Genomic DNA, 60,948 nt, shown 5'->3' with positions numbered 1-60,948 from the left:
ATACTGGAATTGCTGGGGATGGAAACAACGAAAGGAGAGTTTATCCCACCATTTTCTGCTATCCGAAGATTCAAAACAAACAAACAAACAAACAGAAACAAAACCCCCACAAACTATTTACCCACATGCGTGGAAACAGGTGCACCCTGAGTCCTGGTACGGCGTTCGCAAACATGGGGGGCTGGCCGAAAGGCTGACTGAGGTGCAGTGGCGTCTGCCTGACTTCGTGACTGAAAAAGGCTCCCGCAGTCAAAGAAACAGCACGCACAGCATTAAACCAACTTTGTGATTTTTATTGATGGGCGACAACTTTATACTCCTAGGTATCACTAAACTGTGTACAATTAGAGACGCAGCATTAGAGAAGAGCAGGCAGCAGAATTAAACAGAGCAGACTTAAGGAAAGATCAATCTTCATTATTTTGCCCATTTTTTATTATGTGTACACAGAAGCATGAACGCAATTTGAAATCTTTTAATGGCAATAAAGTTACAATCACCCATCTATGTGACTAACGTCTTAACTCCAGACATTTGATCTGTAATGTGTATGTAAGCAGTTTCTCATCGCACAATTATTAAAATGTATATTTCCTGTTAGGAACCAGCAACTTATTTTTTGTTTTTCTTTTGAAGAACTATTTCTTCTCTGATAACTGGCTCGTTTTTATCATTTATCAAAAACTAAAGGGTGGGGGGGAGGAGAGTGTGATGGATTAAAAAATTCATTTTTTAAGGAAAGATAAAATTCATTTTCACAAATTTACAAGTGTTGCTGGTGCAGGATTTATTCTACTAAGCAATTAGAATGGGAATCAAACGCAAGTTTCCCCTTCTTACTCAGGAATCAGCATTATTTCAGAATTATGGGTTTTTGCGTATTTTCTTAAATCAAGCGACAGTCTATTTCCACCAAATGATTTTGATTTGGAAGTTAGAAGTCAACATAAACTATGTTGTGCACAAACCCCAAGGCGTCTCCTTTTCATTTGAGCCCATGTTTGCAAAAGGGAGAAAGAGTTTCTCTCTAACAGCCACTAACGAGAGGAAGGAAGTCGGTGAGAGGTGGTGTTCTACAAGCGGGTGTCGAGCACACACAGCGGGCGCACGGCGGTTACAGCAGGTCCACTCGGCGGTAATACAGGAGGTAGGCTGTGCGGTCAGCAGTGGGCTTCACCACCTGGTACTGGTTAATCACCTTGACCATCTGGTCGTCGATGCGCAACCAGCCGTTCAGACCGATCTGGAAGACGTCTGTGGTGTAATGGCCCCCCGTCGCGCTGCTGCCGTGATGGTAGACCACTGGAAGAGAGCGCCCGGGAGGAGGCCTGGTGAGTGGAGCACTGCGCGCCGACAGCTTAAAGCCACCCACCCACCCGGCTACCTGCAAAAATCTGTCTGTCTGGTGCAACACCTAACCAAAGTAGGCGGGACGGGGAAACGTAATTACATGAAGCAATGTTATTTAAACACAAAAACCTTAAACAATTAATAATAAAAACTTATATACATCTCAATGACATATTTAAAATGTTCAATACCCTTCAAACAATAAAAGAAAAAAAATGCCTGTTAAATAGGGTCGTCCTACTGGTCAGCCCTTTTGGCAAGGGTTAGCAACCACTTTAATATTTAATACTTGAGAGAATGCTGGCGAGTACGTGAAAGACACACTCCTATGAGCCGACGGCAGGACAGACAAACTGGCCTCTGGAAATGCACACCCAGAGCCCTACAAACGTTCATGCCCTTGATCTACACAAGTCCATTCTAGACTGTTCTAAGCGAATATCTGAATCTTAGACTCAGATTTTATAACAGTGAAAAAAATAGAAAAACCTAAATACCCACTAGAAGGAATGATTAGTGAACTGTATATACAAAAAATAATTTTTTCCCTATAGGATTGTTTGTGATGTAGCCATAAGCTTATATTACACACACACACACACACACACACACACAGAATCCTAGGTTTTCTGTAAATTGTCTTCTATGACGTCTGACAGTGCTCACTCCGGAACAGGTGCCAGAACTGTTAGCCGGACTGAGTGTGTGGCTGTGGAGTGACCCCGCAGACATGACTCACTACGCTCTTTTGTTCTTTTTTAAAAAATTCCAATTTTTCTACATTTTAACAGAAAAACATACCACTAATCACTACTTTTAAAAATCTTGTAATTCAATCAAGAAGCCTTAGTAAAAGGCAAATGTAATTGTTGAAAGATGAGTGAAGATGTTAAAGACAGTGATGAAGGCGAGGGGCTGAGGGGAGGCCTGGCCAACAGGAGACATGAGCCTGGGTGAGAGAATTAGTCTCTACGGAACTTCTGGAAAGGTGGCGCGAGCCGTGCACTACCAGCAACGGCACGAAGGACAGCCACTTGGAGAGGCACGACAGTCAGCTGCTAAGGAATGTCACCAATAAACAAGCCTGAATGCCACGGGTTCTAGCAGCGGCTGTTACTTCTAGGGAGGTCTGAACCTACTCTGGGCCAGTGACCTTGGCTAGTTAGAGGATGGCACGTAAGGCCTCAGTCACTGGACAGACTCCTGAACTCCGTCCACTCAAAGAAACCTCTATGCTGGGGGCTCAGAAGACACTATAGCCCTGGCCAGCCATGTGACAAATATGATTGGTCACAAGCAAGACTACAGGACAGTCAAGTGGGAAACCAGCAACAGGACCAACACAAGGTCCTAATTCTGTATTGCGGGTGACAGCAATGTAACAAACCCTGGGCCACGGTGGGTGGGGAGGAGTGTGCATTTCCACTGGGGCCTCTTGACCAGGAGACTAGAAATGCCTAAGCTTTGCCCTTGTCCATCAGCCTTCCCCTGCATGGGCCCCAAGGGAGAGAGCCGCAAGGAGACGGCAAAAAACATCTTATCACCCAGTGGGACCCTGGTGCCAAAGCCCAGGGAGCCAGGCTAGACGCTGGGGACTCCTCCGGTCGCAGAGGTAGGCTGCAGAGCCTGAGTGCCACCTGAGGCCTCAGAGCCTCCCTCGCAAGGCAGGGCAGGGAAAGGATGGCAACACTCCCAACAGCAAGGTGCCCAGTGCCACCTTGCCTGGGTCCCAGCAGACTGAGGGGGGGCCGTGGTCAGCTGCCTTGAGGGAGAAAGAAAGTCAAAAGGAATGGAGCCCAGAGGGAAGAAAGAGCTGCCCGGGCCAGACTCCTGCTGGTGTGGCACAGGACCTCACCACCGACCAGGGCCCAACCCAGCGTCCTAAACTCCTGGGAGCGGACGGAGGGCAGAGGAGCCTAAAGCCCTGCTCCGCGGGTCACAGAGTGGTGACTGTTCCTCTCGGGTAAGAGTTTCTGTTTATTCTTTTATAAAATGGGGATACCACCACTTACCTCTCAGGACAGTTGTGAAGAATGAATGAGATAGTACAGAAAAGGTAACTAGTAGAAAGGCCAACACATGTGTGAGGGTCAGTACACAGTAGTGGTATTTTAAATTTCAAACAGGCTCACCAATGGCAACACGATAGGGTGATGGAGAAGCTAGATTCTAATAAAAACAGCCAGAAAAGCAAAAAAAATTGTTGCAAACAACTATCGAAAAACATAAAAAAGACATAAAGCCTCAAAGGCATTAAAAGGCTCAGGCTATGAGAGGAGGAGGAAGGGAAGGAAGCACAGAGAGCGCAGAAGACGAGCTGGCTCTACAGGAACATCCAGGCCAAGAGAGCAGGGGTCGGAGGGCTGCCGGCTCTGGGATGAGGGTGTGCCCCTGCCCCCTACCCCCCCGGGGGGTCCCGTGACTGGGGGGCCACCACCTCGTGCACACGTGACAGCTCTGCAGGGAGAAGAGATGGTGGCACACGGCTGGGTGCCTGGATGCCACGGCCTCTCCCAGGCTCCATTACCCCACGGGAGAAGGTCGCAGTCTCAAACCGCTAGCCTGGCGGCCTGCACTCACTCATCTCACTCAGACGGAAACAACCATGTCACACCAGGTCTAACGTGAGGCTCCGCCTAGAGCCAAGGGGAGAGTCAGTCAAATTCCAAGGACCAAATTTAAGTTAAAACACACATTTTCAAACGAGTTCCCTGCTTCCGCAGTGCACAGCGACACCAACAGTGACGTCTGTCCTGCGTGCTCGGTGGCAGGTCTGCGAAGCTGCGCCTGACCTCTTCATCACCACTTTAACAGGGAAATAACGCACAAGTGGACTTACCTGCAAACAGTCTATAGGTTCTGTGGCATTTAAAACTCTTATTTTTAACCCCTGGAGAAAGCAGTTCTGAAAAACAAAAGATCAACAGCTCTAGTCTATAAAAGCGCTTACAGAAAGGCTTGGAGCAGCACAGACACACATGGGTGACAACGGTCTCCACTCAGGTACAACACCAGGCAGACCAGGGAAATGAAACGAAACGCCATCTCTTTATTTGCATAAAAAATGACCCATGAGGAAAATGAGCTGTGTAGTATACACGGTGACAGACATAACCAGCAACTAAGCCATTCAGGAAACATGAGGAATATATTCAACCTATTAAGCTCATGCTAGAAATGTCCTAAAAGCAGATGTCCTACAAAATGGGGGGTGGGAGGTGGGGGGAGAGAGGTACCTACTTAAAAGAAAAAAAAACAAAACAAAATGAAATAGCCCTGGAAAACATGTTTCATCTGTGAGTCAGAGAGCAAAACTTCAATCACGTGAGCGGAATTTCTCCCAGAGGCATCAGCCTCTCGTCCTTAGCGCTCGCAGACCCTCCGCCCTGCAGAAGCACCAGAGACGCCGCAGAGCTGGTCCGTGCGGAGATGCACTGCTCTTGGCAGCCGTTAATGGTTCCTTCTCTACCCCCCACCTCCACAACCTAAGTAAGTCCTCTGGTCCTTATTTATGTGATTTCTCTTTCTAGAAAGCATTTGAGGTGGCAGATACAAAAATACATGTAACAAGAAAAGTTATGACAATTAAGTCAGTGTAGAAAACCACACAAGTCGGTCCTTCTAGGGGGTTAATTTAGAGGTGAGGAAAGACGGAAGAGGGAAGTCAAAGGATGCCTAGTGGACTCAGCTTGTGCACTATGCTTCCCCGACAGCCTTGCAAAAAGGGACGGACGACCCAGTATATGATTCTCTGCGGGAGATTCTTCCCTGCTCTTGTCCCCAAATGGGATCAGAAAAACAAGCTGCCTACGAACGAAGCAGCTCGACTTGTGAGAGGCAGGACGGACCACGAACCAGCATGGGAGTCAGCCTATCGGCTGAAGGCGGCAGCTCCTGAGAATGGGGCTGAAGAGCCAGAGTCTGAATCTTAAGCTGAAGGAAATGGAACATCCTGGGGTGTAGGTGAAGCTGACCATAAACATAAGGCAGCCACCCACCAGTTTCTGAGCGCCTGGCCCAGAAAGCATGGAGTGTGGGTGCCGTGCTGTGGGGAGGGAAGGGAGGAGCAAGATGACGGGGACCCAGGGGCTCTGCAAGACTTGGGAATGCCGTTCCATGTCCTCTTTTCCATTTTTCAGACACCCTGATATTTTGAGAATCACTCTAGTTTGTTATGCTCCCGATCAAGCTTCAGGGTGGCACAAAAATCAGAATTTTTCACAAATTCTGATGCTTTCGAGGAAAGTTTTCCTTCAACCTGTGCTTTTAGCAAGACAACCTGAACTTGGTACTTTCACTAGAATGTACGGACGCTGCTGAGTCCTGGTTACCTGACAGAGACTTGTGGCTGACAGAGTGCCACAAATCTAACGCTCGCGTCATTGCAACCAGGTCAGAGGAACCCCCAGTGGCCTATGGGACACATTCTCAATTCACTAAAAAAAAGTCCTTTTAACCAGGCTGGTCCACACAATTGTTAACATGTAGCATGAGGAAAATTATTTTGTACCATTAATCTGTAAAATGTTTATAGAAAAATGATACTCATTCTGATAGACAAAACCTATTTTTCTAATCTAGTAAGAGTATGCGGTTTATTCATTTTTGCCTTTATTTTTCAAAGGCCATTTTAATGAGAATTTTAACATAAAGTCTATTAAAAGTCAAGAAATTTAAAACACAAAGTCATGAAAGAAAAACCCCTTCATTTTTGACATTCTACAAACGTGCTAATGTGTCAAGCTCATCGATTTCCACAAGTACTGTCACAATAAACGTTTCCGACTTATATATTTATTACCTTTACTAATTTCCAAGTCCACAGGATATTCAATATTTTTGATAAGCTTCTGACATCCACCAGTCTTCTCATAAACAAAGCGTTTTAGGTGCAGCACGAGAACAGGAGGAAGTTTTTCCAGAGTCACTCTTCGGCTGATCTCAACCTAAGACACAAAGCACAGCAGGACACACTGGCCACCTTACTTCAAACAGCAGACTCCATCTCAGTTTTCCACTCAGAGGCCTCCCCTGAGAGCTGACTCCTTAAAATATGTGGCGGTGTTTCTCAATCTTTCGTGGGTCATGGGATCTTTTGAAATCCTTAGAAAGCCACCGACATTTCTCTTAGAAAAATGCATACACCCCCTGTAAGCCACGGCAGAGGATCCCTTGGGTCCCTGAGTCCATCTGTGAACTCAAATTAAGAAGCTTTGCTCTGTGGCATTAATGACAAATTGCATAACTACAAAACACACACACACACACACACACACACACACACACACAGCCAATAACAACCTAACTTAGTACCTTGAATCATATACTTAACTTTTTTTAATAACTCTCATAGTATTGATAAAACTGAGGCCAATGTTTTTCTTGAGTTAGATGTTTTAAATAACCCTAAAACTATTCTAACCATTATTTTTATAAGTTTCAGTTTTAGCAGTTAAATATGCCCTTTCACAGGTCTAATGAATGCTTTTAATTAAAATGCAACTTCACAAACAATACTTAATCCCTCTACTTGTTCTCTGTACTTATAAACTCTCTGATGCTTCCTGAATTTACATGGAGAATACTTCTGGTAGAAATATTTGTTAAAGTAACAATCCAAAAGACAGTAGTATGTAAAATGCCAAGAAAGCTTTTGAAGGACGATATATGTATCCAGTTAAAGGCATCCTAAGGGTATCCGGCTTCTGGAAAGCAAGCTCGGTGGTCATCGCTGCTTGGGATCATTACGTTTCCAGACCCCTCTAGGCCCGTGCGCCCACCCAGACTAAGATCCCAGGTGTGGAAACCTCCCCACACCTCTCTGTATGTCCATTGTGTCTCTATATTCAAAATGAATTCGGGAATGAATGAAAAATGTGACTACGGCTTGACAGTTCAAACTGGGGATGATGACTCTAAAGTTTCCTCACTTATAAATCAAGAGAATTGGGCTAAAGTGTCTCTGGGGTGCTTCTCAGTGCTAGTGACCTATGATTCTGACCTTAAACATCCAAGCAGCTCAGGAAGTGGCTAATCTGAAATTCTTAAATGTGTTTTGGGTTTCTAGACAAACTGAGGCACACTTTCTTATCGCCCAACAAAACCAGACCTTTTCTGTATCGTAAATATTTTGTATTATCATATTTTCCCAAGGACTATCCTGTGTTCCCACAGAAAAAAAGTCTGACTTAGAAATGTAACAAAATTAAACTCAGTATTTTAAAAAGTAAATTAAGAAAAAAAAATCACATTCCAGAAAACGTGTTATTTGCCCTTTACAGATATCGCAAGCTGTCTAAAATCTTCCTTCCTCAAATATCTGCTTTTCGAGCGTTCTCATTCTTATCTGATAACCACACACCACCATGATCACCATGATCACGGAGCTGGAACAGTCAGTATTGTTCTTTTGCTTCTCAAGGCTCTACCAAAATGCCATTGCTTTCTTAAATCCTTCCTCCAAATGTGAATATCTAGAATAAATCTTTCCTTAATACTCTCCAACAACAGGCCAACTACCTCTACCTCAATTAGCAACCCCATCTCCACTGCCTCCCTAAATTCTAAGTTTCATTGTAGCAGAAGCAAAGAGAGAAAGACACACACGTCACGAAGAAGCTTTCCTGGTGGCCCTGGGGAAAGCCTCGGCGGCAGGACGAGGGGGCAGGGCCGCGCGGCTGGCTCAGAGGCGAGAGGAGGAAGGGCGGCGCGGAGGCCAAAACAGCGAGTACACCTCTGGATTCATGGCTGCCAGAGAATGAGCCAAGTGGACAGTCCCCAAAGCCAAGTTCACAACCTGGCCAGACAAATCCACCTCCCTAAAACAAGTATCCATTATCTCTCTCTTCCATTAAGTTCCACCACCACTTTTTAGCTTATTCACAAAGCCAACTGCCAAGATTCTGTCACTGGCTCCTACCACTTTTATTTTTTAAACAAAACCGCCCACAAGAAGCAATCAGAAAGTATGTGGGGGATTAGGCGTAACTTCTGCAAATCCTCCAGGAGGCCTGACCAATCCAAAGCAGAAAATTCCAGATGAACTGAAGGTCCCCACATCTAGCTTTTGCTGGTCTTCACTCGCGGCATAGGCTGCAAGGCGAGGGCGAGCCTGCTCAGCCATGCGAGGAGCTGACAGATTTTCTAGGCCGGGATGCCTCTTTGTTCACCTTGCAGCCACTACACATTATTTGAATCAAGGAATACTATAAACTGTTCAAGAAAGCATTGTCCATCACTAGCCTGCATTCCTCTCCCCGACACATTTTTACTCAGTGCAGCAATCTAGGGTGTATAATGGAGAAGATGTCAGCAGGTGCAGGGCAGGAAACGAGCACACACTGACGCATCTGGACAGAGAGGAATTAATAAGCTCGCAGAGAACAGACCGTCCACCTCTCCTGACTAAGGGGACGAGCGTACTGCACAAAGCTATAATCTGCTTCTCTTGACTCCTGAAGAATGGAAGACCCAAAGGCTTCGTCTTTTTCATATCAAAGCAAAGAGTGACAGGCACTCAAACGATTACTTGCTATATTTCAGCGTCCTTGAAGATCTACAATCAAACGCAAACCAGATGTGCTATGAATCTCTTTTGGATCCTAACTAACCTCATGAAATTGTGCTTTATGATATCAGGAATGGAAATTAGCGATTCAGCCTCCGTTAGGGGTAGTATTGATTTTGTGGTATCATGATTAGATTGCCAGAAAAGTAAATGTGGCTCAGGATAAATAATCCACAAAGCCATTACCTGGTGCTACATGATTCAGAGCTAAAAGGGGTTGTCATGGTTAATCTGTTCCAACCATTTCATCTAAAACTGTGGAAACTTTCAGTCCAAAAAAGTTAAGTAACTGATTTAAGAGGCAGAACTCAAATCCACTTGTCCTCATTCCCAACTGTGTTCTTTCCACCACACCAGGGCGCCTCAGTAGAAAGGTTTGAGATTGACCATGAATATACCTCTTGTTTGGTTTTTGTGGTATAACCTTGGACAGATTCTCTTGCCACCAAGCTTTCCAGTGCATCCTGGACCGTACGTATCTTGTCAGACTGGATATCCAACTGCAATGTGAAAAATGGCTGCAAAGTGGCAGATTCTTTTGAACTCTGCTGGTAAACCACAGACCTAAGAATTGAAAACAAAAACAAAAAATTTAAGAAACCACTCCTACCCACTTTCTCTTAAGATTATCCAACAGGAGAAGAGGAACAAACATTGAAAATGAGATTATTCGATATCACTTTCAGAAAACCAGAGAGAACAGAAAAGCCAAAAATACACTAAATTTAAAAATAATTCTGCTGAATACCACCTCCTAAGTATTTCTAGCAACTAAATCCGCCAGTTGATAATTTTCCCAGTTCAAGTGCTCTGGAAGAAAATATATTTCATCTTCCAAATTCCTTCACCTCCACTCTACACTTAAATGCGCCAGTTAATAAATGTGACTATCTTGACCTGGCTTCAAAATGCTGACACTTTTCATTCTCTCCAAGTATCATAGCCTGTTCTAATAAAATAGAGGAAACCTCAAGGTAAACAGAATATTTTAATGGCATTTTCCCCTATAAAAATGACTTGCAAAGAAGAGGAGCAGGGTGAGCAGAATAAAAAACAAGTTAACCTTCCAGGAAGCAGTGCTGCCACCCTCGAGAAGAAGGGTGCCAGTGCAGCCTTGTTTTCTTAGCTGGTTTTTCATTTCATTTTTCTTTCTCTAAGTTTTTTTTTCTGAATAAAAATTGTGTGTGCGGCCCATCTCTCACTTAGCCTCAGCAAGAAAACATTCCAAGAGTTCAACAAGGAATTCTATTTCTGTAGCCTGAGTGACCTAGTTTACAAATGGACTAAAACGGGTGTGGATAGGTATCCAGACTTTACAGAGCAGATGCATGAAGAGCGAGCTAAAGGTTTTTCTACTTAGGGTTTAATTTTCATATGTTGCTTTCCCCACACGGTCTTAGGAAGTATCTTCACGCTCCTTTTGAGCGTCAAGGCTTAGGATGACAGCCATTGGTTCTGAAGAGGAATAGTGGGAAAGCCAGTAAGTAAAGTTGGTAAAAAAAAAAAAAAAAAAAAAAAAAGTGTTACAGGGGGAAAAGGTAGAGAAAGATGCTGGTCTTTCTGGGAAAACTGGAAAACCACTTGAAGAAAGTAAATTTTAGAAGGAAAACTTTCAACTGGTCTGCATAAAGAATCATGCTTAATGAAGACTGCTATACAAAAAGATGTTCCTAAATTATAAGAAGCAATTCCTCATCTTTCCTTTACCATTTTTGAAAAAGAAATAATGACAACCAATTTCAACACAAAGGGCCCAGAGAGGCTGACGCTAGGGACTATGGCAGAGCCATTCAGGCTAACCTAGGAATTTCTCCAAAGTAGATTCTAGATTTTCCAACTGGTTATTCTTGGACAAATGTGAAATCTCTGAGTATGCTGGCCATCAGTGGCCAAGCAATTCTGATTCCCCACTTATGCACAAATATGGTGCTCTCTTTACATCCACTTGGGCTACTCCCTCATCCTTCTCACCCATCCCTAAGCAAGTACCCCAAGAATGCTAACATCAGACTGCTGGACTAATGGTCACATTCAGCCTCCTCTCACTGCTGTTCTCAGACCTGGATCCCTATTTCCCTCTCCCAACACAGCCCAAACCAAGACACCATATCTGGCAAAAACTAGTTATAGCAGCAGCGGTTGGAGGCTGGGCACTCCCCAGAGCACGCATGACCACGGGCCGGCACAAAGAGTCTCCAGAATGGAAAGGGTCCCTCAGAGTCTAGCTCACAGTGAAGGGCACAGAAATGACTTGTTCAAGGTCACATGGTGGCATAAATGGCTTCTAAATCCAGTCCTACAGCACTACTGACTAGCTTGTGAAGTTTTCATTAGCCTGTTGGAAAGGTACTCAATATAAGTTGTTTTAGAGCAGAAAGAGACTGAACTAACTCTCAGTGCCTTTAAAGAGTGTTATTTCTTTTGGATACACAGCATTTGGGGCAACGGAAGGCTAAGAGTCTCACTAAAACACCACCGTGGTAGGTTCTGCCGAGAGGCCTTCAGAGAGGAAATTGTTCTATAATGAGGTCCTTTCAGACTGAGTGAGTAAACCTCCCTGGAAATGGTATGAGTTTTATTGAATTCTACATCGCGGTGGTACTGAATGGCTCTAATGTAAATAAATAAAACCTTTTAAAAGGATTTGGTGAATGAGCAAAAAGCAGCTGGTTTAAGGGGAATGGGGCAAAGGAGGTGCCGTGGTACTCCAGCCTAGGTCTTCCTCCACACTCCCTTAACTTCTAATTCATTTGGTCCCGGGGCCTAAAATTCTTCTAATCAGATACACAAATTTCTTCTCTTAACAAAACATGTATGTCAATCAATCAATCAGTCTTTCTCTTCCTCCCTAGCTGTGAGCAGCTGGACTGAGGGATTGCAGTGTTGATGGTGGGGAGTAAGGAGCTCACTATGGCAGTCCCTAGGGGACAGTGCCCTCTGCAGAAAGGTCACAGTGGGTACCGTGAAAGCAGTGGGGGCTGACGAGAAAATCATTAGAAGTCCAGGCAAAGAGAGGGCACAGCAGTGTAAAGGCATATACCATCAGGTCCAGATTTCTTAGGACAAGTCTTATACCTTTAGCAGAATGGCAAGGCCCTGAAAAAAGGCAAATACTAAATTATTTCAGAAAAGCATTAACCTGATGTGTCCACCAAAAATGCCAGTGATTGGGGTCTGAACGAAGTCCGCCTGGCGAGTGACTGAAGTCTTATTTCTGGGGCCCACTTGCTCCCATTCGTCCTCACTTCCTTCGCTTGGTTCTTCCTGCTCTTCCTCATTCAGTGAGTGGTTTTTGGGTCCATTGGAAATAGTAAGTTCTGAAAAGTAGATAATCTGCTTAGGCTACTATTTACAAGAACAGCAAAAAAAGAAAAAAAAATTTTTTTAAGTTCTACATGCATCGCCTACTCAGATTTGTCAATTACAGTTTTTTAAAAACAAAATCAGGGTGTGCTCTACATTAAGAACAAACACGACATGTGTGACTCTGCTGGATCCCTGCTTGCATACACTGCTGTAGAAGACATTCTCGGTATAATCAGAGAAACTGGAAGACAGTCTGGAAAGTAGATATTTTTGTTTAGTTACAGATAGTTTTCTTAATTTGATAAGGTAGGCTGGTCATGTAGAAAAATATTCTTATCTCGGGAGATGCATGCTTTAGCATTTAAAGATAAACTAAACTGTTATCTGCAACTTATTTTTGAATCATTCGGGAAAACTGTGTACATACGCTTTGTGTGTGTGTGTAGAAAAATAAATGACAACATGTTAACATTAAAGAATCCAGCAGTTATTTTGATTTATCCAAGTATAACAATCTCAATGGTATGTATAATAGGCAAGATAAAAATAACTAATCTTAATGAGTAAATAAGTAATTTTTGAAGAACAAATTACTGATGGGGGAAATGCAACTTAATATATAAGCATATAAATATTTATTTTAAAATAATTCTTGAATAAACGTTCTCAGACATTTTTGTAGCAAATATAGCATGACCTACTTTCATTATTTGGTGAGAGAAGTTTCTTTAGGTTTAACATTTCCTCATGAAGTCCATTTAGAATGAACCCTAAGTATTCTTCAGCATCTTCTTGTCGACCCTGAAAAGGTCAAATATAATCACGTTAATCTTAACTGCTTGCTACCTGAGACCTGCAGGGAATGTAATACCTATTCAAATTATGCCTTCTCTTAAATTTTCAACAAATTTTAATGTAAAGTATTCCCCCCCAAAATCATGTGAATTTTTCTTTAGACAGGTGAGATGGGGGCGTGGCGAAAAGGGGGGAAGATAAAACACTTAGCTCTACATGATAACACTAATGGGGATGTTTATTTTATTATGTTTTCTGTAATTCTGAAATTTTACACAGAAAATATATATTACCTTTATTAATAAAAGTTATCTAAAAGTTGTTTTGTTTAAACAAAATAGAAGACCATGAACTAGCCGTCTAAGGCCACCTCGCTGCACAAACCCAGGGTTCTCATTCACACTGGGAGTTGTGAATTTAGCAGCTCTGCATGTATCCATCAAGGACCCGAGGGGGTCTAAGGCATGTGACTATAATGACAACCAAAACTGCTCTAAAGGCTGCCCAATCTCCCCAGGCTCAGCCACTGCCTCTACCTGAAAGGCAGCATAGTACAACGGTTCAAGGAGCTGACTCCAAAGCCAGTATCTGCCATTTACTAGCTGTGTGACCTTGAACAATGACTTCACTTTCCTCAAATGTAACAAGAAAATCATCATACTTTACTTACAGATTTAAGTAAGTTAATACGTGGAAGGAACTTACAGCAGTACTTGGTGCACAGTAAATGATACAGGAGTTGTCTCTGATTATGATTATCACCATACTCTTTAAATTCAGCTAAGCAACTGACTCCATAACAAGCCTAGATCTAATGAACACACCCACCAAATCAAAGCATTTAAAGCACTGAATAAGGAATAGTTAAGGTATAAAACGGAGCAAAGGGAAACACTTCATACTGGCTACATTAGAATAGTCCCAAACCTTTTCAGACAGGCTCGACTTGATGACTGTCAGGAGTCTATAAATATATGTGGGTTCGAAGGCAGCTCCAGGGCGGATATCCCTCACAATTTTATCCCCAAGAGCTGCAAAGGAAATAGAACATAGATTTTCACAACTAAAATGGAGTCTTAAAGCAAAATCAGAAAAACCCCCTCCCGCCCTCACCCAACGCTGAAATAGCATAGGTTTAGCAACCTATACCTAAAAGGACATTGTTTATCCAACAAGACTGACTTTATTAAATTCAGTCACCTGATGTCATTAACTGTCAATATGTAATGACATCAGAAGACCTCATTTTTACTCACCTTGTCTGGGTTTTGGAGGTACTGGCATATTAGTAAACTCATTCATCAGCCGAACACTAAACATGGGGGGAAAGAGTTTAGTAGTGCATTTCTTAACAAGACATACTTTTACTAAAGAGCCTTAATGGCTAAGTAGAATATTAATTGGTATGAAGATAGCAAGTTTTAGGTAACTAATGCTTTAATAGCTAGTGAGTTCTTAAATCTTTTCTATATAAGTCTTCGGTATATTTTAAGTGACACTAAAACATATTCAACTGAATCTAAAGAACACAGATAAACAACGTTCCAATTCCATTTCTGGTTAAGTTCCATATATACTCATAAACAGTAAATTAAAAAGAAAAAGAATTATAGGACTCATTTGCAGGATATCAAGAACTTTGCTAAACGATTTGAATTCCAATTATCAGAGGGGAAAAACCCACCCCAACACATTTTTAAGCACCTTACTTACAAGCTGTCTATCATGGGTGTTGACGTACAAGGCCTTTGCACTTTTGAATACAGAGGAATGAACTTCATCAGGTGATACATCGGGGGGCAAGCAACCAGTGCCTGCAGTGTCTAAATATTGGCAGTAAAGGAAGCGTAAGGAAATAAAACAGATACTTCAAATTTTCAAAAGGCACATTAAGCACAAGAGCATGTAAGATTAAATAAGCCAAGGTCACTAAATGCCTTAGATATAGAAACACAAAAGGGAATAAACCAAATAACCATGGGGATAACTGCCTTGTGACATCCACATGAAGGTTTACTCTGCAATCAGTAGTTTACACAGGGAACTTGATTCAACCAAGGTAATCAAATCAATGAAAATTGCCATTTGCAAATGGTAACTCTGCCCAATTATTTGGGACCACTCTAATGAGAAGAAAACTTGCCTGATTCTGTAATTACCAGGTCAACAAATCTTTTGGGGTGGGATGGGGTGGGGATCAGGAATAACAATGTTTATAAGCAAGGTAGGCAGACTAAGGACTCAAGTTTCTGGATTCAAAGTTTAGCTGCCCTGTGGAAGCTTAACTAAGTGTCAAATGTGCCTGAGGAGGAGAAAACTGTAGTAGTTAGCCAGCCTTGGGGACAGCATCTGAGAAGGATACAGCATTAATGTAGCACCAGTTTCCTTTATTGATCAGCCCACGGGGTTGCAATGACACTGGTTTATGTATTAGGGTTACATTCTCCAGTAACTCTGAAAGAGTGAAGATGCATATTTAAGAAGTTAATGACATCTAGTGAATAATACTGAAGTTAATTCTTATGCTCTACTCTGGGACAGTGTTTAAAACCTCTTCGATAACGCACATATCCAAAGAAAAGACACAATGTTAAAGCTTCATTCCATTCAACATAATGCACATTATTTAATGATTAAAAATGTTTATAGATATTTCCCCAAAAAACAGATACATTTGTCTTTCTTTGGGAATATAACTTGGAAGCACAAGGGCTATTTTAATAAGAAACAGAAAAAGCTTAAAAAACAATGTATCAGTATTATAGTTTTAAAAGATACAGGCTTTTTCCCTTAAACTGACAGCTAGGCATGCCTTGGTAATAGCATGGTTCCTGAGATCCTAGCTATAAAGGTGATCACGTACAGAGCCTCATTCATGTCTGAATCCCCAGCAACTACTACGGTACCCAACATATCACAGTGGGTGCTTGATGACTGTTGAGTGAGTGATACTCCTTTTTGGAACAACTACCTCCTACTAAATTGTTATTTGCATTAGAAGCTGTGTTTAGGGACTGTTTTGTACACTGGAATTCTCTTATTCCATTTAGAAACAAACAAGTTTCTTATCCTTAGATTTCATCCTTGTACATCACTCTTCTTCAGAGTCTTAAAAGAGCTCTAAATGCCATCTTTGATTTAAAAAATTAAACGTTTTAAACAGTTTACAACAATGCAAGGTCTCCCCCATTCCATTATGAAACTTGTAACAATGACAGGTACAATTTGTGGACACATTCTATATTTCTGTAAGTGCTTTACAATTTTCATGTTAATTGACTACACTTAATTCTTTGTAATCTAGGAGTACCCACCACTATCCTCCTTTTACCAATAAGGAAATTGAAGGTCAGAAAGGTTAACTAGTTGCCTGTGATTACACAGTAACAAGGTAGCACAGCCGGAGCCTGAAACACGTCTGTGGCCCAACCACACAGCTTCCCTTTACTTGTAAATTGAGTACTAGGAAAGAAAGATGCATTTGATGTTAGCATTCATCCAAGGCATCAAATGAATGTCTCTTTTCTAAAACACAGTTGACTGGTAAGTCCCAGACTTACGCATTACATCAAGGAATTAATTTGCAAAATTCTCATGTCAACACACACACACACACACACACACACACACACGTAAGAAGAGTAAATGCCCTCTTCTAATTGAGGAAACTCAGGAAATAATGATCCCATTTATAAAAAGTAAAACATTACAGACTCAAGAGAATGCAACAGAATCTGTCAACTAGACTAAATTTGTGAAACTCCCCTTGCCTCTTACTACAGGGTGCGTACAGTACTGGGCTTGCATGAGTAATAGGTCAGTTACAGAAATGAACCATAGCCTCCATGTGATTACACTCAGCACAGATGATACCGGTCATGTGGTAGACACTGTGCTAGGAGTGTAAGCTGTATTACTCATAATCATTCTAACAACCCTGTCAAAGAGAAACCAATATCATCCCCATTTCACAGGTGAGAAAATTGAGGTCCAGGTGGGTTAGGTAATTCATTTAAGTCACGTAACTGAGCTGACACATGAACCTGGGTCTTTTCCTCACAGGCTTAATTTAAGATCTACTTAAAACAGATTTTTACATCTGTCTTTGGGCCATATTATCATGCTAGTCCATAATTTCCAATGTGTCCCACAGAATGGCAATTATTTAGTATAATTATTCTATTAAAAACCTGTGCATTTTCAAATAAAATGAACACTCCAGCATGACACCTGTGAATCATTGCCAAAGCAATTTTATATTTAAAAACAATTAAGCTTTTACGTAACCATAGGACTCAAAATCAACTGCCTTCCTAACACAGGGACCCCTATTAAACGACATGCTGCCATTTGCAGAACTTTGCCTGGACGCCAACCAGCTCCTGGAGGCATAGAGATGACTAAGAGGTGGCCCTGCTGCAGAAGAGCTTGGAAGCAGTGAAGGGACAACACAGGGCGGGCAAAGCTGAAAGGGGTCAGTGAAGGGGACGCCCAGTCCAATCCAAGGACTGGAGAAACCCTGGGTGGCCAGGGGCTGATGACAACAAATGGCAGCTGACACCAGAAGAAGGTCTCTGGCCAGGGTAAAGGCACTTTCTACACAAAGAATACAACAGGATGAGTGGGTTATTTTTTGTTCTGTGCAGCGGTGGTGAGACAATGAGTTTACCTTCCAGAGATGCTGATAAGAGGTACCCGGATGACACCAGTAAATAGCACACTCATACCCACAGACCAGCAAGTAACATATCTATGCTTAACACAGATCCTGCAGCTCAGGGCTAGAACTGTACATTCCAATAATACACAGAGGAAGAACAATGTTCAGCAGAACCCAAAGCAGCACCACGTCTAAGTGACAGGTCAAGAAGAACCTGTTAACAGTGATGTAGAAAAACAGGGCAGTTTGAATTAGTAATGCGGGTAGAAGCAGGTTCCAGGGCCTCAAGGGCATGGGAAGCAAAGTCTTCTAGGGTTGGGGGTGGAGTGAAGGCCCAAGGGGGAAGCAGGGAGGAGCTTGATGTCATTACCTTCTGTTCAACAGACATTGGAAAAAAATGGAAGAAAAAAAAAAAGACCAAGGTCAGGCACACAAGACCTCTCTGAAACTTCCCTTCCACGTCAACTGTTTTAACAGACAAAAAAAATGTTTAAAAATAGTCAAAAGTACTTTAATATCTTCTTAAACACAGGAAAAAACCATGTTTGACAAGGCTAACTCTACTCTCAAAAGGAAGTACAAAAACATCAAGAACTGCTCTAAGCTCCACTGGAAAGAGCATCTTCTCTTACATTCTTAACTGCCCAGAATAGTCTGCACACGTAGAAGATAAAACATTAAAAACCTATGGAATCAAGAGAAATCCAACTTAAAAAGGGCTATTAGGTAACCTCTTTCCAACGTTCGGTTGGGAAACAGCATGTATTTGTTCATGATGTAGAAATCTTTAGTTTCTACATCACTCTTCCCTCGAATCAATGCCAGCTTCTGGCCATTACTGTTGGTTTGCTTATTTTATGGAGCAGGCAAGTAAAAAGCAGTTTCACTGTTGATCTTCCACAGTATTAAGTTCAAGTCTCTTAGCATCATCTAGTGGTTTATTCAATAACTGCAAGTAACAGAACATTCCAAGTAGACATATACCTACAAAATTAAAAAGGCAAAAACTCTGAAACATAATGTGGAACAAAAGGACACGTAGTACCTTTATTAGTGAATATACAAAACTAGCTTCAATTCTTTAACATTCTTTGAAAAAGCCTTCCAGTACAATATTCATAAAGGTAGATTAACAAGTCTTTGCAGACTTAGAAAATAGAAACACTGAACAAATCTAGTTTCCTTAATGATTATTCTGTTATTCTAAAAAATTTCTCTACAGTGAGAAGTTTGCCGTAAGCTAAAATACAGTATCATTTCTGTTGTATCTTCCGATGATCCTGAACACTACTCTCAAGGTAAAATTGACTGGAAACTCTTCCCTGAAGGCATCTGAGAGTTGTACACTGCATCTCCATGGCAACAGACACCATGACTGTCTACGTTGTATTAGCTGTAGCTCTTTCCCCTAGATAGGATGCTCCTTAAAGATGATGCCCTCACACTGCTAACGCTCAGCCGAGTCTCCGTCCAGGGTAAGAGGACTTCATGGCGCCCTCTGCCCCTAGCCTAACAGTGCCATCCCTACTGGCTACATCAAGTCTCCTCACCTCATCCTCCATACTTCTCTGTAAATGATTACTTCTCTTTCTGCTAATAAGAGCTGCCATCTGTTCCTTTCCTATCTTATTCCTCGGACAACCCTCAAGTTGAGGCCAATGGTTACTCACTGACCTAGATAGTGGATAGCAAACTCTAAGTACATATTAAACAGTAACATGGGATGAATTAAACATCTGGAGATGAAGGTTGCTGGTTGACTCCATTCCAGTTTGTTAGAAATGACCCAGTGGACTTTAAAGGTCATTCTATCACATACTTCAGAAAACTTCCAGGCACGTCCCTGTGCAGAAGCAGACAAGGGCAAGTCTCCAGGAAGACAAACCAGACACTTGGGTTCACACCCTGGCTCTGCCACTTCATTCATTTTGCACCCTGGCGCAGATGACTTCACTCCTCGCCTGTTCCAGAGACTGCACCATGAATGGCTATGGGGAGGCTATGTGATAACACACATATAGAAAACACCTAGCAGAATGTCAGCTCATTACAGATGCTCCATAATCCTTATTAGAAAACAAAGAGCTAATATTAATTTACAGAGGTTTTAGAGAATCAATAATTTTCAGCACTCCAAGAGATGTTACTTTAAAATTAAGTTTCGAACATTTTGTGTATATGAGCCACACATTAACTCCTAATAAATTCTGTCAGTGCACGTCTCTTCTCCTAGTAAAACAGCACAGGTGCAAAGCCCATTCTGTAGTCACCTGTCACTATTACTGAATCTTGTTAAAATGAATGAATCCTATTGCTATAATTCAGAAGTCAATTACTCATGACTTGCAGACAAGCCAGTATGAAGACTACTTTCTTCGTGTAACTCTCAGCTCTATTTAATTAAGTTCCTTTTATAACAATACCATTTCCATTACTATTTTATTCCTAGCCTAAAGTCCAATAAGCGCTATAAGTATGAGGGTGAAAAGAATCAAAACCGGAAAGGGCAGCTGTAAAGAAAAGGCAGGGTATTTCCTGAGGTTGAAACTTTAAATCCGATATGTGGTACAAAGTCAGCTCTGTTGGTTATCTATTCTACCTCTTTTAGTAATAACAAACTTGTCCTCCTGATGGCTTTTCTCAATTCATCACTGTTGGTACAATTTTACTATTCAGATCCATTATACACCAACTTTAGGGAGAAAGCCTTCCCAATCCACCTTTCACAAAAGAGTTGGTGGGTCTTCCCAAAACTATGTTGTTGGAACGGCACAAAATGCTATAATGACTCTATGTCAAATAATAGATGTGAAATTGAAATCGATGTCTTCACTTTTGTAACAGCTCAAACACTAAATGGTTGGTTGAATTAAAGTTCGACTTTATGAAATCTGTTGACAAACAGAAAAACTGAGTGGTTGATATCCTTTCCTGTATTTTAAGAAACACACAGCTCACATGTTGCCACAAATCACTCAAATGAAATGATTGATAAACTCAGTGGCAATATTAGCATTGTACACTTACATCAATATAAGCTATTACTCCTAAACATACTTTACATATCAGATTTTTGTTTTCCTAAAATTAGGATTTAGAGGTCATATTACCATTTAAAATTCATGAAAACACAAGGTACAGAACTTTCATTAATTCTTAACGCTTAATAACTGGCCCATAAGTGACATTCTGATATGTGGACCTGCTTTTCTGTCATCCTCCTAACTGTCCAGAACATTCTCCAAGTGTTTTTCTTTTCTTCATTACATCACTTCGGAAGAACATGTGCTATCTTGGTTGCCTCATCAGGTGGAAGACAGCAAAGTGAGCAAAATGTACCACTATACGCTGGCTATAGATCAACTTATATTTTATAAGTGGAAAGGTCTCAGTTTGGTTGTATAAAATAGAGACATAACCTGAATATCAGCAAGGACATATATATATACATATCAAATCAGACATGGACTGAACTCTCAGTCCACAAACACAGACTCCTACAAACAGGTGCTATACCTCTTTTAGGCTTAGGGCATGCTGCGCCATGGCGACTTTGAAGAATTTGAAGAAAAATGCAAAATATGTGAGAAATCATTTCCCAAGGAGGGGAAGTATAACCATGATTCGTAAACCACCAAATCAAAGACCAATAATAGGCTATATTTTTGTTTACATTTCAAATAAATATGGACACGGGAATTCATTTTCCTGAGCAGATCCAACTTGTAATGATTTTGTTGCTCTCTACAGCAACAATTTTTAGGTATAAAACTAGTATGCAAAATCATTTATTAAACAGGTTTTGACTAAAATTCATGATAAATGATATTACCAGATACTTCCATTTCCTCATAGAATTTTTTTTTAGCTCTGTCAAGACATTAGTTTACCTAGTCTCTTTCACTGACTTTTAACCCATTTTATTTGGGCACTTGGTCTAGTCTCTCTCCTTGCCCACCATATTTACACTCCTTTAAAACAAAATACACTGATAAACATTTTAAAAAGCAAAACATAAAATACAAAATAGCTCTGTGATTTGAAAGCATTTGATGCAATTTAGGTTTGAGATATAACAAATGTTCCTTATTAAAAACCCAGGAGAAGTGTTCATTAAAAGGATATGTTTAATTTCAAATATCGCATGCATAGCTAGCTACCTTTCCATTAGTGAGCGAATGGAGGGAGCAGCAGCATAGATGACCTCTACATTGCTTGTATCTGTCATACTCACTCTTGAATATGGGTAGGTCTAATGTTTTACGACCACCTTCGAATAAAAGCTAAGTTTTCAAGTTTTTTTCTCGCCTCCTGGCACAGTTATTCCTATCAAAATTGGCAAATATCTCCTCTCAAGATGGACATAAACCACTCACAGAAACACAGAAGCCTCCCCAAGCTTCCGCAAGCCTTTTATTTAGGTTCAAACTTCCTACGGGGCTGGGGAAAGCATTTAGTGTTTCAGTTTAAGAACCTTTTCCTTCCATCTCCTTCTCAGAGTTTTTGCTTACAAAGAAACAGTCAATAGAACAAAATGTTGACATATAATCTACACTGTGAAGTTGGCCCTGTCACCAGGAAGTTGAAAGCAGAACCCATTGAGGTGATGAATAAACAGTTTATAAGACTTGGTTGTATTTGACTTAAAAATGTCCTGTGATTCTTATTTTTGGTTTGCAGTTGATTTGTCTTCCTAATTTGTATCTCACTTGTAATTATACAAATATTAGTTGACATTTATTAAACAGAGCCTTAGTGACAGGACAGATGATTCAGAAGGATGGACATCCAAAATAAATGAACCTACGGTCAAAACTGGCTGTGGTTATTAATATTATTCTAAGAATTCAAAAAATAATTGACAATGTCTGAACTGTTCTCTTCTCTTTCTTTCCCCAAAGTTAGTTAAGTATAATGATAAACATAAAAATTATTCTCTCAGTAGAACCAGTTAAATGCTAATGCAGGTCAAATACTATGATAACCAACATCAACAGATCTTTTAATGGAGCTAGAATTTCACAGTTAAATGTTGTTTAAAATAAGTGGGCCTATGCTTAAAATAAGCATGCCCGTTAAAGAGAAGTTTGTGTTAATGGAACTGACATAACAAACTGAACATATTTTTATCATCTTTATAAAGTAAATCTCTGAGTTGGAGACTATGACAAAGAGAAACAAATCCAAACAACACTTTACCTAAGCTTTTTGTGATCCCAAGTGTTATTTTAGTGTGACTATTATCACTGCATTATTTTACAGAAAGTAATACTGAAAACTGTCAGCAACTACATTCTACATTTCTAAGGTTCAATAAATAGGCTCAAAAGAATAATGAAATATTCTAAAAAGAACTAAACTTTTGCTTAATTAAAATATCTTTGTAACTGACCTAATCAAAATAGGATTAAGAAAATAATGGGCTGGGGGGGCATGGAGAAACACACTGTATCTCTTCAAAAATAATTTCTTGGATTATAGCAATGCTCTACACTAACACAAGTAACTAAAAGCCTCTAATTTCACAGTATTTTACAAAGCAGGTTAATGCTAACATTAGATTTTAGTAGGTTAATTAGATTTTAACATATGTAGAACATAACAAACTACATATCAAACCACATTTTAAGCCATATAACTAGAATGTTTTAAAACATAAAATGAAATTTTTTTTTTATTGTAAATTAAGATTGAGAAAATTTCCCAGGAATGAGAGGTTTTCCTTTGTGAAGTAATTTTTAGGAACAAAAGTATAATTGCAATGCCTCTTGACTTTCAATTTAGAATGCACACTTTTAAAAGCATCCACCATGCATTTTTCATTATACGTTAAAAATAAACTTCTAACTTAATCATCTATACAAAGGCTTAGTTTTATGCTGCCTGTAACAGCATTTCCTTGCAATGAATACATTCTAAAAGTTAAAATAATCAGCTGGCTTTTAAAAATGTATATGAACCCCAAAACGATGATTGGCCTAGCAATTATTTTCTCATTTTAAGAGAACTCCAGACATCAAGAGTATTCAAAATAATTCTCAGGAATAAAATTCTCACTTTAAAAAAAAAAAAAAAAAAAAAAAGCATTGCTTGCTGTCATCTAAATGCCATCAAAAGAATGTGTTTCATATTTGATGGAATTCTGACCATTCATGAAAGGGTATACATTTTGCAGATTGCTATTGCATTCATCTTCATCCTGGTAATGCTGTCAAGTGTTCCAAATGTTAAATCAGAAAATATCATTGAATGCTTAAATGAGGCAGCTTATTTTAACTCAGATGATGGGGTAAATATGAGAGTTATCATTCTTGGTATGATAAACCCTGAAGAAATAGCTTTGGTTTCTTAGATACATATAAACACATACGTTTCTCTCTATTTGACTTCCTGCTTTAACTTAAAAAACAAGTGCGAATTATACAGCTTTATATTTTTATTTTAAATTGGTTCTAGTTTTGAGCCTTAACACCTCAAAATAAAATGTTAACTAAGGGCCAACTGTTAGTTTTTCTATGTCAAGAGCTGCCCTTGGTGTGCTAAAACTGAGTAAAATTCATTTACCTAATCCAAAACAGGCATTAAGAAGAAAACCCCCAAATGCTTCCTGATATCTTAAGATATATAGAAAAGAAACAGTGCAAAGTCAGTCCAAATCAGGGATGATCATACCAAAGGTGTACAACAGCTGTAACAACAGATAGGACAAGTCCATTATACAGTCACAATGGAGCAGAATTACTTGATCAAAAGGCAAGGAATGAAAATGTAGTTTGTCAATAGAAAAGGACTGGTAACAGACATAGATTTTTCACTTAACATAAAGTTATGACAACCCCCTCCCGTTTTGCTTATATATTATTTTTACTTGTAGGTAACATTTAAGGCACAGGCATTCTTCAGATATTCCTATTAAAACAAAGGTAATCTACTATTGCTCTGGGTAACAATCTATCATATCACCACAGTTCATAAGCCCAGACTGTCTCAAACTTCTCACTCAACAGGTGATGAGATCTGCTCCCATCTTCACTTTTCACCTGTATCTTTTGAACTATACCTGCAATCTTTATGGCTACGGGATCCTCTGAAACTGGAACAAGCCCTTCCTTGACTTCAGCCTGCTTTTCAGAGACCAGGGGAGATGTGGCAGGAGGGGAATACTTAGTTTCCACAGAAGCCATGGGCGAGGAGGAAAAGGGCTTAGAATCATGGAAAAGACTGGCCCATGACTTAGGTTGACTGACGGGCGCGGCACCCGCCACATAGGCTGGGGCGTCGGCAGGAGGGGACATGTTCTCGGCTTTAGGTGGGTCAGAGTCCGTGCTTTCCACAGCGTGCAACTCCACCCCGTTGGCAGCTGAGCCCTCACCCGAGGATTCAAGTATTTGTCCATTAGCAACTCCAAGGTTTTCAGTAGTATCTGTCCCAACATAAGGCTGAGCCACAGCTGTCCTCAACAGGTTGTCCCTGCCAGCCTCTGCAGGGAGGCAAGACTGTTCAAAGTCAGGCCCCGGGCAACCCTCAGGCTGCCCTGCAGTCCTGGCACTGCTGTCCAGGACTTCAGGGAAAGAACCACTATGAAGAGCATCACTGACGAAGTCCGTGGAGTCCTGAGGGCTGCTGCTACAAGTCCTGGGTATCCCCAGCAGGGGTACATCACTCATCAACTCTGCATCCTCGGTGCCTACACTGTTCATGACTGCTGGGTTGCCATGGCCATTGACCAGGGCTTCCGTGGAAATACTACCCTCGCTGCCATCTTTCAAGTAACTGTAATATCCAGGTGGACGTTTTTTCTTCTTTTTACGCTCTCTTTGTCCAAGACCACCCGAGACACCATCATTTTCCAAAACCTCCACCTCCGCGTTAGAACTGCCATCTAGAGCAAGGTCAGGGCCTGGGTACTGGCAGTCAACAGAGCTGTAGTTCACTTCTTTATCTATGTCGTCGGGGGACTTTTTGGAAGCTGTGCAACTAAGAATAAATTCAGGGGCCTGTGGATTCAATGTGCTTGAAATACTGTAGTTGGGAGTTCTCTGCAAAGTGTCATTGGGTTCAATTACTTCATTAACACCAAACTCGATTCTCTGATATTCTTGTCCTGTTTAGAAAGAAAACAATCAGTAAATATCCCATTAGTTAAGAACACAGTTATATAAAAGTATCAATAATAATTATTTTTGAAAACCAAAATCTTAAAGTCTCCTCCTAATTAACAAAGCTATGACATTTCATTTCTGTGCTAAGTTGCTGAAAACATATAATAACTATAAAATTATATTTAATTTGAGAATACGAAAAGCAGAGGCCTGTATCTTCTACTCTCATGGTAGCTAAAAGAGACTTTACTAGCTTACTCTATATCCGAGAATTGGGTATAAGTTTTTTAGATGATTAAAAGAAAATCACAATAACCTTAGGGACTTAAACTCATTGCTATATATATATACATATATACATGTATATATATATATATATATATATGTATATGTATGTACGTATGTGTGTGTGTGTGTGTGTATATATATATATATTGCTTATCTAGTTAGTATAATTTAATAACTCAAAAAAGTATAAATTACACCAAGGACTAATCCTCTCTATAAAAGTATACTTCAGAAGTACTTTTTTGAATTATCCATCTCCTGAATTCCACTGACAACCTTAACTGAAGTCTGAAAATAGCCTTGCATAATTGCACATAACTGTCCACTATATGAATTCTTACTAAATTAACTCTATGGATGGTAAAGGTATTTCCCAAAATACCAAAAGATGAAGTCCAGACCACTAATTTTTAAAAATCTCTTTGGAACATTTTAATACTTCCTCTTTCAAGTGACAACAATTGACATATTGCATCCATTCTGATGTACTTTTTCTTAGTTCACATCTCTGAAATTAGATCGAATTTTAAAATCAACTATCTTTTGAAGGGACACAAGCATAAATATTATCTTGCATCTGATAAAATAATTATAAATTTTGAAGGAAAAGAACACATGTATTATAATTCATTTTTAGTGCATAACTGAAGATTTCTCCAAGTCTAGCATAAGAAGACAACTTTTTTCAAGGTATGTATTTTAAGAAAAAAAATCATAATACCAGAACAATCATTTTCTATTACAGAGAACTGAATATATTTTACCTTGGAAGTCTTTCCATAGAAAGAAAAAAGAGCCCCAGAAAGAGATCAGTTATATATAAGTTAGGGATGGGCAGGGGCCTAGTCTACTATTTTTTTCATTTCTTTTGATAAAAACACCCCCTTGGAGTTGGGGGAGGTAGTGAGAGACACCTGCACAATAACAAAGGTTCCTGAAAAAGGAAAACTGATAATAATTACACCTAACAGCAAGTTTACATATAAGGCCACCAATACGACAACTTGAATCCTTTGGCCATCAAGCACCAATCTTTTGTTTCCTTATTTTGAAAATAATCACCAAAGAGAAGTTAATTTCTCTACTATTACACCTAAAAGTGAACTGTCCACTTTGCTTCCAGGCATCAGCTACTCCACGATGTTTTAAAGGTGCAGTGCTCCTACGTGGATTCAAATGAAAATACCTCGAGAAGTGAATGAAGAACACTTTCTCTGCACATGGAGGCTACACTGTGAATTCACATTAAAAATGAGTATGCACTGTCACATGCAGCTTGCTCAAGATTTTGATTATTTCCAGTAGATATAGTGTCTTCCACATCACAATTCTTAATCTTATATCATAAAACATTCTAGAATGTGATGTGACATAAATGGAACCATTACAATATGCTACAGGTATTATCAAAATATTTACCCAGTACAGCATCTGATCATTATCACTGTAAGGCAGATTCCTACCCAGGACAGTACCTCTTCTCATACAGGAACACCTATCATGAACATACATGCACACTGCACTGCAAGGCAGAGAGGTCAGGACAAAGCCCAGTCTGTCAAGCGGTAACACTGGTGGAAGTTCTACAAACTCATGCTTTAAACCAGAAGTCCCTAGCCTTTCTGGCACCAGGGGTCCGTGCTCCTATGAGAACCTAATACCTGATGATCTGGGGTGGAGCTGAGGCAGTGATGCTACTAGCGCTGGGGAGCAGCTGCAAATACAGATGAAGGTTCACTCACTAGCCAGTCGCTTACCTCCTGCTGTGTGGCGTGGTACCTAACAGACCACCGACCACTACCAGTCCACAACCCAGGGGTTGGGGACTCCTGCTTTAAACAACCTAATCAATACATGGGGTACTCAACGCTTAGGTCAGACAGGCAGTGGGTTTGTTGGGAAAAGGAAAACAGCTCAAATAAAACAACTATATCCTCATACAGCATTTCTTAAAGTCTGCTCACTGCAGCACTCACAGTACAATGGTCTTGTGCCTGCGTGAGGTCCCAGAGTCTGAAAAGTTCACAGATACCCAGGAGATTCTCATGCCTATTACTGTTGAGAGCTACTGCTTATGTCTCTTCCTCAGCTGGTTTCTCCAATTAACTGAGCAGTGGATTAAATGCTATGTGCAAAGTGCTTGGGGTGGGGGGTAGTATACAGAGGTAGTAAGGCAAGGTCACTGCCTCAGGGATTTCCATTTACTAAGGAGACAAACACTGTGGACCAAAGATGACAATGCAGAGGGAGGGAAAGATAAGGATCAACAGCTCACCAAAAAAATGCTTCCAGACACAGAACAAAGCAATCAATTTAATCAGAAGCTACACAGAGCTCAGTGTAAGTGGACAGATAGGTAGATCGGCGGGGGAGTGGGGGGACATAAGCTATTTCAAGCTTTAGGGACTGACTTAGAAAGGCAGAGGTATAAAAAGGCTCACTGTGATGAGGAGCCCCTGCGAAAGAGCTTGCTGTAGCTGATTGTGGTGCGAGATGCAATAAATCATTCTAAGTCATTAATCCAAAAACGTATTGAGCATTTATAACATTCCAGATACTATACTTGGAGATGCTAAACACACAGAAATGAAGAATTATGGTCCCTGCCACCTACAGTTGAACTCCATCTAAAGAGGAGTGTCACGGAGGAAAAAATTTTCCTTCTACCCTCCTAGGTTCTTCTGGCTGGTTTAAGAAGTAAATTGAAAGATTAAGAGGAGACAAATCAAGTTTAATTACTTATGTATAGAGATCTCAAGAAATGACCAAAATGGGTAGCTCTTACACTTTGCTTCACTAATTAGTGAAGAAACTAAGCAGTTTGTTTACACAGCCATCTCGGCCCAGAATTTTTTCTTTCACACCTACAGCACCTGGTCTTTCTAGGTGTTCTCTCATCCAAGTACTAACCAGGCCCCAACCTTGTTTAGTTTCCAAGAGCAGCCAAAATCTGGCACATTCAGGATGGCATGGCCATAGACCAAAATTTCTATCTATGCCAATAAGGATCTCTCTACCTCCTGGTGCAGGGAGGGTCCCTTTCACATGGGAGATTTATTTACTGCTTTCAGGGACACAGAGAAGAGGATCAGAGTGCCCTTCCAGCACTGGCTTTTCTCAAGTAACTTTAATTTAAAAAAATCAACATGCCAAAGTGGCATATTTTGGGGTGGCAAATTTTGCTCCCCTGTAGGATGTGTTTTGCACAGTAGGATATGCACTGTAAGAAAACAAAGTAACAGAAACACAGGAGAACAGAAAACGTCTCAGAGAAAAGGAGTCTTTATTTAAGCTGTCAGTAACAGTGTCAGTAACACTGTCAGTAACAGTGTGAGCAGGTGGCAAGATTCCAGCTGTTTTCAGCAGAAAAAAAAAAATGATACTAAAAGCAGGAAGAGAGAAAAGAACGAAGAAAAAGACTGAAGAAGCAGTAGCTGTAAAGGGATATAAGCCTGAAAACAATGTATGTGGCGTGAGAAAGGGAAAGAGAAAATGGATTAGTGGTGAGCGAAATCAGAACCCTGAGGGGCTGGATACTGAGGGGAGTTGGTGAAGCCTCTCGTCTCTAGCCTATGCCATGGGGAGAATGATGAGGCCATTGACTGAACTAGAAAGAAATGTGTAATATAAAAGGGAAAACAATGAAACATTTTTAAGCATTGACTAAACATCTGTAGCATGCTTATTACTATGTGCAAAGTATAAGGACACAGACAAATCCAACTAACTCAGATCAAAAAGCTGCTCCAGAGACTGGGCAACAGGGCAAGGGCCTTTGGATCCCTCTAGCTTCATTTATTTTATTCTCATCCTAAGCCATCATTAGAACTGCTCTTTCTCTCATGACCTCCTATATCACTGTTTCTGATAAAACTGAATAATTTTAGATATAATCACTTTCTGGTTTTACTATAGGTAAAAAGTTTGGATAGTCTTTTCAAGGTTTATATTTGAACCTAAATTATAATTAAAACTCCCTTCACAGATCTGACCATGCTGGTGAAACAGGGAACCAGATTCCTGGCTCTCAAAGAAAAGGCCCAGCTTTCAGCTTCTCCAAGGCTAGCCAGGGCCTCCGATGTGATCCAAACTGAAAAATGGTCTAGTCAGATTTGACCTGTGCAATAATTAAAGGACTCTGCTGTTATTTAAACACTGGGAGATGTTTAAAAACAATACAAAATTGCTGCATCTCAAAAAGCACTATGTTCAGTAATTACCTCAGTATGTTACAGAGACTAAAAAAATAATAGGTCAAGAAGTGAAGAGGTTACCTGAATTCCCAAGACCATTAGCAACAGACAGGGACATAAAAGTAAACTGCAGGAACAACAGATTCAAGCTGCCACTAAGCTGTGCCAAGAGCACATGCTCAGAGACACAGCAGCTGTGGGCCCAGCAGCCTCTGCAACCACATGGAAAGTTCACTTCAGAAACCTGACAAAAAGTATTGACTATGAAGAACATACCTGTGCCACTGAGAATGTTAAGAAAAAAACAGAACTGAACTATTTCTTTAACTAAACCTTGAATGTCTGACACTCTGAAGCATAGAGTCGAAGTGGTTTGGAGATTAAATTTGCTATAGTTTAGAGCAAAAACAAGCTGTAAGAAAATGTTTATTCAAAAAGTATGAACCAACAGGATAAAACTGTTCCCAGCTAGGGCTGCCCACCCAGCACATATGGCCAAAATTCACTTTAGGGAAATAAAGGAGTAGCTTACCATCGGTTAGTTCATCTGTAGCCTGTGCGCCACACAGAACTGTTCCATTGTATGGAGGAAGCTGCAAGGTTAATCGGAAAACAAATTTTAATTCAACAAAATGTTAAAACCTGATACATGCTATTTCATTAAAGCAATGTTTCATTAAAACTCTTTATCCATGCAACTTCTCATTATTTTTACCAATTAACACATGGTCAGTAAAATTAAATCACCTTCATTTAAGAAAACATGCCATAGGAATGCTTATATTTGTTATTGAACAGATCCAAAAATGAGGCAAAAAATAAAAACAGACTCCAATGAACATGTAAATTAGCTAATAAAATGTTTATAATACACTCTTCATTTCATAGGATGTCATTGACTGTCCATAAACACCACAGCCACCTGTCTTTGCTCACTAGTACAGATGACTCTTAGTGACAATCTGCACTTTGTGTTGAGTATCACATGTCGGCATGGCCCTCAGGGTGGGCTCATAGGCGGAGATCAGAGAAAGCCCAATGGGAAGAAAAACTCTGGTGGTTTAACTGAATTAATGGTTAGAAATCACATTCCTTGTTTGGAAGAAAACAAGCAAAATGGCAAGTGTCTGACCTCTTTGTAAAAAAGTAGGAAGGTATTATGAATATGCCTTCCCTCCCAGCTATTCCATAATATCTAAGAGTTGGAAATGTTTAGAATGGACATGTTTGAGATAAGGAAGTTAGGATAGGAAGGTAAGGTAAGTGGATGAATGTTACCTGAGGGCAGAACAAAAGAACAAAACAATTATATCCTCACACAACATTTCTCAAAGTCAGGCGTTTGGCTCCAATGCCTGCATGAGGTCCCGGGGTCTGCACTATTCAGAGGCACCCATGTGATTCTCATGGACAGACTACTGTTGATAACTACTGCTTAAGTGGCTTCCTCAACAGATATCTCCAATTAACTCTTAGCAAGTCAATACTATAATCACAGAGATAAAAGCTTATAGCTCCAAGAAACCAAGTAAGTTCTCTCCCTCAGAGAATTAATGACCAATAAGAAGCTAAGAAAACGCAGCGCTCGCTATTCAAAAGGAACTGAACAGTCAAGACTTGAGAGTTGTACATATTTCCTCCACACGGGGGCACCCCAGTATTTATCACATTGACACAAAAGGAGAGCATTCTGTGTGCAGAGATGGAATACCCTGGCCTTGCACCTGAAGCGCAAAGACCATTCCACACACCGTTCAAAGACTCGCAACAGATGCTCCTGCGTTTACTACTGGCACGAACATATGCAAAAAAGGTGCATCTGAGGAAGTCACACATCAGGTTCATGTCCCTCTGCAGTCACAAAAGAAGTTTAGCAAACTCCCACACACATAATGCCTTCTCTTTTACTATCAATGACACTGTGGTGCCCTGGTGATGGAAATTTATATAATTTTAAGGCACTAAAAGTTTGTCGTTGTTTTAAATCTCCTGATATTTACACAAAATTTAGTAAGTGGTAGAAGCAGGATCTGAAAACAGACCACGCAGCAGACTCCAGGGCAATACTGCCATTTCTGTTTAAAACACTTATTTTGATATACTAATCTGGTAAGAGTATAATCATGGGAATTACTAAACATTGGAATGACTTCTGGCCCAAAAGAAATATGTTTGTGTGTATGTGTATATATTTACTTTTTACTCTAGAACCATATGGCACTTTTAATTCAACAAAACCTCCACCACTCACAAGATGCCCGTCAGTCTGTGATATCTGGGTATAATAAATACACAACTGAATCAGTGGTAAGAATTGTTCCAAGTTCTTTCCTTCTACAGCTACTTGTAAGAATACAAAATTTTAAAACCAAAGCAAAAACATAAAATTTCACATACAAACGTAAACCGAGCAGTGTAAAAAACTGAAATCTAGTTATGTCAGAATAAAATCACCTTAGTCTGAAATACTGCTAACAGTCGTGTCAAGACTTGGGCCCTTCAATAACGTAATGATAATCTTTTTGGTACTGCCCTCATCTGTGCTGTGCTCAGTCTAAGAGATCCTTGCACATCCTGAATCTCTCCTCTGAAGTCTCATTAAGGCACCAAACCACTAGGAACTATCTTAACTCTACCACCCCACACATGAGTGTGCATGCACCTACAGCCTACACTATGCTATCCTGGGCTTGTTATTCATTAGCTAGTTGAGGTATATGTGTTGCTCCAATGTTGAGAATCTGGGAAGTTTCAAGAACGATTAGCATTCTCTCCCTATTTTTGAACACCAATAATGTGATTATGACTAGAGTTCAAAACGTAGTTATTCATAAGTTGACTGTATTTTTTCCAGTTGGAGATATGCATTTTTAAATCACCCTAGCTTCTAAACTGAAGCACGGCTTTAGAAAAGATAGCAGTACCTTTAAAAGTTTATATAGGCACATCTTGTTTTATTATACTTCACTTTACTGTGTTTCACAGATATTATGAAAATACATCAACACTGAGGCCAAGACCCTTCACCAGCAAAAAAATTACTACTCAATGAAGGTTCAGATATGGTTAGCATTTTTTAGCAATAAAGTATTTTTTAATTAATGTATGTACTTTTTTTGACATAATACTACTATACACTTAACAGACTAGCTTAAACTAACTTTTATATGCACTGGGAAACCAAAAAATTCGTGACTCACTTTACTACAATATTCAATTTATTGCAGTGGTCTGGAACCGAACCTGCAATCTCTCTAAAGTATGCCTATCTTAACATTTAAGATCACACTAGCTGAATATGTTTCTTCTGATTCTGTTAAAACTACTGATCATTCTATCTTGCCAGTGGCACCCTTTCAAACAAGCACACTGAGACAAAAAACTCTCAGCTGAGAGGAATTATGTTTTTGTATAATGCTTTTACATTTTAACACTCTATATTTCTCAAATTTTGGTTTTTAATTTCTTGGCCCCAAGTAGAGAAAAAAATGCTTTACTAAGCTCCTCATAGCCAAAAAGTATATGAGGAATAGGGCTGGATTCTAATTTATGCCACATGGTAGGAACAGTGAGGGCAGGAGGTGTAATTATTTTACCTTCAAGATGAAGGCCAAATAAATGATTATGCAGTGGAAATGAGATAACATCATTCTCACACCCACTGATCCAACCATGTATCACTCCATTAAATAGTCAGTGCCCTATATGATTACAGTATTATAATCCAGGCCTCAGAATTATAGTAATTATATATCAAGAATGATAACTCAGCCCAATCATGTTAATTAGCCTGAATTTCCCTTTTGCGAGTATGGTACTTGCATGGGATTTGGAGAGCAACACGTGTCATACCCTTCCTCCAAACTCAACACATGCCCAAATAGGCCCAGACACAATAAGATTTCTAACGCATTTTGATGAGACAAGCCACTACTTCTGCAAATAAAGTCTGACATAACCTTACCATCAGCATCCTTCATATCTACTAACATTTGTTACACATTAGGTATCACACTATATATTAATGATATCCCAACATTACTGTGAGGTAAATAACCATTCTCCATTTTCAATTAAAAACAAAAACAACAGCACAATGAGATGGAGAAAACTGCTTAAGGCCTCCGAGCCTGTTTAAGTGACAAAGTGAGGAAGAAACCAAGCTCTTCAGACTTGAATTATGGTACATTTTCCACTTTCATAACATAGAAAAATTCAAGTTCTTATTCTGACACTTACTTGCAAACTGGCACTCACAAACCCACATATATGCACACACCTGAGTTATAGAGAAGTTAAGCTTTAACGTTTCTTAAAACCTAGTCACAAAGAGCACTGTTAGATTTTGGTCTGGCAAGTACCACCATATTTTACTGTGATTCAAAGACAGAAATTGAATCATTAGTAGGGTATATAGAGTAGAACCTCAATTCACATTAATACTTGAGGAATGTAGGATCTGATTATGTTCTTCCTAATTAACTGTTTTCTTACCAGAAAACACTAAACTTCAATCATTACTCTACAGAATTCTAAAATGCATAGATACATTGTACTGCCTTAGGCAATACAATGTATAGCTTTCACTATGTCCTGGCTCATATCCTTAGATTCTTTAAAATCCTAACTGTTAACATAGACTGTTAACAAGATATGGAGATGACACTAAACTGAATTTATTCATTTTCTAAAAATCTGATAATAACCTTTATTTTCTTTTTTCTAAAGAGAAGAAAACAAGTAACAAATCTTTCTTACATCTATACACCTTAAATAATGCTTTCAATATGTTCTCATTTAATTCCACCTCCATAACTCTAAAAACTTTTTGAAATCCAAGAAGCCAAGGTAGAGTAAAGGATTTCCCAAGGTCACATGGAAGTGGCCCAGTCAGACCTCAAATCTGGCCTTTTGATTCCTATTCTAAGGAATTACCTTCTGCCCCATTTCACCAAGTAAAACAACTCCATACATATTCGATTTGCAAATGTATAACTGTATATATTTATTAAGGGATCTAAAAGGCTAGTTGGGTTTTATTAAAAGGTAACCAAGATGGTATTTGATATACTGGATGCTGCTTCTCCCATTATCCCTTTTCAATGCAATTTCAACGGTATTCACATTTAAAATATAAATCTGAAAAACTGTTCCAGGTAAGTTTTTATTAAACTAAAACAGAAACCAATAATCACAAAAAGAGTGAACATAAAAATCCTGAATGGAGAAATATGCCATAATCATATTTAGGAAAACTTTCATAAAGATGTTAATTCTTCTACAAATTAATCCATAATTTTAATGCAATCTCAAGTGAAATTTCAACAGAATTTTTCATGGAACTTGACATGCTGGTCATAAATTACTAAAAGTTAAGAATGAAGACGAGTCAAAATAACTTTTAAGTGTAAGAAGGTGTGTGCCCTGCTGGAACACTAATTATAAAGTTGCAGCAATGAAAACGTATGGTATTAACACAGATAAAGCTACAAGTCCACAACAGGGAACCCAGAATCGACCAAGCATATATGGGGATGTGCTACCCACTAGGGTGGTGCTACCCTTAAGGGCCAAGTGCTCAGTAAATGGTGCTGGGACAACTTCTGCCATAATGAAGGGGTTGAGATCCCTACCTCCTACATATACAAAAATCAATGCCTCATTTTCAGTTGCATTACATATATAATAAAGTGAGAACAAAACCTTAAGACTTTTAGAAGAAAACAAATGTCTTTATCACCTTAGGAAAGGGAAGAATTTCTTAAAGATATATTTTTAAAAAAACAAAATTCCACAAACCATAAGGAAAAAAGTCAATACGTTTGACATTAAAGTGAAGAATGTACTCTCCCTACCCAGTAAAAAATGAAGTACATCATATATAAAGTTTGAAAGCCCTCATGCTAGGAAGAGAGATATACCTATAATATGCAAAACCAAAGATTATTAATCCTATAAATAAATAGAAAGAGATAGGTACTTGATAAAAATACAGCAAGTATAGAAATTGGGTAATTCACAGAACTGGAAGTCTGTATTGCCCACAGACATATGAAAATAATGAAAAAGTGAACGACTGTTTGTAATCTGGGAAATGTAAATTAAAACAATGGGAATCTATAACCCATCAGATTAACAAAAAATTTTAAGTATACTGAGAAATAGCAAGTTTCTTTTTTAATGAGATAGAGAAAAATTTAATGCACTGCTGATAGAAATGCAGACGGTTAAAACCACTTAGGAAGCAGATTGGTAGTCTCTAGTAAAACTAAAAATGTTTATTCCTTGCACAATCTGGCAGTTCCATTCCTAGAATATATCCTGGAGAAATCCAGAGGAACATGAGAAGACATAACGAATATGTTAATTCCAACATTTTTATAACAGTAGAACTAAGGACCTAAATGATCTTCAATAGGAAAAAAGGTCAATAAATTGTGATGTGTTAAATCAATTGTATTTAGCAATTAAAAGCAAAGAAGAACAAAATGCATCAGTGTAGATGAATCTAAAGAACATGTTAGCTTAAAATAAACTACAAAATGATGAATATGAGATCATTTATGTGACATTTTAAACCACATAAAACAATACAATGTATGACACACATGTATGTAGTAAAACGTGAACACCACAGTCAGAACCAATTTCAGTAGTCATTGTTTCCAGGGAAGGAGGGGAATAAGATGGAAAAGGGGTATGATGGAGATTCAACTGTATCTGTAATGTTCTGCTATTTACAAATATAGCAAAATGTTAATATTAGTAAAATCTAGTTGGTAGGTTCAAGAATTTCTCATATTAGTCTCTGTACTTTACTGTTTATTGGAATTTATCAAAAAGCCTAAATTAAAAATTCAAAACTAAAACATGACCATTAATTATATCTACACATATATGCAATAAAAGTTTTATCTTACCTCAACTGAAGAACGAGGAGTCACAAAGAATTGATTGAATTCATCAGGGCTAAAATCTCCAAAAATATACTGGAAAAAAAAAAAAGCACTGATCACATAAAATACACATTTTATACTTTCAGGAAAAAAATGCTATATATTAAAACAATCCAATGAAATATTTAGGCCAGAATCCCCAAGACCCTTTCTCAAACAAATCAAAGGTCTGCAATGTGACATTTCTAGGTATGATATTTTCCAATTACAAACAAAAAGACACTACTTAGCCTTTGCTATAAGTTGTCAAAGAACACTCTGAAGTTGTTAAAGCTTATTAAAGGCCAATTTTGTACACCAAACTTTATAAGCGGAGTCCTGCTTGCAGGAGAATTTTTTTGATTCAGAAACATTTCCAGTTGTTCCATTTACCTTTCTGCTGACTCATGTCACTACCTCCATTTCAGTTTTCTCTGCCATACATACTAAAGAAAAGCAGAAAACGTGGTTCAAATAGGAAGACAGGGAAATCCAAAAAAGGAAAATGTTAATGATCTTGATGAACGATCTTTAAAAATATATATGTAACTTTTTATCTTGAAACTGCATTGAAACATAATGCAGATAAACATATTTATTCGACAGACACAAACCTAGTTGTGAACCTTCATTTCATAGAATTCTGAGTGTGACTTTCTGGAAGAACAACTGGTTAAACTGCATAGAAGCAAGTTTGACAAATGCCTAGCATTTCCTATTCTCCCTGGAACTACAAGAATAAGTCACTGACAAAAAGCAGTATGACTAGATTTCTACAAAAGAGAATCACTCATTCATTATTTTCATTTAATCAATAATTATTTAGCGCCTACTAAGTGCTATGCACAATGATCGGTACTGGGGATAAAAATGGTAGGCAGAGTTGTGTTCCTCTGCTTTAATAGAGCTGACAGTCTAGTAACTTGTAGGAGAACTTATAAGTATGTGATTCAAAAATAACCAGTAACTATTATATGAATGAATATTACCCATTATTATTGTAAATGTGAATAAACAGCAACTAACTTTCACAGTCGTTTGGTAAGAATACACCCATATTTTGGGGGAAAACATTTCTGGAAGGCTCTTTGGCACCAGCTACCAATATATATTAAATAGATGTATAAATATATATTAAAAACACAATATTTGTTAAATATGTAATATTTACATATACTTGCAAAAGACCACCAAAAAAACTGCATTGAAAATGATGGTGAAAATAAGCAGAGTCCCAAAACAATTTAGAAATGGTCTTCTGAAATACTTTCTCAGTTTAATGAGCTCTGACCTTATCATCTTCCACACTGGAGAAAAGCTTATGTTAATTTCACTCAGGCATAACACAGCAAGCTATCTTTAAGTGAAAAGGAAGCATAGAAAGGCAGAGGTGGGATGTATATAAAGAAATGACACTGCTGACTGGTATTCCTTTATAGTCCCACTGCAAACGGATCTTTAAGTCTCAATATATACCTCAAAATTTAGTCAGGAGAAAATGAAAACATAAGCCACAGAATGGGAGGAAATATTCCTGACAATACCAAATGCTGGTAAGGATATGGAGCAACTGGAATTCTCTACATAGCTGAGACAGATGCAGAGTGGCACAGTCACTCTGGAAAAGAGTTCGGCAATTTCTTATAAAGTTACTTACCACAGGACCCAAGCAATCCCACTTGTAGGTTCTTACCCCAAAGATATTCAGACCTTTGTCCACACACACACACACACACACAAAAACTACCTGTACGCTGATGTTTACAGAAGCTTTATTCATAATCACCAAAAACTAGAAACAACCCAAATGTCCACCAAGGGGTGGATGTGATACATCTATACAATGAAATACTGTTTAGTGACTCTCAAAAGCATCATGCTAAGTGAAAGAAGCCAGACTTAAAAGGCTCTAACTTGTATGACTGCACTTACTTACCATTTTAGGGCAAAACTATATAGACAGAAAACAGATCAGTGGTTATCAAGGTATGGCTGATTACAAAAAGGCACAAGGGAACTTTAGGGGTTGATGGATTCGCAGGGGAAGCCTGCGGGAGAAACAGTGACCTTCCTAATTGCCAAGGAAACACACACCCATTAAAATACTAAAGATTTCAGTCCTTGTATGTGAATGGACATCAAAGAATCACAAGACAAGCGAGGGAGAAATCAACAGCAACAAAGAATCACTATTAAAAATGAGGGGGAAATGAGTAAACACAGAAAACAGAAGAGAATTTTTAAAAAATTCTAGTCTATACCCTTAAAGAGATTCTAACAGATAAACAAGAAGTGTTCACAGAAATCATAAAATTATTAAATTTAAATTACTAAACTTAAAACCTCAACTAAGAATCACTGAACTGGAATCATGTTATTTTATTTAATATAATTAGTAGAAATATTGTGGTAAAAGATGTCCATTTTATCTTCTCTCATGAATAAGAACCCTGAGCATTTCAATTCAGAATGTGGGGAAGTATATAAGAATGAGAACTGAAATGTTCTGCAGGATTGTTAGGTTACTTTCTTTAAGCAAATTTTCTTTCTGGAAAACTAAAACTAAAAATAAAAATAAAATGCTCATTTAAATCACAATTCTAAGCACTTCCTTATTTCTTATATACAGTCTTAAGTCTTTTAAAAGAGCAATCCTGCACTAGTTTCTGAGAACGACCTCGTGGCCAACAGTCAGAATGCTCAGAAAGCTTCCAGGAAAAGACTTTTTTTTCTATTATTTTCATTTTTACTATATTTACTTAATCCTCTAAAGTATTATTTGAAAAAGTTTGCTAGGGATTTTACACATGCTTTTATTACTTCATGTCAATAATTTCTCCACAGATATGCGCCTTTAATCTGATTAAAAATTCACTGGGAGAAAAATGAGGATGTGCTGCAGTATGGATGGGGAGAAATCTCCAAGATACTCTTAAATGAAGAAAATATATTTGGGTAAAAAAGTGAGGAAAATAGAGATATCTGTTCGTGTATGCATAGATACTGAAAAGGGAGCCAAGAAGGGACTGTAACCATCACCTATATGGAGTTGTGGGGAAACAGAGAAGGCACTGGAACAGGCAGTGGGGTTTCTTAGTGTGTATATGAATTTTCAGAGTTTTTAGATCTGAACTATATAAAACCCTTTCTAGTCAAAAAGTTGTAAAAAGTAAATGTAAACAGAAATCACTGTACTATTCAAATACATCCATTTTGCAGAAAAGTTGTAAGTTTGTTCCTGTATTAGTTTCAACAGCTCACTAATAAGTTAGGACTTGGCAAAAAAAATTTAATCCAAAAAGGACACCATAAGCAACTGCTAATTACCAAATATGCAATGTTAAAATATCATTTTAACATTTGCTAAATGGCTAGCCAAAGCTGTTTTGAACTCCAATGTAATTTCCTTAACTGATTCACATATTATCAATAAACAACTCAACTGGTTCACATATTATCAATAAACAACTCAACTGGTTCACATATTATCAATAAACAACTCTATCAAAATGCACATGAATCACATTCCCTTACCTTCATCAGATAATCCTTAATGCACAAATTTCTGAATGGGAGCAGCTATGCTTCACCAATATAAAAAAGTCATTTCAATTTTATGACCAAGAGATAACACAGGAGATTGCTACGAAGGTGGTACCAACAATTATGAGGATCTCTGCAAGGATCTCTGAGGGGTTTTAGTTAGGATTCCTACCTCCTGTAGAGTGAGTATTCCTCATGTGCTCATGGGAGAACTGGGGCGTGGGGGTGCTCCTTATTTTTTTTTGCAACTTGTGTAAATTTGAAATTATTTCAAAATATTTTTTTTAAAAAAAGCTAAAGCTGAAAACACTCAATTGTGAGGAAAGCCTTTAGCCTTCTCTTTATGTAAGCATGAAATAGTCCTCTTCCCCAGGAGGATTACTATTTTTTAAAGTCAATTTTTAGGGGAAAAAATATTGTGCTTGGGGAAAAAAAATGAAAATGACCTGTGCCTGACTGCATAGGATTTATAATCTAGTAGGGAAGAAAATGCCACTGACCACATTGAACTAGTTTGTCCTGGAAGAAGCAGAGTGAGATAAAACTAGGACAATTAAATTTGCATGGAAGACTAAACAAACAGTAGGAACAATGGCATTCGACTAATGCAGGCCTAGTATATACAGATGCTCAATAAACCATCGCTGTGAGGGTAAAACAGAAGGTGCCTGAAGGCCCTCTGTCAACCAAACTGCCTTGTGCAAACATTTATATTGTTGCTAATTACTCTTCTAATAGCTGTATCAAATACTGTAAGTCAAGCTAGAAATTCCCCTGAGGCTTTAAGCAACCTCCATCAGAGTTAGATGAATAATGGTCAAGAAAGCTGCGGCAGGTGCTCCTTTTCCAGCTGCTACGATACCCACAGGAAAGGCCTGCAGTCAGGGGGACACACCACAAGGCCTGGCAGCCTTTCCATTCCCTTAAGGAAGGGGGTCTGGGAGATGGAGTAGCTCTTTTCCACTGCCAGGAACAAGACTCAGCTTCTCCACATTTCCAACTGACCCCAGCTCAGGCTTCCAGAACTCCCACTGTTCTTATGTTTGGTTATTTTCTGATCCTTTCTAGGGAGGATGTGAAAAATATATATATAAGTAACACTTCTGGAAAAAGGGGGCATACCAACACAGGATGGAAACAAGACACTTCACTGAAGCACAGACCCTGGGCACAGCTGCTCTGGGTTTCAACTTCCAGAAGAGACCCAAGGCCAGTGTCAGAGGGCCTACCTAAGTCTGTGAGCCCTGGCAAAGGGACTGGGTAAAAGTGAAAACACCGGTGTTTGTGCTAAAGGAAAAGCAAAGGTGCCCAAGGAAAGTGAGGAGAGATGTTTCTCATTCCCCTGCATGACCTACAGGTCTCCACAGATTTAATGGACACAGGAAACACTTCGCAGTAAGTGGAAATGGAGGACTATCACTATAGCGTGACACAAGGGGGCGCTGGAGCACAGCATGATGAGCCTTCGGTTAAGCTTCCAAAACTTCACCTCTATGAACCCAAATATGTAGGGTGCCATCGAATCAATGTTCTCTGCCTTCAAAAGGACTCATGGAAATAGGAGATCAGTCTCTGATGTAAAAATTGAGATAAAAGGCAGTGATCAATGCACACTTTGCCGTGTGTGCATCGTACGTCACAGGTTCTGAAGCAAGTCGGACAACTATGCACCCAGCTCCAGGAAAAACTCCCTTGTACAGACCCAAAGCCGAGCCTCGCAGGGTGAAATGACAGAACCAAGTCACAGCTAAAAAGAAGCTGAGGAGAAATACAAAGATTTCTCCTTCCTGGTTTCCCAACCCAAGGAAACTGAATTTGGGAGTTATGAGAAAACATTAAGAACTAACAAACTTTCAAGTAATAAAAGCCTTAATTTCAGCTCTAAAATGGGATGGGTTATACAACCTCCATAGTGCTTCCCAATTCCAAAAGGATCTCCTGGGTCTAACAAGGACTAAGAAATAAGGGTTTGGAAATGTTCTCAGACTGATATAGGCTACCACATGGCCGAATCCTGAAAACATGATGCTGAGTGAAAGAAGCCAGGCTCAAATGGCCACATGTAAATTCATATGAAATGTCCAAAAGAGGCAAATCTCTAAAGCAGATGTGGTTTCCAGGAGCTGGAGCAGGGAAGGGTAGAAGGGTGGGGGGGGGGGGGGGGGCGGGGAGGGTCACTGCTAATAGGTATGCAGTTTTGGGAGATATGAAATGTTGTAAATTAAACTGATAGTCACACAACTCTGAATATACTAAAAACCACTAAAATGTACACTTATTTAAATGGGTGAATTCTATGGTATGTGAATTTATCTCAATAAAATAAATGAAGTAAAAAAATCAGGCCAGTAATTGCACAGAAAGTAACATTTTAATTTTTTTACTAAATTTTATTGGTCACGGAGCAGTACTTGATGAATGCTGACATCTACTAAACAGTCACAGACTGCCTTCAACTTTAGAAAGTGGAGTAGGTTGTTTGGGGGACATCTGGGGATGACATTGTTTAAACAGTCAATGCACAGCAGGAATTTCGTTGATTTAACAATATGTATTGAGCAGAACTCTCCACAGTGAACTGTGCTAGACTATGAGAATGAACTCTGAATAAGACAAACAGAGAGTTGAGGACATAGTGACATTTACAGTTTTGTCACAATGCAAGTGGACTGCAAGTTACACCAAGTGTTACAAATGGCAAAAACACACAAAGGAAAGAGGGGGGCAGAGAAAGCCTTGTTCAACTGAGTTGTAGCAGAATTCTGTTTTAAATCCCTGAGGCAGAGGGGCCCTGAGAAGAGAACAAAATAAACAAACTGTGATGAAGCTACTCCCACAGACAGCTTCCCTCCTTAGAAATCAAATGTCAAAGTACTAGGACTTAGTGTCTAGTTTCATGTGGTCTTTGTATTTTATACTATTACAATCCTATCGAAAGATATCCTCCCACCTTTCAAAGCAGGAATTTTAATAGGTTGGCTGTATACTTTAAGTGCTTTCTTGGAGATTCTGAGCTAAAACTTATTTCAACAAATTGAATCTCTAAATTAAAAAACATGATTCATTTAACTGAAAGAAACTTTTACCAACTTTCTAGTCTTATGTCTGCATTAGTTATATTACATGATGGCAGTTAAATTTTGGCTTGCTTTATTTACTCTAAACTAGTACTAAACAGCAAGATAATAGACAGCTCTCAATATACACTAATTTACTATGGAGAATTTTTATCACATAGAACAGAGCTGTTATCTGGTATAGCCGTAGTAAAAATTCAAGGTTCTACCTGTTTTCCTATCCATTACAAATACTTTGGCACTAACCTAGGAAGGAAGTGGGAAAAAAGGGAATGAAAAAAGCAGAATGCCAAAAAAAAAGTAACTGTAACAGTACAGTTGACCCTTAAGCATAGGTTTAAACTGCACAAGTCTACTTGTATATGGACTTTTTTTTTCAATAAATACCTGTATTGTTTCCTATCTGTGGTTGTTGAGTCCACAGATGTGAAGGCCTGACTGTATACCGAGGGACAACATAAGCTTTTGGGAATCAAAATTTATATAGTTAAATTCATCTTTGTATCACCAGCAGTTAATGCAGTACTTGGCATATAGTAGATGTTTAAAATATCTTGTTGAACAAATGACTTCAGGAAGAAAAAACCACAACAAAGTTCTAGTGATAGGGAATGATAACCTCTGTATACTCCACAATATTTTAAACATCTAGACATCAGTGGGGCTGACAAAATTTTAACTAGACTGCTCTAACTGGTTTTATTTTGTTTGTAACTATCAACAGAGACATTCCAGCCAGGAGCATGATTTTCATTTTTCACTATAACCAAAATATAACATTTAATTTTTAAATATAACATTTAAACATGAGAACTGAATTAAGCTTTACAGTGAACTTTAAAAGAATACCTATTTTGACCTAGAGAAAAACTATTCACAATTACCACCATGTGGTCTCCAAAACTAAAGAAAAATTGACTTTCAAATCAAAAAGAAAAAAAGGGGAAAACAAACCATGTTATGATAAGAAAGTATCAGAGCTGGTCAACCTTTTAAAAATCCATTTTTATTCCCCACCCCACTATCCCTGACCACCAAATGAGTTACCTGTGTCCAGCGTGAAGAGGGCATTCTCCTAGTTTTTCTTATCCCCCTCTTTTTTGCTTAAACTTTCTTTAAAAAAAAAATTTTTTTTTTTCCACTAAGAACTATTTGCAGTCAGATTCACTTTTCTGTCAGAGACATGGACTCCTGTTCCTGTAGATAAAAAATTATTTCCTTTTAAATTGATGCACAATAAAAAAGGACTGACAATACCAAGCGTTAGTGAGGATGTAGAAGGGGGCTTCTCATGCACTGCTGCTGTTGAGGATGTAAAACAATACAGTCGCTTTGGAAAAGCCTGGCGGTTTCTTGTAAAATACACACTTACCATATGACCCAACAATTCCGCTTCTAGATATTTTACCCGAGAAATGAAAAAACGTGTCTACACAAAGACTTGTTTATGAATGTAGTCAACAGCTTCATTCACAGTGGTCAAACACTAGAAAAACAAATGTCCATCAAGAAGAGGTGAAGGGATAAACAAACTGTAGTACAGCCCTATAATGGACTACTACTCAACACTGAAAAGTAAGGAATTCTTATACCCAACACGGATGAATGTCAAAATGTGATGCAAAGTGCAAAAAAAAAACAGATAGAAGGGTGTATTCTGTGTAATTCCACATAAATAAAATTCTAGAAAATGGAAACTCAGTCTACAGTGACAGAAAGCAGACCAGTAACTGCCGGAGCACTGGAGGGGATTCCTGGCAAAGGGGCATGAGAGAATTTCCTGGGCAATAGAAATATCCTATGACTTGACTGTGGCAGTAGTTATCCTGATGGATACACTGGTCAACACTTGACTGCAAATTTAAAATGGGTACATTTATTGTATTAAATTATACCACAATATGGTTTAAAAAAAAAAACTGATGCACAAAATTGATACCCATCTACAAATAAGGAGGATGAGGCAGCTGTACTATAAAAACAGCTCTTGGAGACCAAGGACCATAATATTAACCTCTCATTTACATAAGTAGAATTCTTAAGTAATGTATATTTGTAAACATTCACACTTTGGGTTTCTTTGTTTTTTGTTTTAAAGATTTCATGTTCCCTGGTCCAACGACTTTTACTAGCAGTACACAACACCACTACTGCACATATTTTATTTTGCTCCTTGTTATCATTGTAAGGGTGCCTACCCTTCTTTGAGCCTCCATGCTGTCATCACTCAATCACCACCACAGATTGTTGGCACCTGGCTCAGCCTGTATAACTGCCCAGATCCCCTGACCTCCTACTCAAACCCGACACTACACACACTGACAATTACTGCCAACACCACTGAATCAAGACTCTAACGTTTCATTAAACAGAGTGCTACACAGGCAGAAACTTGTAAGTGCATCTGTTCTACAGGATTTTACACTTAATGAAATATGCTGGAACCAAACCAACAAAAGCTTGGCTACTGAAGGCCACCTGTCAGAAAGGAAAGTACATACTAAACCAGAGCTTCATGTTAAAAGACATACGAAAAAGAGAAGTGTGACTACTTAAATGATTTTCTTCTAATTTGCTGGCCACTGCCAATGGTTTCTTCAAATACTGTGGAAAATCTAGAGCTGCTTAACGAGAATTATTTATGTTAGCTAGTATATACACATTTCTCCTTCCAATTTTAAGGAGGAAGTATAAAATGTTCCCTTTAATGAGCTGTTTTGGTTGTTAATGAAAACCAAAGTTACCCAGAAGAATTGGTAGAAGCAGTAAAAGCTGCAAAATTACTATCTGCTGAAAATAAAAGAATGCAAGAGAGGTGCGAATAGGTAAGGATCTGCCATGTCCACTGAGAATCAAGCAGTTTTAAATACGCAGTAATTATTTTTCTAATATTACTTAGCAAAATGTATCTCCCGCTCTTCCCCAAAATAATCAATGAATTAAAGACGTTCACCTTTCAGTTTACAATGCTGTGTTTTAATTAATTCTGGGAAATAAGAGAATCAATTCACAATCAGAAACTAAAAAATGAATCCAAAAAATGCCAAACATTACTGCTTTCAGGATGCATAAAACCTAGTTTGTGAATACTCTGCAGAACTTGAAAATAATATGAAAGAAAAATGTTTAATGATAAAGAATATTCACAATACTAGAAGCAAGGAGAAAACACCTTACTAAATAACACATGGTATAATCTTGTTTATTAAAAACTAAACTGTATTATTACAAATACATTACAATGAAGCTGCCTAGCTCTCTCTGCATCCATTCTGACTGATCATCCCAAAGCCTTCCTTTCCTCTACCCCCTGCCACTGCCTGAGCTGAGGCCTTCAGCATTTCTCAACTGGATCACACTGCAAGTGTCCAACTGGTCTTCCTGCTTTCGGTCTCACCCTTCACCCTCCAAACCACATGCGGCCACCACAGGACTGTCTCTAAAATGTGAATGTAATTATTTCAGTCCCTAGAACAGCCTTTCGAGGCTCCCAAGACCCTTCGGGATAAAAGGCTCAAGCAGAGCATATCATAGCCTTCAGAACTTGGGTCCTGTCTAGCTTTTCACATTCATCTACCATGTTCCCCAACAGCCTGGCATTGCAGCTCTCTGCGCACTTCCACGCCACTGTGCACGTGGGATCTCTTGGATCAAATGCCTTCACTCTGGCCAACTGCTCCTCACACTCAGTTCCAGAGTCTCATCTTGGCAAAATATTTTCCTAAAAAATGTGGTGAGTTACTCACTTTGGATTTTAACAGCTGATTTGCCCTTTCCCACACTCGACTATGGACTTCCTCAAATATATGAACTATGTTGTATCTTTCATTAATTTGGTCAATAAATATTTATTAAGCACTTATGTCGTAGGCACTGGGAATGTATCAATGAAGAGAACATACAAATCCTCACCCACATTAAACTTACATCATGGTAAGGGGAGACAGAAAATGGACAAAATAACTATGTTAGAATATTAATTATACAAAGTATCAAAAGGTGGTAAGTGCTTTGAAAGAGTGCAAGGCAAGAAGGTGGCAAGATGACGGAAGGTTCGATTTGTAAAGCTGGCCTCCCTGAGAAAATGTCACCCACACAGCGGCAAAAGACAAGGAGCAAGTTGCATGGACAGAGAGTGTGTGCGTCTAGAGCAGAGGGTCTCAGATAGAGACGCCTTCTTCCCACTCATTTTTGTATGCACAGTGCTTGGCACATAGGCGAGCTCTAAAAATAACTAGTGGGTGAATGATGACATTGGCTGACATAAGGCGACAAAGGTGGCAAACAGAAAAAATAACTGAAGGAAGCCAACTGAAAAGCTTCCAAGCTCATCACTGACACACAGGCTCTCAACCTAAAGGCTGACAGCTCCATGGCTCTTGAGTTTGGGGAATAAGGGCATTTTCTCTGACCAAGTCAACAAATGATCACTGCCATGGCCCACTAACTGGACATGGGAAAGCTGTGGTGAAAGCATTTTATTTGTACCAGCAACTATCCTCTGATCTCAGGACTACATTCGTTGAGAAAAGCCCAAAGAATAAACAAAACAGATCATCTGATATATAGGTCAGTCACCTGGATTCAAGAAACCATACAAAAGAGATAAAGAGAGCCATGAAAAACCTTTAAAGGAAACTTAAAGGTCACCCATGCATTCTTAATAGATATTATAATCAATCTGAATACTTCATGAGCAGCCCATCGCTTTTTAATCAGCTCTTAATTCTAAAAAGGTATATGCAAATCTGTTCACTGGTTCTGTACGCTGTGGTCCTGTTCTTCATTGCCAAAAGCAAACCTATATTCAGTCCTGAACATACTGAATGACAACTAGGTATTCTCTTTATTTCCTTCAACTGGTCCCTCCTGTCAACTTATCCATTCAACACACGGCAAAGGCAAGACACTGTGCTAGGCAGTGGGGGCATGCTGGAGGAGAACCAGACCACATGATACTTGAGAAAATCTTCCTGAGACAATGAGATCACTCCCAGGGCCCCTGAACTCCTACTTCAGAGCACCTGCCAGAGCTCTAGTTAGACAACCATCTGTGTGGTGTTTCCCTCCGCCAGACAGGGCCAAGTCTTCCTTGAGCCACTCTGGGCATAAGGCCAACACAAGCCTGGCAGGCTGCAGGCCTCCTCGAATGGCCAACTGACCATAGGAGGAAAGATGGAGCACCTACAGAATCAAAGTACATAGCGCCCTCAAAGCTCACCATGTACATGAGCTTCCTTTTTCATAGAGAAGTGATGGACTAATTAACAAAGCTAACTCAAATCTGTTTCCATTCAAGAAGTCAATGGCAAAGAAACAAAATGGCAATGTACTTTACTTTTTCTTCACCTTAAAAAGAAACTCATTTGTTCAAAATGTGTCAGGATGAGAGGCAAACTCTTTCCAAACTCAGCTCTGGTAACTCTGTGTCTAGGACTAGTCACTGCTAGGATACTGCTACACTATCACTGAGTCGAGTTCACGTTATAGTCAGCTAAGCTTCCAGCCAAAACTGAAGAGCATACTTTTTTTTTTTTTTAAGCTATCTTATATCTTTCCTCACAAAAGAGAACTCTAGTCACAGATGAAAACTTTATGATCCTAGCACTTAACTCACACTATGTAGTTGTGGCATGGAAAAGTCAAAAGTTCAATAAGAACCAAGATGGAACCAAGAGTAATTATTTTACCACTGGTCTGTGAAAAACTGGAGACAAGAATTTTCTAAACTGATAAATCCATGACCAGCAACAGAAAAAGGCAGTAAGAATTTCTGATGTTAAATTGGCTTATGACTGTGTGCACACATCCCATCCCCAAAAAGATTTTGATCACAATCAAGCTTCAAGATGAATTAGAAAGTTAACTGAAATCTCATTCTGAAGACCCAATGTGGAGGATCTCCAAGGTGGCAATACTTTGGGGTTTTTTAGCTGCTTGTTTCCACAATTTATTACACTCAGTGCTAAAATCAGATATTGTCACCTCTCAGAGTGGTACTAACCTGTATTTTTGGTTGTTGATGGTCACACCTAACTTAGACTGGAGAGGTTAAAATTTTTTTGTCCAAAATGTGATGTAGCTAATCTTAGTCAAAAGAAAGTGCTCAACAGGCTAAGTGGGAAAAGCTGTAAACAAAACCATGCGGAATATCTGAAACTTGAGTGCGGTTGAGATAACCTGTGAGAGTCTTCTAAAACACAGATTTGGGGCCTGGGCACAGGGATCCCTACTCAGTACATCTGGATGATGATCAGGGTGCTAGGTGATTCTGATGGGAGAAGACCATGACCAAGGATCGCAACTTAAATGCTATGAGATAAAATGATCCCAAATATCTAAAATTTATGACAAAAAGTGTTGAAGGAAAGCATTTAAAAATATTAACAGCAGTTTATCTCAGAGTCGTGGAATGTCATGGGTGATACATTTTTCACATTTTCTTATTTTCGAAGAGCATAATCAAGGAACAAATGCTTGTTTTCAAAGGTGCTTTCCTTAAAAAAAAAAATAAAGGGAATAATGCCCTGCATTAATCTGCCCCCAAATGACATTCCCTACATTTTTCCCCTCAAAGTTTTGGGGTTTAAGAGGCTTGAGGTGCTGAACAGAGAGAACACTCCAAGATCTGAAGAAGAGCCTGAAGACTGATACCCTTGACAACCCATGAAGGTCTCCTGTATAATCATCTCAATTAGCAATGCTAACAGAGTGGTACTACCCACTTCTTAAAACCTGTGGTTTCCCACAGACACCCGCCTGCTTACAAAATCAATGTAGCCTCTGGCTAGGACTATCAAGGTCCTTCACCTCTCCTCTGACCCCTGTCCCACCACTTCGTCCTACACATCCATCAGCCACAAATCTATCTCGGGTTCCCAAACATGCCACAGGCTTTGAGACTGCTCCGCTATATGTTCTCCCCTTATATGCCTTTGTCCTTGTGTTTTTCTGCCTAAATATCACCTTTCTAGAAGAGATGTTGTCCCAGCTTCTCAACACTGTCATACTTTTTTCAACTCATATTATACCTAAACGTCTCTTAAATTGTGCCACTTCTCTCCACTGCACCCTCCCCAGTCAAAAGTTCAAGGACCCTCCTACCTGATTTCCTTATGGTCACTGTGACCCTGCTACAGTCTATTCTGCATAAGGCAGTCAGAGTGTGTGCCCAAAATACAATCTGATTATGAGGTTCTGTGGTCAAACACTGTGTCATGCCCTCTTCCACATTTTTCTCAGGATAAAGACAATAACTTCTAAGAATGGCTGTAAGGTTGAATAGACCTTGTCTACCTCTGTCTCTAGCACTGAGTTCCTTAACTGCTTCAAACTCCCTTCAGTCGTAGAGCCACTGTACATCCTGTTCCCACTGTCTCATGCTCTCAGCTAAGGCACTAACTCCAAGGGAACCTTTCCTTGACTTTTCCAGGCTATGCCAACGGACTGTGTTCCCTTCCTTCCAGACATATTTCTGTTTGGAATGACATGTGCATTACTGTGATTATCTGATTAGCGACAGTCTCCCTCACAGGACAGCAAGCTCTGGTGAGAGACAATGCCTGTTTTTGCTCATCGCTCCATCCACCCTCAGTGCCTGGTAAATAGGAGCCACCCAATAGCTATTTGATAAATGAATAAATTAATCAAAGTCCTTGACTATGCTGTTCACGCTTCTATAATAGTAATTACTACGCTAAAACAGGATTCACCAATTACCCTGTTTTTCTCCCCACTATTCTGTGTACTTCTAAAGCACAGGAACGCTCTTTTCAGCTCTATATTGCTAATGCCAGCCACCAGAAACCTGTCTGAACAATTACAAAAGATAGAAAGTCTTTCATATGTGCTTCTGAATAAGTGTCTGATGTCCTACAAATTAATTCCAAACGAAATAGAATGCTACCCTTTGGAAGACCTGATTTTGCATTTTATTAATCAAAGTGATTGAATGTCATTGTCTCTGGGGAGACGAACCTGAGGTGAGCAGTGTTTTTACTTTTTTTCTTTTTTTTTTTTTTTGCCACTGTAGTATTTTCATAAAAAACTAAGGGGAACGAGGGGAAAAAACCTCATTCTAGAGAAAATATGAGAAAATCCAGGTTAATTACCCAATTCCCCTACTATTCACTCGTCCTGGTGACCTACCAACCTCTCGACTAACAAAAAGTCTGTTCCCTCATAATTTTTTCTAGTGCAGAGGTGACTAACCGAATCTCACTTTGAATGAGACATGCTTTTACAATAGAAAAACTGGAAAGCATTCCTACTGTAATTAAGGGGCTAAATGTCTTCAAAATATCATTTAAAAAAAAAAAGTTGTTTGGACATTTTATTACTCAGAAATTTCTACAGCACTTCCACAGTCCCAATGAGCCACTTTATCCTCCATGTATCAGCTCCATTCCTTAGCAAAATTGGGTGAAAATAAGAAAACTTGCTTTGTTTGAATAGATAGACGACTTTAGTAATTTTAAAAACTAGAGTTGCTCCAAAAGTACAGCTCAGTGCCTTTCTGGTTAGAACTGTATTACGATCTAATGGAAAACAACCAAAAACAAGCATAGAAATATATATCAAACTGAGGATTAAGGATCAGAGGAGAGAATGATTTACACTTTTCCTTCAAATACTTCTGTATTGTTAGCATGTTTTAGAAATACCATGTCTTTATTTTGTATTTTAAAATAAGAACTTTATTGAAATGCACTCCACACAAAATTTAGTAATAATTAGTAACATGTTAGTAAAACTTAGCAATTAGTAACATATTATTCTTTAAACATTAAAATCTTTATTTCATTACTAGTCCATTTCATAAACTTTGAGGTGAGGGAAATCATAATGTAAAATGCTGTGCCTTTATCAGTCTCTTCTAAAAAAGCAGTTTGGCAAAGTAGAAAAGGTAAAGAATTTAGAAGTTCGAAGACCTGCTTTTAATTTTTTTAAGTCTCTGATCACTCACTTAAAAGCCATGTGACTTTCAGTCACAATCTTCACAATCTCCCTGGGTCTCACTTTACTCATGCATAAAATGGTGATAACGATATATCACAGAGTTGCTGTTAAGTGTCAAACAAGCCATGGCACTTTTAAACAATGCAGTTCATAGGTTGCACAACATTCTCCACGTCAATTACTGCAGTGCTTCATGTTATTATAATAAATGTTTTCTTCCTTGCCCAATTAAGTCTACCCAGAAGGCTTATCCCAGGTCTCAAATAAATATATACATCTTAGAAGCCATCTAATGGGAATTTCTACTCAAAATATCAAGTTTTTTTTTTATTACATTAGGCAAGAATGTCCAAAAACTCTAGAATTACACTTCATTTTCAAATTCTCTTCTATTTACTCCAAAGCCTCAACATGCCCTATCAAAAGGAAAAAGACTGATATTTTCAGAAACAGGGAAAGTATATATTTTAATGCAATAAGACAAACATCTCAAGAGGCATCGTTTCACTCCTCTAAAGTTATAAAGTGTCTAAAATAGAATTGCAAAAAAAAAAAAGAACATTAGAAATCTTCCTGACAGTTCAGAATATCAAATTCACAAGTTAAATGGTCTCAACTAAATTTAAATGAATATAATAAAATTAAAATGTGCTGCTTTTATCCAGCACAAAGGACACTACTACCATGTTTATGCAGACTGTAACTCGTTAGATCAAAAGGCAAATCAAAATTTCTACACAGAACCATATATTAAACCTTCCTGGGCACTTCTAGCTTACAAGGTCCTTGGCTTCCAAAATGTAATTTATAGAGATATCCAGTTTTATTCAAACTATTAAAACATAAAAATGAGTACTTCTGACATGCATTCACAATAATGGTAAATTTCTATTTTTGTCAACAGGGACAATAAGTTGCGAAATGGTCTAAAAAGCCATCCCCACCACTTCAGTGCAACTAGTGGGTCTCATCTAAGGTCTATAGCTGGGGGGAGAGAAGGCTACACTATTCACAGGACTCCTCCCTTCCTACCCCAGCCAGCCATCCACGATAACAAGTCTGTTACATGAACCCCCATTTTGTGCAGGGTTAATGAGTGCGTGTTTTTTCCTACAATGTTTCTTAGAGCATGGCATACCTGATACATCTAATGTTATTCAATTAACATTTAAACATATATTTTTTTCCACAGTAACGCCAGTGAGAATATGTTTGGAGCTGTCACGATGAATCTTTTGATAAATCTTTTGATACTTTTAAGACTCATTTGCCAGAAAAGAGCAAGGGCATACCAACTTGCATCCAGTACACATAGATGAAAAGGAGCATTATTTTATAAAACAAAGACAAAAATCTACCACCATCAGATATGGGAGAGAAAGATATAAATATAGGAAGTCACAGAGTGGGGCCACCAGCCTATTAGGAAGCACTTTCATTTCTAATGTACTAGTTGTGAGACTCTTGAATGAGAGTGTAAGCTGAGGAGATAGCCCTCGAGCTGTTACCAGAAAAATAGAGAACTGATCTGAAGAATGACAACTAAAAAAGCTACAGACAAAGCTCAAATGGGGCAGACCTGAGGATCACAAGAGTAGCCATAATGAGGACGCTGACACTCGGTGACAGGCACTGGGCTAACACCCTACATGCATATTATCTAACAATTCTCAAGACAGAAAAAAAAAAAAAAAACTGCAGGAAGATATGCTTTAATTCTCTCTACATTATCATTATCTCCCAGCCCCAAACCACACTTCTACTACTATACTTCACCTACTCTATCTACTCCCAGGAAAGGGCAACCAAAGCAGAGCATGTTTCAAGACCGGGGACAGAATGGAGTTAGTAGCTGATAGTTTCTGGTTTCTCAGGTCTTCTGCTGAAAATAAGGTCACCTCTGAGGAGCTTTCAAATAGAGCTTCCAAATAGTCAGAAAGTAGCCAGCTCATGAAAAGTCGACATTCTGAAGACTCCGTATCTAGCTTTATGAGATTCTACAAATTCTGACCCTTGAAACAAACACTATGAACATAGACCTTGGACCTTTATTTTGCCCACACTAGTCCAGACTTTATAACTAGAAATAGTCACAGAAAGACTTTTTGGGAGGTCACTTCAATAAACAGGAAAACTGCAATCCAAGCACATGTAAGTCTTTGAAAATGAACATCTACACTGCTGAAGTAGCACTAAAGTGACAAATGATAGTAATCCAATGGCCCAAGGCCAGTAAATTCCATCGCAAACAGATTTATCTGTTCTGTACCACAGTGATTCTTGCATGTGTAGCAGTAAATAGAAATGTGACAGCCTAGTTATAAATTCAAAAGAAAGTTCTTCCTACTATTTTTCATACTTTAGTATATTATCAGTAAGAAGTATCCTCAGCAACCACCTTTAATGTGCCACTTGAAAAACCAGATCCATTTATAGCAAGTACTTACATGTCTGAAATTTGTAAAAACACAAAAACAAACAAAATAACCGTGATGTAACTAACTCAACCAGATATGATACAACTTTTCTCAATTACCCGAATATTCTGAGCGGAGCACAAAGTAAATGTGCCACTAATCTTGGCATTAAATAATCATTAAGTTTCGTAATCATTTTTTCTTTTAAGTTTTCCTATGTGAACCCTTACTAAATCATGTCAGTTCCACATTTAAAAAAAAAAAAAAAAAAGAGCCCTGGAATATGTCTTAACTTTTGCTCTTGAGAGGAACTGAGAATGAGGAAAGTTCACTTATTATTCACTGTAATGTCAGTACACTGTGGTCCAGAGCACGAGGGCAGCAAGGCCATGGATACATACAGCTCATCTGCACTGCTGGTCTGTAGAAACCATTGGGGCAACCATCAACTCACAAACTTTAAATAGCATATCTAGTCTTAGGACATCTTTGATATTTTGCTGTCAGTATACAAAGGAAAACTAATATTTCCACCTATCCTGTATTCAAATATTATTTACTTCAGCTGCTATGTCAGACTCCAATAAAAATGTATCTTTTGAGAGTTACTAAAACAGTTGTCAGTTATAAAGCTATTCAAACACTCTGCTACATGCTGTAAACTGGATCCAAGAAATTCCATACCATAATGTGTGTGGGGGGGGGGGGGGGGGAGTACCATTTTGAAGTAATGAAAACACTGGGGTGAGCATGCTGCAGAGGACCAGGACAGAAGCAGCCACATGATATCCAAAGAGGGTGATGGAGGAAGCATTATTGTGGGGATTTCACTATAAATGACCTCAGCAATCACAAAATTTTCTTCTGATTTCTTCGGTTCCTTCATGACAACAAATATTCATAAATTAGAAACGTACTTACACTTCAACTATCAAAGTTCATCATTTGTATTTGTTAAAATGTTGAAAGCTACTGGCACTAGAAATGTTTCCAAGTTTTACACTGTTTCATGTTAATCCAGGGAACAGGATTCAATCAACGGTAATAAGATATAATCTATATAAATAAGATATAATCTATATAAATTTTTAAAATTGTAACTTTAACAATCAAATTTTAAAATGATCCTTACTGTTAATTTGTGGCTGTCATTCCCAATAGGAAACGAGCAATATGCATATCATGGTGTTTAGCACAGGGTAAGTGCTCAATCAATATCTGCTGAATTAATGAATGAATGGCCATTAAGGCCGCAGGACCTTTAGGACAGTAGGTATATGAATAAAACAAATGTTATTAAAATGTTCGTCCTGACTCAAGCAGGATCCAATCATTAAATCTTGTCACATATGATTTCATTACGTGTTTTCACAACTATTCTTTTAAAAAATTATGAGAAATCATACTATTTCCTTTGTTATCCTCTTTGTGCTAGAACTTAAAAGCATTTAAATTATACTTTAAAATAAACCCAAAGTGCTAACATTTATGTTCAGCTAACTTTTGCCACTCCAATTTTCTAAAGATGTGTATAGACTACATTGTTGTATGAAACACAAATACTAGGACAATGAATGCAAATAAAATTACAATTAATTTTACATTTTGCATTGATTGGTGCTTATAATGGAAGTAAAGTATACCTAAACATGCTTTCAAAATCACTGAGTATTATATTACAATTAGTGTACAATGAACCTTGTACCTGCCCATACTTATTTTAACAAATTATCTGCATTAATATTTAAGTTGAGAAAAAGGCAAATACCCAATCTCTTAAAATCTTTTAATTACATATTTGTAAAGATTATTCAACGACTAAGTCCCTTTTTTTCCTATGAAGAACTATACTAAATACTAAAAAGGAGATGTACATGTGAACAAGTTAAAGAGGGAAACTTCTAGCAAACTAAAATATCAAAAATTTAAATTACAGCTTCAAGATCTAATTTTTCAAAAACAGGGTTTTGCGGTTTAAATTCCACAACACACATTAATTACAATTGTTATTAAAACCGACTTCATTTCCAAAAGGGCAACAAAAACTAACAGTTTATACAGGATTAGGATTTACCGGCCACAAATTTTCCGAATAGCTACTTTGTTTCATTTTCCAATATTTAATACAAAAGCATACTGAGATAGTATAAAAATATACAATAATTTCTAGGGATTACATGTCAACAAATCAGCGGTCTACACGGCAAGCTTGACAAATAATACCACATGCCGATTTTTATCCAGAGTGATTGTAATGGGCGTGGAGGGGATACGAGCTCAACTCTACACATACATCTCCCTGAAAGCGAAAGATGCGTTTACTTTCTTTCCACTATGAGATTATTATAAACGGCCTCTAAGCTTTAGACACTGTGGTGACAGGGTGCGTTAGTGTCAGCCCGGCTAAGACGGATTCGTGCAAAAGATGTCACTCAAATGCAAGTAAAAGTACGGTCCTGCCGACTTATTTCGAGTTTTCTTTGCAACAGTAACATAAGGCTGCTCCTCAGTGAGTTGAGTCTAAAAAACAGAAAACCGGCAAGTCCCCCGTGGTCAAGCAAGCTGAGAAAGCAAGCTCTGGAGGCGTGGGGGAAACGGGGTACCCCCAAATCTTGATGGCTAGCTCTGAACAGAGACGACTGGAGTGCGTGGATGGCTCTAAAGCCCTGAGAACCTCCTAAAGCACCCTGGCTACCTCTTGGGGCGACAAGGGCCCCATTTCCACAGACGGCACGGTCCAGCCAGGAGGTTAACCCCTTCGCGCCCCCCACGCCCTCTCCGAGTGGGCCCAGGCGCCCCCTCTCTACTGGTTCCTCGAGGCAGGGGCCTGGCGAGCTGTGGCGCGAGTCGAACCAAGGCTGCGAGCGGCCAAGGCGCGGAGGCCGTAAGAGGCTCGGGGCCTAGTCCCGGGCAGCGTGTCCCGGCGCCCTCCCCCACTCCCACACGCTCGCTCCGGGCCAGGGTGCGGGCGCTCGCCCGCCGCCCTCCCCGGCGCCCGCCCGCCCGCGGCTCTGGGCCCCTTCCTGCCGAGGGTACAGGCCGGCAGCTACCTGTGGGCCGCGGAGGGCCATGGCGGCCCGTTTCAATGAGCGTCGGCGTTAGTCTGACTCCTCACGCTGCTACCCCCGCCGCCGCCATCTTCTCGCCCGCACATACACACTCGCATCGGCCGCCGCGCCTGCGCACTGGTCGCGCGCCGCGGGGCGCGGGGAGGCCAGACGCGCCGGGCCCGCGCTGCGCATGCGCGGCCGACAGGTGGGCGTGCGTGGCGGGAGCCGGTCTGGGGTGGACTCTGAACCCGTTCCATGCCGGCTGATGCGAGCCTGCGGGGCGCGGACGAGGAGTTTCTGGCCCCCAGCTGAGATGTCGGAAAGGAAAAGGGCAAAGGACGGAGCTGATAACGCCAAAGCGCCCCGCAGGCCTCGGCCTCTCACCTTCAGGGAAGCCTCTTAGTTGCTGGGCAGACTTGGGACGTCCGGGGAACGGGAACGGCGGCCTGAGATCCGAGCAGGGTCTCCCTAAGGCCAGGGTCTGGGTAGTGAGCACAGAATCCGGAGGAGACCCCTGGTTTATAGAGATCACATTTCCGTCCATTCATTCACTTAATCACTCTTCATTCATTCCACAAACATTGAGCGTGTACTCTGTGCCGTGCCTTTTGCTAGGCACTAGAGAATATTTAAAAACAATCAAATGCACTTGTGAAGCGCTTAGCATTGGGGCCTGGCAAAGAGTAAGCAGATTTAATAAGTGTTTCCTATTAACATACTGCATGTATCCAGACAGACCAGCTTTTGGGTAATTGGTTCAAGAAACAGTGAGTCCCTTACCTGACCATGCAGTTTACCATCTGGTTTGGTCCCCGTTCTAGATGAGTGATTTCAGGCAAGCTACTTCACTTTCCTGCTTTGGTTTCCTCGCCTATAAATGAGGCTAATGAAATGTCTGATAATATTTCTGTGAGGATCAAATTAGATAAATGTGAGCATACGAGCCAAGAAAACCAGCCCTCAGTGAAAATTAGCTACTGCAATTATTATTCATAACCATTATCAACAAACATGTACAGAGAGCCTACTCTTGCCAGACCCTGTACAGCAGAGACCAACAGAAAGATATATTCCTACATTTCATAGACATCTATCTGCCCTGGTGTTTTCAAAAATGGGACCCCATTAAAATTTAAGTGGCATGAGGGGTAGTGCTAAAATAAATTATCTAAAAAGGCATAATCAAATTCAATGTATAAATCTTGAATAGATCCTGGTGTTTTTTTTTCTTTAAGCTGGTAAATATTTTTTGACTATTGGAGAAATTTGGATATGGCTGGGATATGGATGATTTTAGTGAATTATTGGTAATTTTCACAGTATAATAATGATATTGTACTCATGTAAGAGAATGTTCTTATTGTCAGGCTATGCATCTGTAGAATCTAGGGATGAATGTCATAATGCCTATGATTTATTTTTTTAATAGTTCAACAAAAATTAAAATCATAAACAAATGTGCATAGAGAGAAAGCAAATAATGCAAAATATTAACAATTGTTGGATCTAAGTGATACTATAACTTTTCTGTATGTTTGAAATTTTTATAACAAGCTGGGGGAACAGAATGTAATATTGTATCCATGCTATGGGTACAACTACAGAAAAAAACTGGAGGGGCATGAAAAACCATTGGTGACTTATGGTGGTTGATATCTGATTTTTATCATAATAGTGCTTGAACAAAAAATAATTAAGACAGTCATAATTTTCAAATCACAGAAATATTAATGCATGATTTTAATACAAAGAGATAAATATTAAAAGAAAGATATGAACAGGGACCGTGGGTCCTACAGCGCTTAGCAGGCCCTGGTACTTACAGAGGATCTAGGAGTAGTGGTAGAACCCAGAGTCAGTAGAGGCCTGAATCAAAATCCTGACCCCCGTCCCCCAACTCACTGGCTGCATGAACTTGAACTTCAGCAGGTTATTTAATCTTCCTGTGAATCTTCGATAAAAGGAGGAAGTATGGTAAGTAGAATAATGGCACTACCCCCAATCCCAAAGATGCCCACCACCTAATTCCTGGAATATATGAAAATGTTATGTTATTTGACATGACAAAAAGGACTTTGAAGGTGTGATTAAATTAAGGATCTGGAAATCGGAATATTATCTTGGTTTATCTGAGCGGACCCCATGTAAGCATAAGGTTCTTATATAGAAGGAGGCAAGAACCATAGAAAATTCCTAATTGCCATGGCAAGCTTGAGAAGAAGAACAAAGTTGGCAGTATCATGCTGCCTGATATCAAACTACACTACAAGTCTCTAATAATCAAAGCAGCATAGTACTGGCATAAAAACAGACACATAGATCGATGGAACAGAATAGACAGCCCAGAAATAAATCCATGCCTGTATGGCCATTTAATCTATGACAAAGAAGGCAAGAATTTATAATGGGGGTAAAGACAGTTTCTTCAATAAATAATGTTGGGAAAACTAGATAGGTACATGTAAAAAATGAAACTGAACCACTTTCTTATACCACATACAACAATAAGCTCAAAATGGATTAAAGGCTTAAATATAAGACCTAAAACCATAAAACTCCTGGAGGAAAACGTGGGCAGTAAATTCTCTGACACTGTTCTTAGTAATATTTTTTTTCTGATACATCTTCTTGGGCAAAGGAAACAGAAGAAAAAATAAACAAATGGGACTACATCAAACTAAAAAGTTTTCGCATAGCAAAGGAAACC

At 39.2% G+C, this 60,948-nt stretch overlaps 1 protein-coding gene across 2 annotated transcripts; it reads right to left on the bottom strand.

Moving 5' to 3' along the window:
• Positions 1 to 272: 272 nt before the first annotated feature.
• Positions 273 to 58,390, bottom strand: USP10 (ubiquitin specific peptidase 10). 2 transcript variants are annotated; one of them, XM_016165918.2, is made up of 15 exons: positions 58,242 to 58,377; positions 44,864 to 45,013; positions 37,182 to 37,250; positions 30,794 to 30,854; positions 24,739 to 25,782; positions 15,381 to 15,472; positions 14,732 to 14,841; positions 14,275 to 14,330; positions 13,946 to 14,049; positions 12,925 to 13,024; positions 12,057 to 12,234; positions 9,316 to 9,481; positions 6,152 to 6,296; positions 4,190 to 4,255; positions 273 to 1,302 (listed from the first exon to the last, which is right to left on the bottom strand). In XM_016165918.2, exons 2-15 carry the CDS (start codon positions 44,885 to 44,887, stop codon positions 1,115 to 1,117), a joined length of 2,403 nt encoding a protein of 800 aa, XP_016021404.2. In that variant the 5' UTR covers positions 44,888 to 45,013; positions 58,242 to 58,377; the 3' UTR covers positions 273 to 1,114. The 2 variants fall into 2 exon arrangements, with proteins under 2 accessions (XP_016021404.2, XP_016021405.2); XM_016165919.2 differs by lacking the exon at positions 44,864 to 45,013 and having other exon boundaries at positions 58,242 to 58,390.
• Between the last annotated feature and the right edge of the window lie 2,558 nt (positions 58,391 to 60,948).

This window comes from Rousettus aegyptiacus, unplaced genomic scaffold (genome assembly GCF_014176215.1).
Source record: "Rousettus aegyptiacus isolate mRouAeg1 unplaced genomic scaffold, mRouAeg1.p scaffold_m13_p_14, whole genome shotgun sequence".
NCBI classification, from domain to species: Eukaryota; Metazoa; Chordata; class Mammalia; order Chiroptera; family Pteropodidae; genus Rousettus; species Rousettus aegyptiacus.
The sequence above is the reverse complement of the archived record's forward strand: the minus strand, read 5'-3'. Positions and strand labels throughout refer to the sequence as shown.

Excerpts from the sequence above, each read along its gene's own strand:
- USP10 (XM_016165918.2), bottom strand. The coding sequence starts at position 44,887 with ATGCCCTCTTCACGCTGGACACAG. Across the intron at positions 9,482-12,056 it reads ATTTTTGGTGGACACATCAG|GTCTGTGGTTTACCAGCAGA; the intron begins GTTAATGCTTTT and ends TTCAATTCTTAG. Across the intron at positions 1,303-4,189 it reads AACCTATAGACTGTTTGCAG|TGGTCTACCATCACGGCAGC; the intron begins GTAAGTCCACTT and ends GCTCTCTTCCAG.